Source organism: Pipistrellus kuhlii, unplaced genomic scaffold (genome assembly GCF_014108245.1).
Source record: "Pipistrellus kuhlii isolate mPipKuh1 unplaced genomic scaffold, mPipKuh1.p scaffold_m20_p_19, whole genome shotgun sequence".
Lineage (NCBI taxonomy): Eukaryota > Metazoa > Chordata > Mammalia > Chiroptera > Vespertilionidae > Pipistrellus > Pipistrellus kuhlii.
Window position 1 is genome coordinate 21,955,974 of NW_023425504.1, and position 72,089 is coordinate 22,028,062.

Here is a 72,089-nt window from a genome sequence, read left to right on the forward strand (position 1 = left end):
TTGTTTATTGAGTCTGTTTTTGTACTTGCCAACATGCCCATCCTTGTTTCCCTGTTTTCTTGCCCACACATTGCTTTAGTCTCAAATATAGCTGACTTATACACATCTGTCCCATCCTCTCCCACCCCCCTAAGAAAAAGAGGCCTGCCCACTCTTGGCAGGGTAACAGGTCAGCAGGGATCACCCAGTCTGAGTAGCAACAGGCTTTTCAGACTTGAGCCTTGAGTTTTCTTTCTTGAGTTTTGTCCTTCCAGTATTTAGAGCACCGCCCTCCTTATTCTGAAGCCATATAACACAACATACATACTCTCAACCCTGCCTTCCCACCACCAATTGAAGGCTCTCATAACAAAGGGCAGTATGAGGCAGATTCAGACATTTGTAAATACCTACTTGTCTCCTCTGGATGAGTGGGCTGTAATCTTCACTTATTCCAGTTATATAACCATTGGTCAGCCAATTCCCATAAGGCTCTTCTCTAATCTAGTTACACCTTGGATTTTAATGATTTCATAGGTTATAGGAGGTGTGGCTGCCAGGTTGCTATAGAAACCTATACTCTATTGACCTTTATTTTATTTACCCTAATACAAAAGTTAAAACAAAGTTAAATAACTATTCAATGAGGGATTGGGTATAATTTAGGTATAATGTGCTCTTTCATGCTGAGTAATACTTGAAAGTCTTCTACCTCAGACAAATTCAACTTGTCTCCTGGGTTTTCTTTTTTGTTTTGTTTTGTTTTGTATGGTATTTTGACATTTTCAATTAAATAATCCTAATGGGTTTACAAAAAGAAAAGAATTAACCCTTAGTTGTGTATGTTGTTGTTAAAGGACTAGCTTCATCGGCATGCCTAGACTCCACAGGCTGGAATGGAGTAGGGGAAACTGGAGAGTTGATAGAAATGGCAAGGGAAGAGTTGGCAGTATCAGAAGTCTGGCAAGCCTGAGGTCACATTAAATAATTATCAATTAAGCCCTAGCCGGTTTGGCTCAGTGGATAAAGCGTCAGCCTGTGGACTGAAGGGTCCCAGGTTTGATTCAGTCAAGGGCATGTACCTTGGTTGTGGGCACATCCCCAGTAGGAAGTGTGCAAGAGGCAGCTGATCAATGTTTCTCTCTCATTGATGTTTCTAACTATATTCCTCTTCCTTCCTCTCTGTAAAATATCAATAAAATATATTTTTAAAATGATCAACTAAGAGCTATGCTCTAGGCCCAAGGGGTAAAATCTCAAAAGCCCCGAATCCTGTGCTTGGGAGAACAATGAGCAGAGTTAAATGTGTGGGCAACCAGAAGTCAGGCCCCAGGCAAGGTGGCTGAGGAACAGTATAAGTGCCTAAGAACAAAAATTGAACTTGGAGCTGAACAACTGCCTTCTGATAAAAGATTGGGACCCTAGATGCCTCCTGCCTAGGAGTGGTGGCAACCAAGGAACAGTTTGGGGGAACTGCCTCTCAAAGTTACCCTCAAATAAAAATAAAATCCTTCTTTGATAAGGACAACCTATATTTTTAAATATTAAGTTAAAAGTGAAAAAAGGCATATTTAGGGATGTTTGCTATTTCTGTTCTTCTACCACATATCTTCTAAATAGAAATAGTGTGCTTGCTATGTTAATTCAGCTTCAAGATAGCTCCCTGGCCACACACAGTGGCCATTATTTTTTGGCCCATATTCCCACCTTGCTCCCACTAGTAACTATTTGCTACCATATATATATATATATATATATATATATATATATATATATATATATATATATATATATATATATATATATATATAATTCTCCCTTATAGATATAGAGGTGCCACTGTGTCCCAGGATGAGCATTGGTTTCCAAGTAATAGAGAATCAAAGTTTACACATAAATAATATGGTATTGTCATTAAGGCCTGGGATAGGATAGTGAGAGATGCATTTTAAGGCAGCTTCAATTCCTAAGAGAGCCCAAACTCTTAGAGAGTAGGAATTACAGAAGTAACTTCCTTCCAAAGGCCCCACTTAGGGCTGAACAATGTCTGTGGATCCCAGTGGCTTAGCTAAAGAATTGACCAATGATGAGGAAAGAAAATGAAGACACAGACACACACACACACACACACACACACACACACACACACACAAAAAAAAAAAAGTAGAACGAGGAAGAGGAGAAAGAAAAAGAAAAAACCCACCTCAGATTAGGTGTTCCTCTTGCCAGCATCTCTGATGGCTAGAGCACTGCTCAAAATTGCCTGACTATTGAGAACCCTGAGGCCTTCACAATTTAATTTTGAATGCTTCTGACACCTAGTGCATTTGAGTTACTCTCAAGAAAATGATGTAGACCTGAATCATAGCAGTTGGTGGTCTTATGACACAAAATCTCCTCTAGCTAAGTTAAGGAGAAAATGTATGTATGTGAAGGCTTTTGGTAGCTCACAGAGGCTCTAGAAGAGCTAGGGAGCCTAGCTCAGGTCTATACAAGCCAGAACAATGACCATTACATTGCATTACTAGCTTACTCAGGATACTACTATAGTTGCCACCAGTGGGCAGTAGAAGACATGGCAACCTGCCCCCTAACACTCTATATTGAATTTAGGAACTCTATCTTTATGCAGCCATTGCTGCTACTAGAGAGCTTCTGCCTCCCACCAACACTCATTAATGGGCACTTCCACAAATATTGGAAAGGCATTTAGAGTCTAGGACACAACAACTGTATTCATTTGCTAGAGCTGCAATAACAAAATAACACAGATTGTTGGCTTAATCAGCATAAATTTATTTTCTCACAGTTCTGGAGGCTAGAAGTCCAAGATTAAGGTGTGGCAGATCTGGTTTCTTTTGATGCCTCTCTTCTTGCCTTGCAGAGGGTCACTTTCTCATTTCCTCATGTGACTCTTTCCCTTCTTTTTTTTAATATTTATTTTTTATTAATTTATTATCTGTGTACATATTTTAACATTGCCCCCCCCTCCCATACATACCCTCCCTCCATTGATTGTACTTATATGCATGTATACAAGTCCTTCGGTTGGGATTGGGGTTCACTTTAATGACTTCATTTAAAGTTATCACCTCCTTAAAGGCTGTATCTATAAGTAGTTCTCTCTTTACTGTGACAATCATAGCTAGAGAGCAGACACGAGTCTTGAGTAGGGGGGGACAGGAGATTGAGAAAATGAAAGAGACATAGAGACAGTAGGGAAAGCTGGGACCCAGTGGGACAGCTGGCCCTCTGATAGAGAGACAATGACCCAGAGCCGGTGCAGCCCGTTTTTTTTATACAGTATGATTCCAGGAAGTTTTACTAGGGTGTAAGATGAAGGAAATTATGTGAAATCATGGTTAAAGATCAAACTGTAATTCTTCACTCTTGTGGCTTCCATGTAGCTGTCACTCCTGGCTGAGCCCAGATAATTGCATCCATTCCTTGCTCCTGGCTGAATTTAAATAATGAAACCCACCCCCTGGGACCTGAGCTAAGGGTCAGGCTGACGATGTACCTGCCTCTGGCACAGTATGTTTTCAGGACATGGCTCTGCCAACATCACTGGACTCAGCTGACAATAATTAAAGAAATGCTCATGTGCTTCCCATGTGCTCTCTATAGTATCTTCTAGTACAGTCACATTCTGATGTACTGGGTGGAAGTGGTTAGAGCCTCAACACATGAATTTTGCATGGGACACAATTTAGCCCACAACAAGGACAAATGTTATTGTCTCTCCATCAGAGGGCCAGCCGTCCCACTGGGTCCCAGCTTTCCCTACTGTCTCTGTGTCTGTCTCTTTCATTTTCTCAATCTCCTATTCCCCCTACTCAAGACTCGTGTCTGCTCTCTAGCTGTGATTGTCACAGTAAAGAGAACTACTTATAGATACGGCCTTTAAGGAGGTGATAAGTTTAAATGAGGTCATTAAAGTGAACTCCAATCTCATATGACTTGTGTCCTTATAAGGTAGGGGTGTCGAACTCAATCAGAGAAGGGGCCAAAATCTAAAATCCAGCCTAAATTGCGGGCCGAATGGTTTACTGAACAGTCATAAACTGTCATTGTGATGGAAACGCAGTGGAGTGCAGTGATGACAGCGCGGTGCGGGCCACATTGCAAGGCCTGGCGGGACGGATTTGGCCCGCGGGCCTTGTGTTTGACACATGTGTTATAAGGGAAAGAGCCACATGAGGAAATGAGAAAGTGACCCTCTGCAAGGCAAGGAGAGAGGCATCAAAAGAAACCAGATTTGCCACACCTTGATCTTGGACTTCTAGCTTCCCAAGTACCTGCCTTGGGTACTGCTGACTTGGGATATTTTACTACTCCATTCCCTCTACCCTTCTAAGGTCAAACCAGGCTAATCTCCGCGCCCCCCCCCCCCATGTTATCTAATACCACTTACATCCTCTTCTCTACCAATCCTCTATTGAAGCCCCAGCATGTTTTGTGGCTGCACTTACCCAAATTAAAACATCTGGAGTTCTTAAACCACCTGCTCTGATATTATTGTAGATAAAATATCAGACTTCAAATTGGCTCATCTAATGGTAGCTAGTTTCAGTACAAGTATCAACTCATGTCCCAAGGACCAGATGGGTGAAGATATCTAGAAACATTTGATAATCATATTCCTCACTCTAAGCGCTGGAAAAAAAAATGATTTAGAATGTGGTTCCATTAGCCTTATAAAGATTCTACTGTTAATCTAAAAAGGTTAAATACCAATGTCATGTTTTCACTATCAGAAATACCCTATTTTCTTTTTGCCATGTAGTTTTAGGTCAATGAAAATGTTACCCCAAGAGTTCATCTATCTAGCTCTCATTCTGAAAATTTTCATAATTCTGTTTTGAAAATTTATAGTCATTAACTTTTCCCTAATAAATGGCTGTTAGTAGAAGAGACCCAACTAAAATTCTGTTTGAAAAGAGTAAAATAAAGTTGTTTTATTTATGGGCCCCCACATATACATCTCTGGGCTCAATCCGATGGCCTCTTTTCTTTAGCCAAAATAGACAGAATGCTCTATTCTTTAGCCCTACAGCTAAGAGAAGAGAGGGATTGGAAGAGATATAATTCTATTCCTCACAAAGAAGCAGTTTTGAATAGTGGAAACCAATGGAGGATAAAAGGATAGTCAGAACTACACTTTAAAAAATAATTCTTTATTGTTGAAAGTATTACATAGATTCTTCCCCCCCCCCCCCCCCCCATTGACTCCCTCCAGTCCACTCTCTCTCCCTGCCCCAGGATCTCACCATGTACTCGACTTTTTCTTTTTCTTTTTTCTTTTTAAATGTTTTTATTGATTTTTAGAGAGGAAGGGAGAAAGAGAGATCCATAGAAAAATTAATGAGAGAAAAACATCACTGATTGGTTGCTTCCTGTACATAGTAGCAGTAGTAGTATTTACCTTTGTGTAGTGGTGGTAAAAAGAGACCTCTCTATTTGGGAGCTCCTGGGCTGGGGACCTGTAAATCCATTTTGTCATGATTTTATTTATTTATTTTTAAACATATTTTTATTGATTTCAGAGAAGAAAGGAGAGGGAAGAGAGATAAAAATATCAATGATGATAGAGAATCAGTTATAGGCTGCCTCTCACAACCCCCACATGGGGTGGAGCCCACAACCTGGGCATCAAACCGTGACCTCCTGGTTCATAGGCCATTCAACCACTGGGCTACACTGGCCAGGCCATTTTGTCATGATTTTAGTGGAATGAATCATGAGGGTTCAGTTGCTTAATTCCACTGAATTCCTAGACAGGGGGAATAGTTTCAGTCTTGTGGTTTGAAGAGTGTGTGTGTGGAATGATGATAAACAAAACCAGAGAAGATAGTTGTCTATTATGTACATTTCAACAGCCTCTGCAAAGGCTGGACTAAAAATTTTTAAAAAATCATATCACGATGTCTCCAGGAGATCTCTGTTGAAACAAAACTTATCTAAGTGCCAAAACCCCAAATCTGCTAGCACTTCACATGTACATATAAAATCATTTTCAAGATTGCTTTTTCCTGGAAATGACTCTTGGCATTCTAGGTCAGTTTAGAGACTGAGAAATAACAAAAACTCAGAGTCAATGCTGGTAAAAACATAGCAACCAGTTTTCTGGGAGGGGAGCCCTGATTTCTAGTGTGGTGTGCACTTGGAAAGAGATGCTCAGTAGCATAGCATTATATAACATTTCCCATCACACAAATGCAGTAGACCTAAATAACCAAGAGTATAGGTAAGAGTAAAAAGTAGTACAATAATTAGGAAGTGATAATTTTTATTTATTACTTTATTTTTTTTTCCTGAACCCAGAAGAAGACAGATGCTCATATATATTATTAGCTACAACTGTGCCAGGCCCCATTTTAAGTGCTTCTCATTTTTTTTCCTATCAACTTATATGCACTATTATTAAAACCCACTTTTCAGGCAAGAAATAGGCAGGTTAAATGCATCTAAGATCACACTGACAGTTAAATGGCAGAGACTCAGGATTTGAACATTCTGGCTCCTGAGAAAACACCATTCACAGTAACTGCCCTCTGAAATAATTCCAACATTACCACACTAGACCCCCATCTAATTTTCTGAAAGTCAATAGTGACTACTTATTATTCTCATAGCCCCCAGTTTTATGTGCAAATAACATATATCCATGCCACAAAAACTATGTGACATGTTCACTCTTAATGAAGTTGTTCTAGAACTACCTACTTAGTGTTATCTAGAAGTTACTAGAGCAATAACAGATCCATAAATTTTAATACTACATCCCTCTTAAGCCTCAGTTAAATAATAATCTACTTATTATGAGACCAGTGTTTCTGATCTTTTCCCCTCCAAGACCTAGCAATTATAATTTTATGTGCCTCAGGCATGAAACAGCTCTGGCCACCAACACAGGCATCAAGCTAGAATGAACTAAGGACTGTACATCTGCTTTGCCCCTGATTGATATAAGAGCAACATCACCAATCAGGTGTCTCCTTGCCCATTGCCAGGGGGTTATTACTTGCTCTTTAATGTAATTTATTTAATTGTAAGTTTAAATCATTTATCTACACTAATAAAAGAGAAATATGTAAATTGACCAGACCTCCATGACGCCCACCAGCCAATCAGGAGGGAATATGCAAATATAGCAGGACCAAGATGATGGTGGCCCTGCTCCCCAGCTGCTCCTGGAGGGGCAGGATCCCTGCTTTGAGGGGAATGGGGTGGGGAGAGAGGTGGAGGGAGCTACAGGAGCAGCGCTCCAAACAAAGTGAAGCCTGCAGATTGGCCGGAGTCAGCAAAGCCTGCAAAGACTCTGGCCAGAGCGAAGGCAGAAGGTAGTGGCCACAGCAAAGGCCTGGGTCCTGGGTGCTAGAGGAAAACCAGTGTGGGCAGCCAGGTGAAGGAAGGCCTATTGCATGAATCTTTGTGCAAAGGGCCTCTAGTTTTTAAATAATGGCTATGTTTAACATCCAGCTTGTACAATTTCTGAAATCTTAACAATTGGCTTTTATAAGCTAGTGTGAGCCAGCTCCCTGGTTTATGTTTGGTTGATCAGGATGAGAAGACTGATCTAGATCCATTGTCCCAAAGCCTTCAGATCTTATGAATCACAAGCCTCTACTACAGTCCTGTCAGCAATTTTCTTTCCCCACTCCACCTCTGCCTTCCCCATTTCTTAATTAAATTTTTATTTTCTGATTATAGTTGATATGCAATATTATATTAGTTTCAGGTATACAACCTCGTGGTTAAACATTTATATAACTGTGATCACTGTGATAAATCTAGTACCCATCTGACACCATATATAGTTACTAGAATTACAATATATTTACTATACTAGATGCCCAGTGCATGAAATTCATACATGGGTAGGATCGCTAGGCCAGGCTGAAAATCAGGGCTAATCTGTGGGGTGACTGGTGGGGCAAGCTGACAGCTTCAGGGTGGAAATGAGGGGTGGGTGGGGAAGTGGAGGGATTGAGCAAAGTGGAAAAAAAAAAAGAGAGAAAACTCATGGACAGGGACAATGGTGTGGTAATTCCCTGGGCAGGCAAGGTGGGCTGGAGGGGTGATGGGGGAGGCAGGGGAGATTATAAGGGGGATAAATGATGATGGAAGGAGACTTGATTTGGGGTGGTGAACACAATATACAGAGATGTATTGTGGAATTGTGCACTTGGAACCTGAATAATTTTGTTAACCAGGGTCCAATAAGTCCAATAAAAAGGAAAAAAGAGTGCAGTCTCTGCAATCAGATTTTCTATGTTTTAGTCTGTGTGCTCATACAAATCACAACTACCATGTGCTGCAATTTACTCACCTACAACGTGGGAATTGAGACCTACTCACAGCAAAGAGCCTGGCACAGAGTGAACACTCAACAAATATTAGCTGGGCCTTTGGCTGCCTAGGAGTGTAAGAACATGACATATTTCCTGAAGACATGACTGCAGTTTTGGTATGAGCATAAGTGACATTCCCAATTGGGATGGAAGATCAAACCCAGTCAGTAGGGGAAGAGGATGCATAAAGTTCTGCCCAGAAGGTGAAAAGGGTACCACTTCAGTTATCATGATTATCCATTTCCACAATCATTCTCTGCCTCCTTCCCTCCCTCCAACTGGAACTCGTACACTGTCTAAAATGGAAAGTCTTAACTTCATTTGTGGGTATAATGTTTCTCCAAACCTAACTACTGGTTCTCTGATGAAAGTACTCATTTGGCCTTGTAGGAGGAGCACGTGGTCCTGAGAATGCAGTTGCATGCTAGAAATAGCCATAGCATCTTGATGGACCAAAGGGGCAGCAATATCCCCTGTTCCCATGACTGTGTGGAATATTTCCATAATGTGCCTCTAAAATCCAAGAGAAGCAAGATTTTTAGAGCAAAACTGGATTTAGGGTAAGTGAGATATTTCGGGACTTAATTTTGTTACACTTGTAGCATCCAAAAATTGTTGATATCGATGTACTGGAAGATAGGCAGTGTTCTGAAGGCAGGTTTGAAAGGAATCACTTGAATTAGTGGAGGAAAGAGGTTTGCAGGGCTTTCTAATGCAACATTTGCTAATCCATGTGTGTAAGAGGACAGGAAACATGGATGGCCAGTCAGCACGAACATCAGTTGAAATGGGAAAACCAGTAACAGAAAACTGGAAAGGGAGGGGGGAGTGGATTTAATATTAAGAGATCTAATCAGTGCTTCTGTACTTCCTGCCTTGACCAGGAAGCCAATATTGGGGAGTATTGCCACGAGCCCCTTTCCATCCCACCACAGCCCCTATTGGGAGTGAAGAAATCAAACGTAAGAGCAGAGGGAAAGTTCAAGTATCTGGAAACCTGTGAGCCTAGGGCATTTTCCCCTCCCTTCTCTTGCTCCTATCTCATTTTGAGACTCAAAGTTCCTTCCAGAGAGGCATCTTTGGCTCTAGACAACTGAAATTTGCCAGAGTGGATCCAAAGGAGAGGAAACAAAACGTTGTCTTTGGCTTTGCTCAAGGCTTAGGGGACAACTGCAAACAAGACCTTTTTTAGATGATCCAACACAATTCTCCAGAAAGAGTTATGCCAGCATTCTGGGCAGAAGAACTGCTTTGGAGGGAAGATTGTTCCTCTGACCATGAGAGCCAGAATGTAGAAGACTGGGCACAGAAAGGCAACATCCAACTGAGCCAAGCATCCCCTCTGGGACCTAGTTGGGGAGAAGTTTGGATTTTTCTCAATTACCCAAAATATCCTTTTACAAAGAATAAGGTCCAGCCCAAATGGAATTTTCTATCATTTCATTTTTTTTTAATTGTCCCACTCCCATGTCATTTATTTCTTCAGTGGTAAAATAGAACCTGTATAAAGTTGTCAATGGCATGGGATAAAATGGGTCCTGGAAATAAGATGAGTTGTTGCTAAACTCTCTTAGTAGAATCAGTTTGGTCAATATTGTTCACTGTCCCAGTCAATGTTACCAGTTTTCCTGTCAAAAGGTTTACACTTGCTCTAGCTGGTTTGGCTTAGTTGGTAGAGCATCGGCCTGTGGAGCGAAGGGTCCCAGGTTCGATTCTGGCCAAGGGCACATGCCTGGGTTGTGGACTTGATACCCAGTAGGGGGCGTGCAAGAGGCAGCTGATCAATAATTATCTCTCATCATTGATGTTTCTATCACTCTTTTTTTAAATATTTTATTGATTTTTTTGCCCCCCTCCCTCCCTCCCACACATCCCCTCCCTCCCCAGAGTTTTGTGTCCATTGGTTGTACTTATATGCATGTATAAAAGTCCTTTGGTTGATCTATTATCTCCCCCAGATCTTCTTCCCCTTCCCTCTGTAATTTGACAGTCTACTTGTTGATATACTGTCTCTATATCTATCTTTTGGTTCATCAGTTTATAATGCTCTTTATTATCCACAAATGAGTGAGGTCATGTGGTGTTTCTCTTTCATTGATTGGCTTATTTCACTCAGCATGATGTTCTCCAATTCCATCCAGGTTGCTGCAAATGTCTATCTATCACTCTTTTTCCCTCTCTAAAATCAATAAAAAATATATTTTTTAAAAACGGTTCACACTTTGGGCCTTAGCTTTAGCCTATTGTTTAAAAACTGTTTAACTGAAATAAAAATGTGTAATTAGCTTTCATGAATATTTTTATAATGCTAAATAAAACAGAGTAGGTAGTGTGCTCTGCTTTAAGCAAACACAATATATGAATGGATTTACAAATAAACTGGGGATAGATTATTGTCAAAATACTTCAATATATATCTATATATCTATATATATCTATATCTATATCTATATCTATATCTATATCTATATCTATATCTATCTATCTATATATATATATATTTTTTTTTTAACAAAAAGCCTTTCTGGTACATTTTAAAAACCAATTAAATCTATAGCCAGTTTTTCAGAACACATTAATCAGTTCACACCTTCCTCACTGTCACAAAGAGCTTGCTATCTAAGTGCAGGCCTGTTTCCTTGAAAGATCTTCTGGTCAAAAGTATTACAACCAATAGGAACATGAACAAAATAGATGTTTTAACAGATTTCCTTTGTATTCGGCTTCCAACAAAATGAAAGTATTTTGGGTAACTTTTGCCCTAACATATAGGTGGAGCTAGGTTAGATACAAAGTGAGACAATAGAAAACATTTTTTAATGAATAAACAGCTTTTACAGAGACTGTCTATATTACATTGTAATTGCAACATAAATGAGCTGAAACTTTTCTTTGTACAGATTTGGAGGAAAGAAAATCTTAAAGAGAAATCAAGCATATAGAGGTAGTTGAATAGCAATATGGCAGGGGGAAAAAAGCATTATCTTAATTCTCCTTTCAGTTCATTATAGTATGAGAGTAAAATGGCTGCTCAACAAACAACTGGAATAACAGACATTTTTGCCTCTGTTTCAATGGGTTGCTTGATATTTTACTCCTGGCATTACTGAGAATTGCATAAAATGATGAAACTAGTTTATCTAAGATAATCCTATGATTCCACGTTGACCTATTTGCTCTCCTTTTATTTTGTTTATTGTTGTTGCACTGACAATAGATACCTGTTAGACAACTTTTAAAATGATGTATAAGCTACAGTGCTGCTTTGTAAACTTGTTTATCACATTTGCTGTGACAAATTTTTAAAAGGCTACAAAATCATGAAGCAAATCTTCAAAATGACACCAGGAACAGAGATTACAGGCACTTCTCTCTTAAGGTAAACTTAGTGCATTTGCAAATTCCGAGTTGTTAGTGAAAATCTCTTCATTTCTCTTCTGGATGTGCATAACCCAGATTATAAAATAGTTGAATGGCTCGAGCTATCATTCTAGGAGGAATTGAACACATACATTTTACACAGCTCTTTTTCCTTCTTCCTCTCTGCATTCAGGAAGGGCCACAAATTGCAGCCCACGCAGCCAGCTGCTTTTCCAACTTGTCTTTGATCATAAATTAAAACCTCAATAAAAAAAATTCTGCCTGTAAAAAAATTGACTATTCTAACCATTACTATTACATGTATTTTTAATTCGGGATGGAGGAGGGTCCACAAGCTGGAGAACTGGCTGAAAAATCTGTCCTTGTCCATTATTTCAGCTGCTTTCCATTTGCATGTTTAGATGATCCATACCTCTGCTATGATTATGCCTTGGTAAATGAGAATGGATGCAAAGTCAGCATGTTGGAGTAAGTCCCTGAATAAAACTCTATCTTGAAAATAGAGTCTGCTTAGGGAATCACAGTCCCCAGCGGATTCCAGCTCATCAACAGTGTGCAACCTGTTGACAGTTAAGAGACCTCTGGGTGCTGTGAGCCAGCCTCAGGAGCTCCATTGCTCCAATGGCTACTCACAGGGGATTATCTGAACCCATGCGAGTGCCACAGGCACAGCTGGAAGTGTCACATGTGCAGTGATTTGACTAACCTCACAGATATACAAACAGTCAGCCCTCCCCACTTCTAAGCCAGGGGAGATCACTCTTTTTTCTGAGTTGTCTACCGAAATTAACTTTGTAAGATTCCATTTTCTACATTTTGCTGTTTGTTAGCTAGCAGCATAATACAGTATAAAGCAGAAAGGCATGTCTCCCTGGTACCTAGTGTACACACACACACACACACACACACACACACACACACACTAATCTACTAGAAAAAGACTGGGTTCGATAGACAGGAAAACCTAACCAAATAAATGGCACTGTCTACCAAGGAGAAGTCTTGTCCTTCTGTCCTAAATTTAGCTTTATGTCACTGTATAATCTTCATTTCTAAGCTTTGCTGCAAAATTAACTCATAAGAGGTGAAAATGGTCACGTCTAACTAATTACCATGCTCAAGTACCTCCCAAAGAAAGCCAAGGCTGAGCCTTGTGTCTGCTTCCTACACTACTAAAACAAAAGCTTGCTGTAAAACCACTCAAATGTGTATCTAAGCTACTGAGAGCAAAGTAAAATGTTTCCTTGCCAAGCTCTACATTTGCTGGAGTTAAGTACTCACTTAACATGAAGCATTCTATGGTGTGGAATTTTATTTTAAAAATCCAAACTTCCCTTTATACCCAGATTAAGTAAAGGTACGTTAGGTAATTTAATTTTACTTAACCTACAACTTCTCACTGTGAGTTTCTGGGGTGCTTTTGAGTTGATTGTCATATCTATTTAATAAAATTATGTATAACAGAAACTACTTAAAATGTTAAAAAAAATCTGCAAAGTAATGGATTCAATAACAAGCTTGGCTACTTACTGGATGACTACACTGAGTGGCCAGATTATTATGTTCTTTGAATGCATAATAATCTGGCCACTCGGTATATATATATATATATATATATATATATATATATATATATATATATATATATTATAGGCCTGGTACATGAATTTGTGCATGGGTGGGTTCCGGTCAGCCTGGCCAGGGGGAGGAGACATGGGCAGTTGGCCAGCTTGCTTGCTGGTAGAACTCCTGGTCGAAAGGACAATTTGCTTATTAGCTTTTTATTATATAGGATATACATGAGTGGCCAGATTACTATACATTCAGAGATGGTAATAATCTGGCCATTCAGTGTATGTTACTTAGGCAAAGTATGTAATATTGCAGAGCCTCAGCATTCTTATCCAATATGGAGACGATGTGATCTCACATGGTAGATGTGAGAAATAAAATAATTTAACAGGCTCATGTATGTGAAATCACCTGGCTCAGTACCTGGTATGTAGTAGGCTCACAATACATTTTTATTGGAGCAGCATAAAGAAATACCATGACCTGCTGAAACCGGTTTGGTCCAGTGGATAGAGTGTCGGCCTGCGGACTGAAAGGTCCCAGGTTTGATTCCAGTCAAAGGCATGTACCTTGGTTGTGGGCACATCCTCAGTAAGGGGTGTGCAAGAGGCAGCTGATCGCTGATTCTCATCACTATTTCTAACTCTCCCTTTCTCTTCCTCTCTGTAAAAAAATAAATAAAATATATTTTAAAAAAAGAAAGAAATACCATGACCTAAGCATAAAAGTCATAAATTGTAAAATTCACTCACCCTGGCATGGCCAAGATTTTCAATACATTTTGGAGAGCAAGGAATGATGAGTTGGTTTTTCTAATGGAGCTACAACTTAAGGCTTCCATTTAATTAGAAAATTTAGACCTCCGAACAATACTACATTTTAGCTGTATTGAAATAAGAAAAATTTGCCTACTCAGAATTCTTCTTTATCCCTGAACCTTACTTGTTTTCTAAGTCTTCTCACTTTCCAAAACAGACTTGACTCCAAAAGGAACTATCTGTAAAGCATCAGATTACCGTCCAATACTTAGTGGTGCAACTGAGTTTAAAGGGGCTAGAAATGAGTATTGTGAGTAAAGGTAGCATTTTATGCAAATATAGGGCCCTGAAGAAATTCCATAACAATGAATAATCTAATCATATATATTATTTGTTGAGTGTATCCTAAACCACTCTGCTAATTGGTTTACATATATTACCTCATTTGATGTTCATTACAACCCTATATGTGGTATTTATCATTACTATTTGCCAGATGAGAAAACAGGGGCTCAGGGGAAAAAAAGTTAAATCACAAAAGTAACACATCTAGCAAGTGGAGATGCTTATGACCTTTTTTTTGGGGGGGGGGGAAGAGGGTTTACATTTATACTAGACAATAAGAAACTGTTATGACTACATGGTGTGCACCAAGTTGGAGGGGTAGTCTGTAATATTATGCTCTTGGAGCTTTTTAGTGGGCAGTATCCATGCCTGTCCTTCCATTCTTTATCAACCCAGTCTGGCTCCAAACATTAAACCTGGTAACATGATGCTCTGATAACATAGCATCCATTTAGAAAGTGCAGATTATCTCATTTTGCTTTTTCTGTTTCTGGTCACAGGTGGTGATGCAAGAAATCATAGTGATTATTTGAGGCATTAACCTCTCACCTTAACACAATGGACAGGCTCAAGTAAACAACGCACTGCTGCAGTTCTGAATAATAGGGTAGAGGAGGATGGTTATTTTCTTAAATGTACAAACGGCATGATTCACTTCTTCCCTGCCCTAATCTTTTCACTCGTCATTATAACACTCCCATACATACGCCATTTTTCAGTTTATCTGGCATTAAAGGAACCACACTAACTCTAAAGCAAGTTAAACCAGGGCTCACTCTTACCTCCTTACCCACCATTCTTCCCTATATTGAAATCTTTGGCTCAATGGAACTAGGAGGAAAGGCAACTGTTAGATAAAATCATGTATTAGCTTTTTGTTTCCTTTAAGAAGATTAAAAGAGCAAAATGACAGTTTGGGTTGTTTTTTAAGCATTTTACCTTTTCTACCAGCTTCTTTGCACTTTTCATAATGGACAATCTTTCATCAAGTATTTCCACACATGCTGGCCAGGCTGTGGCCCTCAGAACCCTGAAAAGAGGCAGGGTATGGAGGCTAGTTGGGGCTCACTGTGACATGCCAAACTGAAAACCATCTCCGTAGAAGGATTATTATCTTGCCTAAAAAGCCCATTCCTAACTGAACTGGGGAGAGATTAGAAACATAGAATTAGATCTCTCAGATAAATGTCTGCAATAAAAGGACACTCTTCTGATTCATTGCTTCATTCTAGAAAAATAATTCTTTTAGTCTTGCTCTGTATAACACATAGAAAATGGATGATTTTACTTTATCCTGGCTTATTCTACAATCTATGGCAAATCCCTTAAGTATTTTATACTGTTCCTGTAAGCATCCAATTGGATAGATACAAAAATGGTTCAATAACTGGGATCAAACCTAGTAGAAAATGGTTAAAGCAAAAATGGCACAGTTCTAGTATTGTTACTTCCTTCTAGTTACATGGTTAAATATATCAATAAATAAAGCAAGTGAATTCAGTAATGTACACTTAAATAGTTACAAACATACATGTAGAAAAAAGGATACAATAGTGCAAAAAATAAATTATTAAAACCAATAGGAGTATAAATATTATTTTATACAATGCTTTATAAAACCTGAACTATTTAGAATAGGACCTCAAGTCAGTGAAATAATGCAGCAACATTATTAGTATCTTTGCTTCACATTTCAATCACACAGTCATTCACTGATGAAAGAAAGAGAATTCAAGCAAAACCACTTTAAACTTTCAGAAAATTTTATGTCAAGAGCAATTTTTTTCTGCGCTCTCTAACACCTCTGCTGTGGGTATAGTTGTGCAGCGTGTCAAGAAGTATCTTAACACAGAAAGTTTCTAACAAGTCACATTATTTGGTCTTTCAATTGAATTTCTCTCTGTAATCAACAGCAGGGTAATGCCTCTATTTGATACTTCCTTCAGTTAAGCTGTTATTGCAATTAAATATATTTACAAGATGACTCCCCTAGGCAGTAGAGAGGGTGAAAATTCCTCTTCATCAATCCACTCTCACTAGTTTTGGTTTCGTGCTATAAAGGCGAGGATGCGCCGAATGCCATTCAGTCTATCCTTCAAGGACCTCATTGCTAGGAATGGAAGCTGAGCACGGCTTTCCAGTGGCAGAACTGCTAATATCCACCAGCACCAGGCTGGACCATTTGGGTTAATCTGCAACAGAGAAACAAAATTATTTCATCTTATTCCTGTGCAATTGACATCAGTGTGCAGGTTTTCAAAGTAGCAAAGTAAATATCCCAGGTGAAACTGCTTCTGTGTGTAGCAGAGACTGATAATTGCCCCTGTACCTATTTCCCCTTATCTTAGCTGGGTACATAGCCACCCAGAAAAAGACAACAGTTTTCAACCTCCCTTGCAGTTAGGTGAGGCCATCAGACAAAGTTGTGGCAAATTAGATGTAAAGGGAAGTGATATGTGTGACTTCTGGGTCATGCATGCCCTAGGAAGGGGGCACATGCCTTCCACTTTCCTCTTCTCTCCTTTTCCCCTAGCTAGAACATGGACATGGTGGTCAGGAGGACTAGGGAAACAGTCAAAGGGTGGTAGAGCTTTGTGAGGATGAAACCTGTAAGGATGGAATGACCTCATAGAACAGAGCTGCCCTAGGCCTCCTGGACATATATGCCTGCTATCTTGTTTAAGCTAGTTATTTTTGGTAGTTGTTAAAAGAAGCAAATCAGTATCCTAAAAGATTCACTATACTTCCTAGCCAGTGTGATTTAACAAGCTGGAATATCCACCTCTCAGTCTCTTCCACTTCTAAGATTCTATTTAAGATCCTTCAGACTGATATATGCAGCTTGTGGGCCTTCAATTTCCATGATCCCTTAGGCTTTGCATGTCTCTTAACTCACTTCATTTCCCTGCTTCTGGCTGAAGGCACTATAGTCCACATATGCTATGTCACTATATAGGGCCACAGTTACAGTTAGCTTCTCTCCTGAAACCAAGCCTGTGGTGCATAGCCCCAAAGCCCAACAATCCCACTTCACAAAAATTTCAAAAAGGGGACATCTGTAATACTTTCAACAACAAAGATAATACAAATAATAATAAAAATAAAACACATTCCCATAAGAAATGTATCCTGTGCCCAGGATACATTTAGTGAAATGGATCCTTACACTAAAGACCTTTCCCATCCCACACAAACCTTTCACCAAAATTCTGTTTTTCAGCAGCTGCTCAGGAATGCATTTTAGACATTGGTGACTTATCTCCTACTAAGCCTGAAATGAGCTTTCTGCCCCCAATTTTCTGAAGGCTGGTTTGGGGACTGTAGCGAACCACATTCTGGTCAAATTACCTACATGTGGGATTATCTGTCTCCAAATTGGTTCACTTAATTATGCCCCAAACCTCACTGCCCTCTTGGCTTCTCTGTGTCTCCAGCTTTAGTTGGATTAATTTTTGTCCCTCACTGCAGTCTGTAATATACTCTCCCTCCTATTATCAGTTTTGAATATTAGATGGACATATTCTGAACTTTCTTTCCCAGGATAATTAACTAAGATATTTAAGCTGATGTTAATATCTGACTATTTTTAAGAAGCCTTCTCCCAAAGCTAGAACGTTTTTATTAACGGTACTACTGGTGCTGGCGCACTGTCTGGATAAAACTGGATGTAATTTTGGCTTTTTGTTTGTTTACTGTTGCTGCCAAAGCAACACGATAACAGTCCCAATAAAAAAGGAAATGAAACCCCAAGTTTCAGCTTTCTGTTACGTATTGAGCCCTTATGAGTCACTCTGTAGCATCTGTGTGTTTTTGGTAGAAGATGCTGTTATCATTGCTGATCGCTATTTTCTGCCTGACCCGTAGAGAATGCTTTCCAGAAGGTGAGTGAAAGGGAACATTAAGTTCTATCATGAGCTTCCTCGGAGCTCTGCTGTAGTCCTGAGTCACAGTGTCCCAGAACCCGGAGCTGGATTATTTATTGGGAAGCACTAATTGGCCTTTCTCCCTTCAACATTCATGATGTATTTTTAATGGGGAAAAGGAGCCACCTTTGTGGTCTGGAGAGAGCAAGACATTTCAGCCCAGTAGGAACAAGCTGGTTTTTTAAAGCCTCAGAATGCAAAAGAAAGAAGAGAATTTAGAGATCTCTTAATCTATCTGCTTCAGTTCAAAGATGGGAGAAAAATGGAGAAAGGGGAAGGGACTTACCCAAGCTCACACAACTAGAGAGGTATGACTAGTCTTTTGGCAGGGATGTCAGAATACACATATTCTATTTTATTATTGTGAGAGAGTCAGGAATGTTGTAAGCAAAGAATCCAGAAAGTTCTGGAGGAGGTGATGATATAGGAGAGCCAGCTCAGAATGTGGGAAAGGTGACTGTGGGGAAATATTTGCCTAGGATAGTTCCAGTCTTGTCCTAGAAAAAGAGTGTCCTCTGATTTATACCAGGCAAGCAAAGCTTGGTGAATTTTAACCATCTCCAATTTCCTGGAGAACTTCTGGTCTGCAGCTTGATTTCTCAAAGGGAACTGTCCCCCTAAGAAATAGACTGACTCAGTAGATCCCAATGAACTGCTTTCTAGTATAACTCAGCCAATGGTAAATTTACTGTGTCCATTTTCTCAGGTCCTGTTCACCCCTGATGAGGACAATGACAAGGGTCTAGATCCACAGGACTAGACATGGAAAGACCCAGGAGTGAAAAGTTTCTGTGGACTTGCAGTTGGAATGTGTTAAGGTAGCTGGCCCTATTTCCTAGCTCCTGAAACAATGTGTGTGGGGGGGAGGGAGACAGTTATGAAGCTCACTGGAAGTGGCAGCCTTTGATCTCAGCTATCAGGACACCCTTCTCTCAAGCCTGGCCTTTATGTGAATCTTGTCACCTGAACACATTACCATGGTGTGAATCTGGACTCCAACTCGAGGTTCTCCTTTTGATGGTGTCTGTGTTCCCATCTCTCACCTGACTTATCTGGCAAAACCTGTCTTGGACCCACGTTCTTACTGCTGTACTTTAGTTCCTGGAATTCTGACCTGGGATCCTTTTGGTCTTACCCCTGATGCCTAATGCCCAGCCACACAATACCAGATTAGATTTATCTTGTTCCATGCATTTGATTTGCTAGATGACCACACATCCATCTAATCACAAACCCCAGATTCTTTCATCTGCTGGGGGCAACCAATTAAAAAGAGACACTTTATATACCTGAGGATCCGCATCTTTGTCTGGCATTGGACCAAAGTGATTGATTATCCGATTCCTAAGAGAATTTTTGAGCGAATGAAACCATGATGATGCTTGTTCATAGACACAGTTATGTAATCCCATGAGTTCATCATAATCCTCTCCTAGAACCTGAAAGTGTCAAAGTGAAAGTGAAACACTCTGTACCTTCTCCATCACTCCTAGAGCCACTATTGGTACCTGACTCTTTTTGAGCATCCATCCTGTCCCCCCTATTGCAAGGCTCACCCACCCAGCTTTCTCTTGTGTGGAATGTGAAAAGCTCCTCAGCCAGATGATGGACTGTGTAAATACTGCTGAGGGTGGAGGAAGGAGAAATATTTGGCTGGGCAAACTGGCTGAAAGAGCAACACATATAGAAAACCAGAAATGCAAACTGGCCTGAGTGGAGGCTTGATCTTAAACTAGGTTATGATGGCTTATGCTTCTCTCCTTTTCATTTTTTACACCTGCTTTCTCATTGCTTACTGGTAAGAGAGACACGAATATGCCTGTGTCTCACTTTATAACTTTATCTTCTAAGTTGAATATATTTTTTTCATTGATCAAATACTTATTAATAGTGTCCTACGTACTGACTGTAAGTATAAATGAACACAAGTTCATCTCCTCTTCTGCCCATTAGTCCAGAAAACAAAGGATTAAATGGACATGTCATCTTGCTGCCTTAGCAAATGATGTATTATTGGGAAGAGTTCTTAGCCAGGTTGCCCATTTTGAAATACAAATGCATGTGTGAATCTCTATGATTATCTCAAAGGAAAATATTTTAAAATATAAATAAATTGATAAAGCAATACACATGTGTAGATCCTGCTCCAGCTGTATTCTTTGGTACCCCTGGCAGAGCCCTGACTCTTAGCCGAATGGGCCCAAGGGTTGGTCTGGCTTGGCATTTATTATCCACGAATATAACTCAGCAACTAAGCAGGGAGAACCAGGGCAGGGGGAGTGCTCTCACTGCCACTCTACAACCCAGTGACAATCAGGCAGCATTCAATGTTGCGGCACCAATTTGATAAGAAATCCCACGGCCCCCAAATATGTTAAGGGATCTTTTTGAAACCAATCCATCTGCCAAGCCACAGGAATAACCTGGCTTTGGGATTCTTGGCACTAGCCACCCTTACCTTTTGGTCTTCAATATATTCAATATCGGCTGTGTTGTAGCCATCCCGCTGGCCCTGACGAAGGACCCTAAAGCGCCTCTTGCCCACACTGTCAATCACTGAACGGCCATCGGCAAAGAACTGAACATGTCTGATTTCTAGGATGCAGCCATATTCTGCAAACCTGTTTATTGGAAATAAAGTCAAGAAACTGAAATCTTCATGATTTGTTTCCCTAGCCTCACCAAGCCATTTCTACACCTACTGTGCCTCAAGGGACTTCTGACCATTCACCTGTCCCAGGATCTATAGCCACAGCTATACAACAGGCAGTGCCTGTGTAAAATTTTTTTTAATATATTAATATAACTGCTGGTATTTATTGAGTACATTCTATGTACTACGATACTATGCTCAGTGATTTTTGTGCATTTTTAACTCACAAACCCAATGATGTAGGCATTCTTATTGTACCCATTTTACAGATAAGGAAACTGAGTTACAATCAAGGTTAAGTAACTTGCCCAAAGTCAAACTTGTTTCAAGGCTGAAGCCAAAACATGAACTCAGGAAATTTGACTCCAGAGCCCACCCTCAAAAGAAGTTTTATAGTATATGCCACCCACTTAACAAAGGAATTATCCTGAGGTTCCTTTAAATAGGCAGCCTCTCAGAGAGAAATCAAGATGGCGGCATAGGTAAACCCTTAAACTGCTGCCTCACACAACAATTTCAAAACTACAACTAAAAGACAAAATGAACATCATTCAGAACCACAGGAAAGCTGGCTGAGTGGAAATTCTACAACTAGAAGGAAAGAGGAAAGCACACAGAGAATCAGAGGAGCTGCAAAAGGCTGAGGTACGGAGACATACGTGCAGGCGGTTGAGTGCCTGGTTGGCTTTCTCTAGCAAGAAGGAGACAAAAGCTCCCAAATGTGCTGAACTCCAGTTCTGACTGCACTGAACCCCAGTTCCAGGCAAGACTCTGGGGACTCAGGCTTATACTGGGGGAATCTGGACTGTCAGGTGGAAACTCAGAGGAGCCTCGAAAGGCAGAAGTCTGGAGGCACACATGCAAGTGCGCATGTGTGCAAAGAGAGAACTGACTGCCGAGTGCACTACTGGCTTTCTCTAGTGGGTGGGAAATGGAAGCTCCCCACTGCACTGAACTCCAGTTCTGCATGAGAATCTGGGAATCCAGATTCATTGGGGGATAAACTGGACTGTCTGGCAGCGGCTGAAATTCAAGGACAACTTACTCTTAGAGGTGCTTGCAGTGATTACTGAGAGACACTGAGATCCAGGGGCCTCATAGGGCAGGGCTGGCTGGAAACCAAGACTGTCTGATCAGCCCTGAGACTCTGCCCCATACAAGCTGAGCAAAGAGGCTTTTGCAATTTTACAAGGCTTGTCTCATAAGGCTGTCTCCAGCACAGAAGTTCTCCTGGCATAGACACAGCTGATCCTCTTGGAGGCAATTGGTCTGGAGGTCAATTTCTCCCAGTTGATACCAACAATAATCAAGACTGTAACTACAACAAGGCTGTAAACAATCCACAAAGGGGTGCACCAAGAGTGTCCACCTCAGGTAACTGGGGAGGCAGAGCCACTTGGCCAAATAGGACACCTAGCACACAAAGCCACTCTACCAATTCAGGGAAAGAGCAAAAATGCGGGGACAAAGAAATAGATCACAAACAAAAGAAATGGAGGAAACCAAATGACTGGATAGAGAGTTCAAAACCATAGTTATAAGGTTTTTCAAGAATTTTTAGAAACCGTTGATAAATTTAGTGAGACCCTCAAGGATATAAAAAAATATCAATTAGAAATTAAACATACACTGACTGAAATAAAAAATATTATATAGAGACCCAACAGCAGACTAAAGATTTGAAATACAAAGAAGCAAAAAACACTCACTGGGGAAAGCAAAAAGAAAAAAGAATCCAAAAAGTTGAAGATAGTGTAAGAAGCCTCTGGGACAACTTCAAACATACCAACATCAGAATAATGAGGGTGCCAGAAGAAGAGAGAGAACAAGATACTAAAAATGCATTTGAAGACATAGTGACCGAAAACTTCCTCCACCTGGTGAAAGAAATAGACTTACAAGTCCAGGAAGCACACAGAACCCCAAACAAAAGGAATCCAAAGAGGACCACACCAAGACACATCATAATTAAAATGCCAAGAGAGCTAATATTAAAAGCAGCAAGAAAAAAAAACAGTTAATTACTTACACGGGAGCACCCATATGGTTATCAGCTGATTTCTCAACATAAACTATGCAAGCCAGATGAGAGTGGCAAGAAATATTCAAAGTGATGAATAGCAAGAACCTACAACCAAGATTACTCTACCCAGCAAAGCTATCATTCAGAATTGAAGGTCAGATAAAGAGCTTCACAGATAAGAAAAAGCTAAAGGAGTTCATTACCACCAAACCAGTATTATATGAAATGCTGAAAGGTATTCTGTAGGAAGTGGAAGAAGAAAAAAGTAAAGATAAAAATTATGAACAATAAATACATATCTATCAACAAGTGAATATAAAAATTAAGTGAACTAAAAATATGATGTACAGAATAAACTGGTGAATATAATAAAATGAGGGACATAGAAAGGGAAAGGACTGAAAATTCTCAGGGGAAAAGGAGTGTGGGAAGAGACTGGACAAAAATCATACACCTATGGATGAGGACAGTGGAGGGGGGGAGATAAAGGCAGAGGGTGGGGTGGGAATCAAGTGGAGGAGAGCTATGGGGGGAAAAAGGGAACAATTGTAATAATCTGAACAATAAAGATTTATTAAATAATAAAGAAAAAATAAAATTAAAAATAAATAAATAAATAAATAAATAAGGAGGTAAGGAAGTAAATAAGCAGCCTCTCACATACTAAACTGGGAGCTAGAGGGATCCTGATCCTTACAAATGCCTATGGTCATGACCTGGCTAAGTCTCCTGAGTAGTACCTCCCAATCTCCTGGGAAAGTCCTAAGGAAAACCAAAAGCTTTCGCCACCCACCTTCCTTGACTCACACAGCTCCTCACTTACCCCTTGACAGGATCTCCAAGGCACATGCCGAACTGTCTTGTGCCTGTCTCAATGCATCTACGAATCATCAGACGGTAGCAAGGCTCAAATATGTGTAGGGGACAAGGAACGGTGGGATAGGCCATAGTACACACAAAAATAGGCACATTCTTATTTAAGCTGTAAGGAAGAGTAAATGATATGATTCTCAATGCAATGGAGCACAACACAGAAAGGCTGGTCACATGTCACCACGTGGTTCCTCCACAGGAAAGTAAGGAAACATTAAGTGTTTGTTGTTGTTGTTTTAAAATATATATTTTTATTGATTTCAGAGATGAAGAAAGAGGGAAAGATAGAAACATCAATGATGAGAAAGAACCAATGATCAACTGCCTCCTACACAACCCCCACTGGTGATTGAGCCCACAGCCCAGACATGTGCCCTGACCAGGAACTGAACTATGACCTCCTGGTTCATAGGTCAGCACTCAAGCAGTAAGCCATGCTGGTCAGGCAGAAACATCAAGTTTTTATGGCTGATAAAAAATACTGAAATGCAACTGATGGTGTGGGCTGAGTCTCATGATGGGGTTAGCCTAAGGGCTGAGGTAAAAATGGACATTCTACACAATCTAATTTGGCTAAAGTTCTCTATCTAGTACATTAGCATGGTAAGTGACAGCTATACTTCATATTTTTTTCTTCTTTCATGCTGTCCACTCAACAATCTCTCCAGGTGTCTTGCTGGCAGTATGGGGAAGGGTAGTGGTGGTAAAAGTGGGCCCAGATCTCCAGAACAATAGTGGGACATTCCCTACATTTTCTGCACCTCAAATTTGCAAAGCCCCTATAAATCTGCATGGCAGGTCCAGCTGGGAGGAAGAGGGAGGAACGGAAGGTGGGAGTAATTTAGCTTAGTGATGCTCAAATACATCTGTGCAGCAGGATCACTGAGGGCCCTTATATCCAGACCAGCAGGCTGCAATGCCCCCTGAGACTCTTGTGCACCAGCTATGGAATCAGGACCCAGGAGTTTGCCCTTAACAAGTGCCATGAAGGTTCAGACACAAAGCCTGAGGGGGTTCCACCAACTGGGCCAGCTCCTCCTAGATTCTGTTCTCATATGTGTCTAATAAATCCAATATAGGAACAGCTAAACCTATCAATAGGTATAAGACCATTTGTCCAAATCTCAAAAGGATTAAATTTAGGATGCCTTTAAATAGAAATGTAATATACTTCTCTATAGTATATTCCAGTTTTTGTTAATAAAACGTTAAATAATATGTGAGAGGAGGGCTCACAGAGATTCAAGACAAACTTAAGAATCAGAAATAAAGATAAAGATGCCCTGAGTGGGGGGGGGTGCAATGGTAAGATATGTTCACATATAATACCTTAATAAAAAAAAAATGCCCTGAGTAGATGTAATATAAGTCAATGAGGGGGGGAAAAAAGGATTTAATTTCTAGCTTCCCAGGAAAACATGTTCAAAGTGCGAGAGACATTTAGACAGTATAAGCTGGTGGCAGTATATAAATGGTTCTCTACAGGGCAGGCATAAGACCAGAACAGTTTTTGCCACATGGAACCTCACCCCCAGAATGCTGTGAGGGTACCACTGGAGTTGAGACAGGAGGGCAGCAGTATGAGAGGCAGAAATCAGTGATTGTCTCCTGTTTTGTCCACTAAGTGAGCTGTTCTTCCAGCCAGGCAGAGAACCTGGAGCCCTACTTGCATCCCCATCCTTACCTTTCACCTCTCATCACCTGTACATGGCAGAGGACACAGCACTCTTACAATTACCATTTATTAAGTACTTACTAGCCACTAATTCATTTGATTTTCATAACAAGTCCATGAGGTAAGAACTACTATCATCCCCAAACTACCGATGAGGAAACAAGGCCCAGAGAGGTGAAGTGACTTGCCTAGAGTCATGAAATACATTCACTTTGTGGCAAAACTGGGTCATAAGTCTAGGTTTGGCTGACACCAAAGTTCTTAACCTCATAGCACCTCCTTATGTATTTGAAAACAGTCTTCTAGACACTTAAACTACTTCAACTGACTCCTGCCAGTGACACCTAGTTACTAGTGCCAAAATCTGACCTGGCAGTGGTTTGGCTTATGCTTCTTCACCAGTGTACTGGTAAATGTTGAACAACTGACTTTCTGGGGGTGGGGGAATCCCTGGTGTATAGCATTTGCCAATTTCCATAGTGCAGATACTCTCACCACGGCCAACTTCAAGCTATTGACATGGTATCACTGAATGAGAAGTTAGGATGAAATGTGCATTCAGCTCTATGAACTGATATAAGTAAAACTGAAAATAGAAACATGCATATACATACTTAGAAAGTTCTTCCATTTCCTCTTCATAAAGCCTCTTTCGTTCACTGAGTTCTTCTGGAAGGAATTTGGCTATTAGCTCTTCCATTATAACGTTTTTGTTGTACTTTCTTGATGCCAAGCACTATATGAGGAAGGAGGCAATTGGATATTATGCAGTCATCAGAAAAACACAAAGCACTTCTTATGCAATCAGTAGAATAGTCAAGTTACCCACATATTGGAGTAATTTGGGCCCACACATTAGCAGCTCATACTCTCATAATGTATGTATTCTCTGCGTGTTAGAACAGTCAACAGTTGGGTGATTACCAGAGGGGAAGCAAGGGTGGAGGAAGTAAAAAAGGGTAAAGAATGGGATAAATGGTGATGGAAGGAGACTTGACTTTGGGTGGTGAACTCACAATACAATATACAGATAATATAGAATTGTACACCTAAAACCTATATGATTTCATTAACCAAGATCATCCTGATAAACTCAGTGAAATTGATTATTCTTATAATTAGAAAAAAGTATTCTAACAAGGGAAAAAGACCTGCATTTATGTTTTAAAAATCTCACTGTTTTCTCAAACACTGAAATTGAGATCATGTTCTTGTCAAAAGAGGGGGAGAAATCCTTCCCTTTCCATTTTCTGATTATTGTGTTTATAAGCTCACAGAAACAGTCTCCATCTGAGACATGTGAATGTCTATGGTCAAAAGGTTCAGGGAACTAAAAAGTAATTTTTAATCATTGATCCTTTCCTGCCCTGCCCCACCCCCACCTCACCCCAATGCTTGGCTTCTGGATATTTCAAGCCTAAATATTTTTTTGTTCTCTATCTTAAAAAATACACAACTAAATACTGGTGATTTTAAAAAATATATACCATCTAGTTATCACTGAAGTTATGTTATAAACCATGATTTCAGAACTGAACTCAGGCTCAATTATCACTATTTCTCTTCTCCCAAACATCCCTATCACATGCAAATCCAGGCATCTGTAAGTACAGGGCATTAAACTGTTTGGACCTGGCAATAAAACATCTGCCGAGAATTGCTCACTGTGGAAGCTACCCACGCATGCCCAGCAGTGGGAGTTCCTGAGTATAAAATTGTTACCTTCAGACAATTTCTCCTTTCCCAGTATGGGCTATATTTATCTATTCTGCACTGAATATGATTGAAATAAGATATTTATCTCCCTGGGAATGGTGCAAGTGTGATCTTTGTGAAAACAAAGTGATATATGATAATATCTTCTAGCCCCTAAGTCTGGGACCCCACAGCATCTGTCTCCAAGATGTCTTATCAGCCACTGCCATTGTGTGACTGCAGGAGAACTACCTGCTTTGCCTAATCCTGGTCTTGGGGAAAAGCAATGACTCAGGAGGTAGCCAAACCAAGAAGGAGGTGACCTCTGATGCTCAAACAAAAACCAGGAAGGGCATATACTAAACCATTAACAATAGTTTTCTCCAGGTGAAGAGCATAATGGTGGACTTTTCTTTTTTCTGTTTATCTGAGTGTTGCAGTGTTACCGTAACACAAACATATCACTTAAGTATAAGGACCATGGGCTTCTCACATACAATATGGCCAGCAAATCTCACCCCTTTATCTAGGCAAGGATGATGCTGACCCTTCCTCCAACCCAATCATGCCCTCAGTGCTGTCCCACGTGATTATTTCACTCTATTCCCTTCATTTAAAAGTTGGGGTGTTGGGAAAGCTCAACATGTAATTTCTCTGGACCTGCGTTCACCTAGAGGTAGTCTTGTGTCTCCACCCTCTCCTCAGGGATGACAGGGGTCAAGCAACATTAATGCTGATTGTAAAATGTGGCATACAAGTCCCTGAGGGAGGGAAAACAAGTTGGACTCCTGGATGTTCTTTTTCTAAAGAAAATCCCATCGGGGGAAGAAATGAGGAACCTTTGTAATAATATGAACAATAAAGATTGATTTAAAAAAAGAAAAAGAAAAAGAAAATCCCATCGGGCCAACTTGAAAAACAAGGTGGCAATTTGTGTGATTCATTTCAGAGAACCTAGATGCTTCAGAGTTTTTCAAGTAGCCAAGGATCTGCTAATAAATATAGCAGCTTCTGAGGGCAGAACGAGGACCATATTGAAAGTCCGTGAGGTTTCTGCAGCCTTAGGAGTGATCTCTTCAAACCACAGAATATGAGGGGCAAGAGTAGGCTGGGAGAGGTCAATGAGGGGAAAAGGAGACATATGTAAAACTTTCAACAATAAAGAATTTTTAAAGCACACACAGTATAAATGTTGACAATAAAGGGACGTCAGGGGTTGTCTAAGTCCAAGCCTAAAGAGAATATAAAATTCACACATTATAGTGAATTGGGTGCCATGATGGGATTAGAACAAGGATCCGTTTATCACCAATTTAATACTTTTGTTTCCAACATGAGCTTATTTCATTACCAACAGTTCATAAAAAGCTAGGCATTGCCTCATTTTTCTGAAGGACATAGTGGAGAGGGGAGGAGTAGCTATAAGACAGGAGAAAGAGATAGATGGTCTAAGGGAGTATTTTGCCCCAGCACAGTGCAGTGGCTTGGGATCCAATAGGACACTCTCTTAAATACCCAATTCCAAATAAGCCAATCTGACCAAAAAGAAATAATGTTTTACCTGTGAAAGACCATCTTTGCACAGTGGACATTTCGCATTGTGGTCTAGGCATCTCTCAAGACATTTCAAACAAAATGTGTGTCCACACGGTGTTGTGACTGGCTCATAGAATAATCTGAAATTTAGAAATAAAAATGGAAGAAAACTGCAATCAGACAAAAAAAAGACAGGGCTACTGAACATTAAGCTTTTATAGTGTTATTTGGAAAATTCTGTATATTGGGGTAAGGTGTGTGGGGTTTTTTGTTTTGTTTTGTTTTTGTCCATGCTGTTTTTGAACTTCAAAAAGCAATTTGCTTTTTATTTCTGAGCTGAATTGTAAAGTAATGCATTTACTAAAGTTTAGGACATAATTAGATCATTTTGTAACATTAGTTCTAGCCAATCTCTTCTGGGGCATCCATATTGTTTTCACTGTCCAGAGATAAATACCCAGAGTGTCTGCATAAATTCTATTCTAAAACATTTAGCCAACCTATCCATCTGAGTGTATGTAAACACACAGAGATAAATACACATTAATACCTTAACCCATTTCAGTACTTCATATCACATTACAATGGAAAAACGACTTGGCTTCTTTGTTAACCTTTATTCTATTTTTCACCTAAGCAATGTCTGTTCCCTGAGGAATCTTGAAATTGCACCTGTAACAAACATATAACTGCCTTTTTATATGGATGATTCATTTTCCTAGGGGTGGTAGAGTATTATTGTTAACTAGAGGCCTGGTGCACAAAATTTGTGCACGGTAGGGGGGGGGTGTCCCTCAGCCAGGCCTGCACCCTCTCCAATCTGGGACATCCCTCACACAATCCAGGATTGCTGGCTCCCAACTGCTCGCCTGCCTGCCCTCCTGATTGCCCCTAACCACTCACCTGCCAGCCTGATTGATGCCTAACTGCCCCCCTACCAGTCTGTTTGCCCCTAACTGCCCTCCACTGCAGGCCTGGTCACCCCCAACTGTGCTCCCCTGCAGGCCTGGGTCCCTCCCAACTGCCCTTCCCTGCAGGCCTGGTTGCCCCCAACTTCCCTCCTCTGCCAGCCTGATCATCCCTAACTGCCCTCCCCTGCAGGCTTTATCACCCCCAACTGCCCTCCCTTGCAGGCCTTGTCCCTCCTAACTGCCCTCCGCTACTGGCCTAATCACCACAACTGTCCTCCCTTGCAGGCCTGGTCCCTTCCAACTGCCCTCCCCTGCTGGCCATCTTGTGGAGGCCATCTTGTGTCCACATGGGGGCAGCCATCTTGTGTGTTGGAGTGACAGTCAATCTGCATATTACTCTTTTATTAGATAGGATAGAGGCCTGGTGCATGGGTGGGGGCCAGCTGGTTTGCCCTGAAGGGTGTCCCAGATCAGGATGGGGGTTCCCTTGGGGCATGGGGTGGCCTGGGCAAGGGACCTATGGTGGTTTGCAGGCTGGCCACACCCCCTGGAGACCCAAGTGGAGGCTCTCGTACCAGGGGCTTATTTACCTTCTATAATTGAAACTTTGTAGCCTGGAGTGGAGCCAAGCCTTCTGTTTGCTCCATGATGGTAGCCATTTCTGTTGGGATTTATGTATCTTCTATCATTGAAACTTTATAACCTTGAGTGGAGGCCTAGGCTGGCAAGGGCAGGTGGAAAGCTTGGCTTCCTCCATTGCCGGAGAAAACCCAGGCCTCCCTCCTGCTCTCTGTAGCCATAGCCATCTTGGTTGGGTTTATTTGCATATTTGCTCCTGATTGGCTGGTGGGCATGGCTTGTGGGTGTAGTGGAGTGATGGTTAATTTGCATATTACTCTTTTATTAGATAGGATATGCTTACTAATAGATACATACATATGTACATATATACATATGCATGCGCATACACTTCAATTAAGTCCTATTTTAATTATTTTGGGAGGCTCTTTTTTTAAAAGGAAATTTCAAAATATGTTTTATTTTTTATTTTAGAGAGAGGGAGAGAGAAACATTGATGATGGAGAACCTCTGATCCATTGCTTTCTGCATGCCCCCTACTGAGGATTAATCAAGCCTGAAACCTGGACACGTGCCCTGACCAGAATCCAATGCAGTGAGCTCTGGGTGCATGAGATGATGCTCAACCAACTAAGCCCACCGGCCAGGGCTGGTCTTTTTAAAAACTATTTTGTACATTGAGAGATTCATGAATTTACTTTGCTTAAAGAAAGGCAGAACCACTGGGTTGGGGCAGCTAAAAATGATGGTTCAGAAGTGGGGCTCCCACTCACAAGAGGACAAAAGGAACAGAAAGATCCTGACCAGACTATTTTGACCTTACAAGTATGTCAGTAGAGAGAAAGAGGCGGCCAACTGCACAGCCCCCTCGTGTGGCCATGGCTGGGAAGTGCATCAGCTACCAGGTCAGAAAATAATATCAACAACCTACCAACCCTAAAACAATTATTGATTATTCAAGTAGAACAGAACATGTTTCTCTTAAGTTAGATACCAATTACTGCAATTTAAAAAATCTATCAATAGCATAAACAAAAATCTATCACACAGCACTAAAAAAGATCAAACGCACTAAAAAGTTAAACTGTATGTAAAAAAAATTAGAGCTAAGGCAAATTTGATGTATATATCTTATTTTCTAACAATTATGCAGAAGTGCTCAAGTAACATTTCATTGTGCATTTAATAATGACACATCTTTCTAATGAACAAAATTTCTAACCCTGGGTTTCAATATAGTATAACCACTATTTTTCAAGTATGTGAGGGGGAAAAATTAAACCCACAAAACAGAATAAAACAGATCTAGGAGGGATTCGGTCACTTATCAACATGTACAGAGCCAACTGTTTGGCAGATGAAAGGCTCTCCAACTTCTACTTCCAGTTGTGTGCTCTTTCTATTAGAACAGTGATTCTCAATCGTTGCTGTGCATGAGAATCACCTGGGGAGCTTTTTCTTTAAACAGCTTTACTGAGGTATAATTGACATGCAACAAATTGCACACACTTAAACTGTACAGTCAGATAAGTTGTAACATCTGTACACACCTATAAAAACATTTCCACAATCAAATTGTGAATATACCCATTACCCCCAAACATCTCTTCATTCCCCTTTCTAAACTCTTCCTCCTGCTCCTCCCCACACCGTCCATTACCTGAGGGACTTTAAAAAACTACATATGTCTGGCACCACACCTGCAGAGATTCAGGTCAATTGTTTCAGGGTAAGGGCCAAGCATCAAGACTTTTTAAAGATCCTCAGGTGGTTTTAATGTGCATCTAGGGTTGAGAATCACTGCATTACACACTCCTACTAATCTCTGCTGAGTTGTATATTCTATATTAGTCTCAGGACCTCATTGTCAATATCACCTGTGGAGCTTTAAAAATATAGACATGTCAAGCCTCGCAGGGTAAAGTTTATCATTAAGCAGGTCAAGGGGAGGGGCAGAGGTTTGATTTTTTAAAAAATACTCACCTGAGAATATTTTATCATTGATTTTTAGAGCAAGTGGAAGAGAAGGGAAAGACGGAGAGAAACATCAATGTGAGAGAAACACATCAATTGGATGCCTCCTGCACACGCCCCGAACAGGGCCCAGGAAGGGGCTGAGCCCTCAACCGAGGTATGTACCCTTAACCAGAATCAAACCCAGGACCCTTCAGTCTGCAGGCCAAAATTCTTTCCACTGAGCCAAACTGGCTAAAGATTTTTATTTTTTTAATATTTTTTTCCTTTAAAAATTTTAAATAAATTGTGAGAGATTCATACAAAGGGACACTATATGTACACTAATTAGAACGAACAAGCTCTACCTACCTGCAGTAACATGGATAATTCATTTTTTAAAAATATATTTTATTGATTTTTCACAGAGAGGAAGGGAGAGGGATAGATAGTTAGAAACATTGATGAGAGAGAATAATCGACCAGCTGCCTCCTGCACGCCCCCTACCATGTGCCCAAAACCAATGTACATGCCCTTGACCAGAATCGAACCCGGGACCTTTTGGTCCACAGACCGACGCTCTATCCACTGAGCCAAACCGGTTTCGGCAACATGGATAATTCTTAATACTGAGGTAAAGAAGCCAGAACAAAAGAATATATTTTGAATAATTCCATTTATAAAAAGGTTTAAAAAAAAACAAAACAAAAAAACAGGCAAAACTAAATTAGACTCTTTAGAGATGCATACATAGTGGTAAAATCATTTTTTTTTAAAGAAGAGATAAAAGTTAAGAGTGTTTTCAGGAGGAGGAAGTTGTGATTTGGAAGTGACATCTGTGGTTCTGACACTGTTTTATTTCCTGAACTGAGAGGGGTTGCATGAGTATCATCTTTACAATATATTTTTTAAAATATATTTTATTGATTTTTTAGAGAGGAAGGGAGAGAGATAGAGAGCTAGAAACATCGATGAGAGAGAAACATCGACCAGCTGCCTTCTGCACACCCCACACTGGGGATGTGCCCGCAACCAACGTACATGCCCGTGACCGGAATCGAACCTGGGACCTTTCAGTCTGCAGACCGACGCTCTACCACTGAGCCAAACCAGTTTTGGCATCTTTACAATATTTTATTAAGAGAATGCATTTAACCTGGAGAGCATTATGTTAAGTGAAATAAGCCAGGCAATGAAAGAAAAATACCATGTGATCTCACTCATTTGTGGAAAACAAGAAACATTATAACCTGATGAACAAAAGGATAGATACAAAGGCAGTAAAGAACCAAACAGACTGTGGAATTACAGTGGGAAGGCTGGGGAGTGTTGGGGAGGGGGAGAAAGAGATCAACTGAAGGACTTGTATGCATGCCTATAAGCACAACCAATGGACACAAGACACTGGGTGGGTGGGATGAGGGCATGTGACAGGGGGTAAGGGAGGCTGGGGGAAGGTAAATGGAGGGAAAAAGGAGATATATGTATTACTATATGTAGTACTTTAAATAATAAAAAAGAGAATACATTTATATTTTTATGTACTTTTCCACTGTGTAAATTTCACAATTAAAATGTTTTTCAAAAGTGTGATTTGCAGTCTGATAGGGGAACCATGATTAATTCTAACTACTAGAACACTTAAACCAGAATTCTCATTTCCTCAGTAATGTGAGTCTCATGAAGCTAAATGCTTTTTTGTACATCCTATCTAATAAAGAGGAAATATGCTAATTGACCTCCACACCCTCACAAATATGGCAGTGCCCACAGCCAATAAGGAGGGTATAGGCTAATTGACTGTAAGGCCCTCAAAGATGATGGTGCCCACAGCCACAAGATGGTGGTGCCCAGTCCTCAGCCCCGCTGAGGTGACAGGCACATGGCCGAGCCTGTCCCTAGGTGGGTCCAGCTACTCTATGCACCTGCCTCCAGGGTCCCCCAATCCCCTCAGCCCCTCAGGGCCAGCTTGAAGCATAGGCAAGCCTTGGATGGCAGCTGCCCAGCTGCCCAGGGCTACTCAAGGAGCAGGTAACCAGGGCCGTGACAGGCTTGCACTGCCAGCAGTGGCAGCAGCAGAGGTGTGATGGGGGCATCGCCTTCCCCTGATTGCCAGGTCACCTCCTGCCCCTGAGAGCTCCCAGACTATGAGAAGGGCTAGGCCAGGCTGAGGGATCCCCACCTCCAGTTCATGAATTTTCATGCACCAGGCCTCTAGTTATTCAATAACACTAATGATGAAGATGATGGATAAATCTGCTTCTGCAGAACTATTTTTACAGATAACTTCAAAAGTGGGCCTTTAGTTCATTTAACAATGTAATCCACATAAAATAATAATGATATAGCTGGTCAATTAATTGCAATAAGTTGGGCAATAGGAGATACCTGTAATACTATCAACAATAAAAATATATTTTAAAAATTAATTGCAATTAATACTGACATTTAATGAGCAGATGAGTAAAACAGACACAAAAGAATACAGCAACTCTTTGTAAGGGCTATGATTAAAATACCTCTAATCTGAGTGGTCACAAACAAAAATGCTGCCACAGATTATGCATAATTACTGGTTTGAAATAATTCAAGGTTCAAATGATTAGAATATATCACATTTCAAAACTCAATTCACTTCAATATTCAGGGTGACTTTTCTACAAAAGCTAACTGAGTGATGTGATTAGGAACAGATGGAATATATTTCTCTTGCTATTCTAGTGTATGTAATACTGTTTTCCACATAAATTAAGTTTGTATATTAATAGGTGGTAAATATGATTAGCTTCATTTTACTACTGAAGAAATTAAGAACCAGACAGGTTAAACAACTTATCTATGGTTCAACAGCTAGCTTGGGCTTGGATGTGAAGTCATATCTGATTTCCAAGCCCGTGTTCTTTTTCCACTATATGACATGGCCAAGACTGTGTATACCTCTATACCTAGAACAGAAATCATCCATGTACTTTTAGAAGCACACATTCACACATACACACTTCTCTCTCTCTTTCTGTCTCTCTTCCTCTTTTCTCCCTTCATGGGAGGGGTGGGAGAGAGAAAGAAATAGAGAACTGTAGATGCTAGCTAGCTAGCTAGCTAGGTAGATAGAGCTAGATATAGAGATATACTTGGATTCCTTTCCCTTTTATTTATAACTTTTTTAAAAGTCCTCACCCCAGGACATGCTCTTATTGGAGAGAGAGAGAGAGAGAGAGAGAGAGAGAGAGAGAGAGAGAGAGAGAGAGAGAGAGAGAGAGAGAAATATTAGTGTGAGAGTGAAACATTGATCAGTTGCCTCCTGAACAATCCCAGACCAGGATTGAACCTGCAGTCTGGGTATGTGCCCTGACCAGGAATTTAACCCGAGACCTTTCGGTGTACATAATTATGAACCAATTATCTGAGCCACACCGGCCAGGGCTATTTACCACTTTTGATAATGATTTCAGAAAACACTTCAGGGAGATATTTATAAATCAGAGTAGGGCCAGATTTTTTAGCAAGAAAGCATTATCCATTGTCATATGAGGGATTAAGCAATAGTAATAATAAATGTTTTCAGTTAGATTTCAGCCTAGATAAAATGTTTGGCTTATTTGAAAATAGCTATCTTTTCCAACCAGTTACATCCTTTTAATGTGTTCTTTTGCTGCTATCAACTTGAGACCAAAGGGGAATCCGAGAAGGAGGGGAGAGATAGAGAAAGGGAAAGAAAAAGTAAAAGAATAGAATAAGAATAAGAATAAGAATAAGAATAGAATAGAATAGAATAGAATAGAATAGAATAGAATAAACTGGCTCCCTAACACCCAGGTAGTTGAGTAGTTAAATCTAGGTTAAATATAAAGCTTTATGTTTCAATTGATAAAGAGGTCACGAGGCCATTAGGTAACTGGTTCAAACATCAAACTTTCTTGCTCCACATCTCAAAATATCTTGTCACCCCAAAGGTGCTTCTGCACAGCAGCCCCAGAGGTGGCCCCAAAGGCTAGAATATCCATATCAGGCAAATCTCAAGGAAGGATTTTCAGTTACTAAAAATTGAGGGGCAGAGTTCTGAGATGTTGGAATTAGGAAGAAACCTCAATCAGCAGAGCTCCCCCAATCCAGCAAGGGAGACTTGGAGCCTGAAAAGGTCCTCATGAATGCAGCTGCCAATTATTGTTCCATTCAGTCTTTCCACCCCTTCCCATGAAATTTACAAACTGCTCCTCATTTTCTCCCTAGAATTGGAATAGATAAATTTGCACTCGAATTTGTCTTCTGCCAATGTAACACCACAGCACTGGAGTTCATTCTAGAAACTCATATAGGAGATACAAATGTCTAGTTTATGACCTGTCAGATTGTTTAAAAATAACTGTACCCAAAAGACACATGAGGGTCATAAAAGAACCTAATAATAATCCTAACAATAAAAAGAAGAAAAACACTAAAGAGAAGTGAAAACAGGAACTTTCTCAAGACTACAATAACTTACCCGGTTGGTGTGGCTCAGTGGTTGAGCATTACCTATGAACCAGGAGGTCATGGTTTGATTCCTATCATGGCATATGCCTGGGTTGCACGCTAAATCCCCAGTGGGATTTCCCAGTGCAGGAGGCAGCCGATCCATTATTCTCTCTCATCATTGATGTTTCCACACAGATTATGATTGTACCAGCTTCCCTTTTTGTGTGGGGTTTGGGAGGAAGCATGTGGATGATTTGCCTCTCCAGAGATCTGAGAAAGTAGGAATAATAAGGCACTGGGTGAAGGAAAGATGCTTGGCCGAGTAGTACAGACCCACTACTAATCCTCTTCATGGCACAAAACAAACTCTAGGCAGGTCCTCTACTTTGCTTCCATAGACTAGACCTATGGCACTGACATTAGCCCTTGAGTTTTGAGATCTTGATCCAGTAGTTGACATTAGTCCCAGAATCTAAAACCTAGATATCTATAAAGGCCAGGAAAGTGATGCAAATGTGAGATGCAGGCTAATGTAAGACAGTGAGCAGGGGAGGGACCATGACTAACTGGAAAGTGTATATCCTGTCTCAATACATTCAAATTTAGATAACAAAAATCCCGTGAGGACCAAACACAAGAAATTCAGCCTGTGGGCTACAGTTTGTGACCTCTGAGTAGACAGTTTCCTTCCCACTGTCCAAGTATTTCCAAGTCAGAAATATAAGGAATGCAATCTGTAAACAAGAGACACCAGCTAGCCTGTGTGACAGGCTGTGTTAAGGTAATTTCCATTCCACTATAGCCATGTTTTTATGTGCTGGTCAATGAAGCAGTAGGTCACTAGAAGAAAGATCCACACACCAGAGAGCAAAGGAAGACCCCTCAGGCAGTAAATGACAACACACATCACATACCTCATACATAGGGCACATTCAAGGTCGGTTGCATCAAAAGATGGGAGTGGAATACTGACAGCAGGCAGGTCCTCCAAATCAGCAGGAGGTTCTGTGATTTAGAAAACAGTAAGTCAGAGCTGGACCAACCTTGGTTTCACAGACAGAACTTGTGAGGCAAAACACACACACACACACACACACACACACACACACACACCAATTATTTCTCTTCCGGGGGGGTTGATTTATTGGCCACTTGACCCACTGAGAATGGGATGCCCTGAAGTAGACTCTTGAGATGTCTAGAAGCCCCACAGAAAGAGAAGTGCAAGTCAGGGAATATCCAGAAGCCCGGTGGACTTCATTCAAATGCATCAGACACCTCATGCAGCAGGAGCAGCAGTGACAACTCCATGGACTGAGCCAGGCCTTCAAAGCTGATAGTGACTCTTGGCACTGCCCACTTCTCTTGGAAAGCTATTGGGCTGCAGCTGCTGCTTCTCAGATGCCTGCCTACAGAAACACATCTGGGAATGAGCACAGTGTGGCCTGATCGCACAGTTCTGGTCTTCTGTTCCTGGAATAGGCATGGGGGTAGGGAGAGGTTGGCCTGGCAGGAAGTGACACCATTAAGGGCATTGGATATCATTACTTGAGTCTGTGCTTGACCTTATGCCTTGGCTTTCCATTATAATTATTCTTGAGCACTGGCAGTACGCTGGGAACTATGCATGCTCTCACAGAAACTTCGCAGCAATCCTGAGGTGCCACAGCCAAGTTCCAGAGCTGGGCCACACACTCAGAGCCTAAAGAACCCTCATATGGACAGCAAGTAACCTTCTTATACTGGGGAGCCCAGCATCTCCTCCAAGGCCCTTTAGCCCTGGGTAGAGTCAGTACCTGGCTTAAAGACTTTAGTAGGAACGTCTGGGTCTTTGGGTTCAACTTGAAAATGTTTCCTTTTCCTTTCCTGGCTTTTGCTAGTCTGTCTGGATGCAGCTTCTGGAGAGGCAGGGTACCCCTTTTCGTCCTCTTCTTCCTGGTTTTTCGTGATGCCTTGCTGCCCATGCCCCTTTACTTCCGCAGGATTCATCTGGATGTTGCAGTCCCCACTGGCTGCTCCTTCCTCCTGTCTAGAACAATGGGGGAGTTCCTCATTTTCCTGGTGGAATAAAGAGCCAAAAGTCAGAATTTACTAGGGATCAATACTGTCCTCTGATATTCCCACCACAGGAGACAGAGAAAACTTCACAGTCCTGAATGGACACATGGCTTAATGGGAAAGGGGCAGTCAAAAGGCATATTTCCCACTTCTGTCCACACAGCATCAGTGACAAAGGCATGCCTAGCTTAGGCAGAGTTGGGGGACTTGCCTAGGCAAGGACAGAAAGGCATGTAGGGGAGAGATTCCTTGGGTAATGGTGAAGGTGAGAAATGTAAGATGTAGCACCAGTCCCCTCTCCTATCCAGATCATTTCCCAGTTATTACATTAGGGAAACCAAGGCATGCAGAGAGGGTAGATCATGTCACTCAGTGCTTCCTCTCACGCTATAGCACAGCTCCACAAGGACTTTTGGGAAGGCTCTAAAACAGGCGTGTCACAGACTTGCAGTTACCGCATGCTCCAGCTATGGGTTATGCTGCTCAAATGAACTAGGGTCCAACTATTTTCTTCACTAGACTTTGGGGGGAATGCTGAAAGAGAGGCAAATCATTTGGCAAAATGATCAATAATGTCTCTAGTCTTTTAAAGAATATTTGTCCAGGGTTACCCATTTTGGGAAAACTCTCCAGGCGTGAGTTTGTATACACTTGCAATAAGTTCCCACACCTCTGCTTAAAAAAGGAAAGAAAAGAATGTTTGTCCAGGAGAGGAATACTTAAAAATGGACCTAGAAATAAGTCCAATAATACCTTGAGAATCCCTCTCTATTGTAAACCCATAGTCTACAGGTCAAAACGTCCATGTTCTTGTTTCCCCTCCAATCCGTACCAAAAACATTGGTAGATAGATGAAAAATGAGAGCTACAGAGCTGGGAGAAAACAATGAGGTAAAGAGAAAAGATGTGGGCTTTCTCAGTATCCAACCTGGGGAGTTGAGAGTTATTTAATTGTGTCCTTAACTTTCCATGAGCCCCAGGCATTGCCTACACAGGAGTACACTGGTTTGCAAAGCCAAGTCTGGGTGGAAACCCCATCCCTGTTCCACAGCTGACTCTCACTGGAAAGCCAGGGATGCTCTTTTTTCTTCAGTTTGGAATGAGGAGCAATTAGAAGCCACTCCAGGCACTTAAGTTCAGTGTTAGTGTTCTCAATCATGTAATCATGACCTCAAACAATTATTGAAATGCACTAGGGCAGTGGTCGGCAAACCAAGGCTCAGAGCCACATGCAGCTCTTTGGCCCCTTGAGTGTGGCTCTTCCACAAAATACCATGTGCGGGTGAGCACGTACAGTGCAATTGAAACTTCGTGGCCCATGTGCAAAAGTCGGTTTTCAGCCTGGGCAAGTCTATTTTGAAGAAGTAATTCTAATGCTGAGTCACACTTACAGGGCCAAGAACCGCATGTGGCTTGTGAGCCACAGTTTGCCGACCACTGCACTAGCGGTTCTCTGATTTCAGGAGATGCTCTTTAAGTTCTGCCTCCATCTCCTCCTATTTTTTTTTACTTGGACACACCTGCATTTTATTCCTTCTCTTGAACAGGAAGAGAAAAAGGGAAATGTAAGATTTCCACCTGCCAGAGAATCTAAGAAGCCACGGAGAACCCAGGACTTACATACAGGGAAGAACACAGAGCACAAATGCAGTGGGGACTGCAGCCCCAAGGGGCTGAGGCAGTCAGCACTAAACTCTGCCTTCAGGGATGGATTTCTGAACCCCAGCTGCTGCGCACTTGCCTTCGAATTGGAAAGCCAGGGTCTGGAACCCATCTCTCCGTCATTCTGTTCCCTTGTTTTCAAAGAAAGGCACATATACCTTCCTCCAAGGACCTTAACCCTTCTCAAATCACTTCCCTCTTCTCAGCCTCCAATATGTACCAGAAATCTACTTATGTGTAAGACATGGTACAGGAAATTACCTCCACTTGGGGATCAAATGAGAGTTCTCTTTACACAAGGAACTCAGCTGGTGCTCAAAAGGCAACAGCTTGAACAAACAAAAAGCAGGAAATGAGGGTCTTTATCAACCCAGGCTCCACCCCTAGGCTGATAAAGCCACCTCATTGAATGGCTCCAGTGGAAGTTGACCAATTCCTTTCTAGTTCTATCAAATCTCTCTCATCTGGATTTAACCAAGAACTGAAAAATGAATGTAACAAATCATAAACCCTGGGACCATGCCTGAAATTCAGTTTTTATCATTAAAAACTAACCTTCTGCCCAACCAGCATGGCTCAGTGGTTGAGCATCAACCTGTGAAACAGGAGGTCACAGTTCCATTCTGGGTCAGGGCACATGCCGGGTTTCAGGTTCAATCCTCAGTGTGGGGCATGCAGGAGACAGCTGATAAGTAATTCTCTCTCATCACTGATATTTCTCTGTCTCTCGCCCTCTCCCTTCCTCTCTGAAATCAATAAAAATATTTTTTTAAAAGAAGAAGAAATAACCTTCCAGCAAAGAGCATAACCAGTCCATTTCTTATTTCTCAGGAACCGAAGTAAGAGAGGTAGGGCTCACTCCCCAGGTTTGCCCACAAAACAGCCAAACGAAGCGTCACAAACGAGCTGGGTGAATTGAGTTTTACCTGTGACAACTTTGGTAGATTATGGCTGTTGCCTTCAGTAGCCATTGACTCTACTTGTTCCTTTAATCTAAGCTGAGGTGCCAACAGCTTCAGGATATCGGGAGAATGTTCCTGAGACTCCCCCGGGACTGATGGTGAAAAGAAACTAAGGAGAAGCTGTGATATAAAACAGAAGACTTCACTACTTAAGTTCTACAGGTACTCAGGTGAAGGGAGAAGGGGAGAGGGCAAAGGTTGCAAGGCAAAACCCTAGGGATGGAGCCTTGGACCAGATAGACCAGGGCAGACTTCACTTCACCAAATCACCCAGGAGCTTATTTAAAAGTCCAGGTTCCAAGTTACCATGCCTGGATCCCCAGATCTGAAGTGTGGTCCAGGAGTCTGCATTCTGAAAAGGCATCCCAGATGCCTCTGGGACCCTGGTCAAACTTAAAAGGCTATCACTGCAGTGCTATCTTCCCATAGAAATATCTGCAGTAGGATTAAAAAACATGTGTAGGAGAAAAGAGTCAAAGAGGTGAAGGCAGGAGACAAAAACATCAGCTGGGGGACCTAGAGCCATGTCCACAACACCCCAGTGGGTAGAAGTCTACACTTGTCTTTTAGGTTCTGATATTTCTTTCCTCTACCTACCCATTTTGCTCCCTCTTTCCCCAGCCATCATCCCTGGGCTTTTATCCTTTCTGCACTGAAGTGTTAGAAAAAGCACTTCTCTCTTTTCCCAACCTCTCCTCCCCCATTCTGATCTTCACTTTCCAGAGAAAGTCAAGGAACTTCAAGTACTAATACTGGGGCAGACTGGTTCCAGTGTATGGCCGGTTCCTTTGCAATTGCATAAGCCCATTGAGTGAGAAGATCCAGAAGGGATTGGACTCAACAATGGGTGCCCACATTCTTGCCTCAATGTGCCAGCAGGGATTGTGACTCCATGTGTGTATAACACAGGACAGGTCATCTGGCTTCCAAAACACACTCAAATTTTTCCACCCAGAGCCCCCTACAATGTTTGGAGACCCACTAAAGGATGCTCCACCCCATTGCTCAGTCAGGGTATTAATTAATCAAGAGAGCCTAACAGGAACTCTGACCAAACTCTCCAGTTTGATTTGCTCCCTTGCTGTCTACTCCCCGCCCCCGAATTCCTTCATGATGTTTCTTCAGATAACCAACTCTGCTTGGCCTTCAAGGCTCAGCTTCAGGGCTGCATTCCCCTACTACTCCAGTCTCCGTGATGCCACTTATCCTTTCATGTTCTCCACTGTACCATAATACAGCATCTTACATGACACAGTCTTGTGTTAGCCTCAAATTGTACCGTAGACGTAAGTCTTTCTCTCTAACCAAACGACCAGCTTCTGGAGAGCACAGGTCAGGTGTCCAACAGATACTCATCATACTAGATGGAGTTCAATTAGCTCACTTATCCATCCCAGGGCCCAGGGAGAGGCCTTGGGTTCAGGCCCAACATCCTCAGACATCCCTGTTTTCCTTCTATTTCTGGGGAACCCACTTCCCAGATCTAAGTTGGGAAAAGAATGAAGTAGAAAGGCATTCACAGTGCCTAGAGTAGGGGTGTCGAACTCAATCAGAGAAGGGGCCAAAATCTAAAATCCAGCCTAAATCTCGGGCCGAATGGTTTACTGAACAGTCATAAACTGTCATTGTGATGGAAATGCAGCGGAGTGCAGTGATGACAGTGCGATGCGGGCCACATTGCAAGGCCTGGCGGGACGGACTTGGCCCGCGGGCCTTGTGTTTGACACATGTGGCCTAGAGTCATAAATGCCAGTTTTCAGAGCCCTCTACTCCACAGAAGCCAAACCTGGCTCTCAGAAGCCCTCCTGAGTGACCCAGCAGGACCAACCCATTTCTGAAGCAATCTCCCTTACATTCTCCCCAAAACAGCGTGATGTTCTTCAATAGTCGCCACATAGCACTAAAATGTGAGGGTAAACGTGCAGAGTGTGGTGCGAGGGAGCAGAGGCAGAAAGGAGAAATGGAAGGAAACAAGGCAGAAACAACAGCAGCTCTTCACTTCTCCCCTTTACTTCTTCAAATTCCAGGTGCCTGGCTTGGGTCACCAGGGGGTGTGGCCAGCCTACAAACTACCACAGGTCCCTTGCCCAGGCCACCCCACACCCCAAGGGAACTCTCACCCTGATCCGGGACACCCTTCAGGGCAAACCAGCCAGCCCCTACCCGTGCACCAGGCCTCTATCCTATCTAATAAAAGAGTAATATGCAGATTGACCATTATTCCAACACACAAGATGGCTGCCCCTATGTGGTCAAAGATTCTGCCCCCATGTGGACACAAGATGGCCACTACAAGATGACCAGCTGGGGAGGGCAGTTGGGAGGGGCCAGGCCTGCAAGGGAGGCCAGTTGGGGTGATTAACCCTGCAGGGGAGGGAAGTTAGGGGTGACCAGGCTGGCAGAGGAGAGAAGTTGGGGGCAAACAGGCTGGCAGGGAAGCAGTTAGACATCAATCAGGCTGGCATGGGAGTGGTTAGGGGGTGATCAGGCTGGCAGGCAGAAGCAGTTAGGGGCAGTCAGGAAGGCAGGCAGGAGAGCAGTTAGGAGCCAGCATTCCTATATTGTGAGAGGGATGTCCCAGATTGGAGAGGGTGCAGGCTGGGCTGAGGGATACCACCTACCCCTCCCCCTGTGCACGAATTTCGTGCACTGGGCCTCTAAAATATATACAGTCACCAAGCCTCAGCATCCTCATCCATCTCATCTGTAACATGGGGATAAATAACAGCACCTACCCCCATAGAGATGTTGTGGGGATTAAATCATATCTTCCACAGAGAGCCCTAGTTCAGTGCCTGGTGTGCATAGGATGTGCTCAATAAATGTGAGGTGCTATTATTGTTGTTGTTGTTATTATTATCCACATCATGGACTGCACTTAAGATTTGGAGGATCCACCAGTGCTTCTCTCAAGAACACCTTGTCCACTTCCCAAACCATTGAACTCCCCCCCAAAAAAATCTGTCAGAGGCAGAACCTCCAGAGCTCCACTTCCTCTAGTTCATTGATTTTTTTTAACCATTTGTTTCTGGAGCCTTCAGCAACCAGTCCTGTCTCTTGCTCTCTTTCTTCATCACTGCTCTGCCAAACCACAATGGAACAGAAGTACTTGCATTGTGGTGGTGAATTGGCGGCTGGGCACAAGGCGAGAACAGAGGCCACCACTGAATGTCCAACTTCAGGCCAATTAGCCAGGCACGCTGAGAACACATTGCAGAAGAGTAAGCAACAAAGTCCAGGGAATGAGGATGCTTAAGCCTTTGCTAATACTCTCAGTATTTCATGCAGTTTTTAAAAATAACCACATTCTCCTGGGACTCAAGAGTTGGAATGTTTGTTTGGATTATACTGTAATGGTCTCTGACTTACATTTGTGAGACAGTGTATGTATTTTATCTCTAGCAAAGGAGGTGAAGGTTGGAGTTTTACATATGGCAAGTGAGATGGGGGTCAGCATCCTTTATGAGGAGCTGGCTTCCCCGTGTGGCTGATGAAGCTGTGACTTGGTCAAAATGAAGTCTACAGCTGTAGGCAGCCTCACACTCCGACCTCTTATCAACAGCCAGAATCTCCTCAGTGAGCTTCCATCCCCATTTTATCTTGTTTGCATTCATTTTTGTCTTGTGTCTTTTCCTCATTGACAACCCAGACCCTGAGTGAAAGAAACAAGAACATTCCTCATAGGCTCCTACAGAAATGTAGCAACTGCTCAATCTAATTGTACACCCCAAGAGGACGGTGACTTGGGGCAATTAGAACTTGTGTCTCCCTCTTGTCCCCTTAACCCAGGGAGCCATGCACTCAAGAATCCAAATGCCCTGGAAGATAGTTCCTTCACTCTCCTCCCTGGAGAAGACAGTGAGGTGGGAACCCATTGGGCATCTGGACCTGATGTCATCTCAACTCACCCTTTGGGCTTCAGATCTTGCTCTCCTGTTCTTTCCATCCAGTGAAACGCAGTATAGAAACTCTCTTAGTGCTTCCTCCACCTTGCCTAGGGTGGCCAATGCTTGCGCCTTTCTGAAGTGTGCCTGGAAGAAAACGTTAGCATTCAATCCCACTCTTATTCACCCTCCTGACACTATTCTTCTTAACAATTATTAACTTCATGAGTATTCTCTACTGCCTGAATCATTTCCAAGGATTATCTTATGCACAGCCCTATCATGCAGGCAACTACGACAAACCCTGCTAAGTAAGAACTTTGAATATCTCCATTTTATAGATGAGAATATAAGGCACGGAAAGGCTAAGTAATTTGCCCAATGTCACACAGATGATAAAAATAGAAGAGCTGGGACATAAACTCAGGCAGTCAGGCTCTCAATTCTATATTCTAGAGTCACAGAGCCCAGGCTGCTTGCTATGCAGGTCATCAATGTAGAATCAAATTGCGGAAGAATCCAGTTCCCTTTGTCAAGGGGGACTGGCAACTTTGCAAAGCCTTCTCCCAGGTTTGGTTGAACTCTAATGTCCCATACCCCAAGGGTGGCAGCTCTTCTGGCCATTTCCTTTTAATGCATAACCCCTTCCCATCCCACACTCACCTTAAAGCCCATTGGGCGGAGCTTACATGCTATTTCTGCATCATGCAGTGCATCCTCATGCGACTCCAAGGTGAAATAAATTTGTGACCGGTTACTATAAAGTAAATGGTCATTTGGTGCTGCCACAATGAGAGAGAGAGAAAAAAAACCCCTCATTAATGGCCCCCAGAAGAAACATGCAAATCCTGTATGAGGATGGGTCTTACGCAGATGGCAAGTTTTCTAGGACTTTTCCCCTGGGGACCCAAAGGGTCATGCTCAATTTCTAGCCCTAATGTTGTCCTGCCAACCACATTCCCCTGCAGCCACTATGGGTCTGAGATGCCCCAGCTGTAAAGAAGGGATTTCCCCCCCTCTATTAAGCAGATCCCTAGGGGGCCTGTGGTGTCAGGGGTGCTTCAGTGACTTTGACATGGAGAAAACTTTTGCATGGGGCTATACGGGGCTAGCTATATTGGACTAGTAACTGACAGCCTGGCTTCTGAGTGAGGTATCACCAACAAGGAAACAGGCCAGGAAGTGGAGAGTGGGAGCTGGCTAGATGTGACCCCCATCATGCTTACCTGCTGGTCAAACTCCTGGTTGAGGGGAGAATTTGCATATTAGCCTTTTATTACATAAGATATACACTGAGTGGCCAGATTATGCATTCAGAGATCATAATAATCTGGCCACTCAGTGTAGATGGTCAAATGTGAATGAACCTGGACAAAGCTTCAGAGAATAAATTGAGATTGGCTCTCAACAACACTCTGAATCACTACATGTCAGGGCTGGGCAAGCCTTTTAGAAATCATCTAGTTCAATCAACCGATTCTTCAGTTGAGGAAAATCAAGCCCAGGGAGGGAAAATCAAGCCCAGGGAGGGAAAGGCATCTTCTGAAAGTCACACAGATAGCTAGTCAGACTTGTTAACTGTCCAAACTTTTCATCTGGAGTGAGGGGGCAGGTTTCTTTTTTTCTGAAGGGTGGTCAGTATTTAGAACGATGAAGAGAGAATGGCCATCTTTCAGTACAAATATACAAATATATTCTTTGTTGGAGAGGTCCCTTTCCTCCTAGAAGGGTGAAGTGGTCTAGACATTTTCACCCTGACTGCTCTGACCATTCAAAAAAAAAAAAAACAAGAAAAAAAGAAAAAGAAAAAAAAAAAACAGAAAAAACTGGTCCTTGTCTGCTGGAAGGAATGGACCCTCTCTTGGAGCTTAAGTGGCCTCCACCTGTCTCCTTCATATTGCCCTTCTCTTCCCCCGGGGACCAGACTCCAACTTCTGTTCGGGAACAGGTTTTGTTGGTTTGTCCCTCAGGGGTGTGCTGAGGGTTTGTGTGGGTGCCAGTTACTTGCTCTTAAGACATTAGCAAACAGTTTAAAGTCTTGTCTATCTCTTCTTTTCTGCAGCACATGACAGCCCGGGGGCAGCTCAGTGTGTTTGTGTGAGCACAGTGTGTGTGTGTGTGTGTGTGTGTGTGTGTGTGTGTGTGTGTGTGTAGGGAGTCCCCATCTCCTTCAGGTGCCAGTCTTCCCCAGCCCACCTGAGTTCCTCCCCTACTCCCAATACCTGTTGCTAGTTCTGATTTAAGCTCCACACATGGAGACTCCAACCCAGCCCCTCCTCCACCCATCGAATCCCAGAGTCCTGTCTGCCCAGCCCTGCTGCCTCCTTCCTCCCCACATGCTTCTCCAGACACCATGTCCCACTAGCAGAGCTCCTAGCAGTCTGCCTGAACTGGGCAACAGCAGCCACTGGCTCAGAGGTCACTTCCTGGGTTCAGATGTGGGGAGGAAAGGGTAGGGGAAGCCTCTCCCTGCTGGAACTCAGGGCCACAGGCATAGGGCTGCCCACTTTGTCCTTGAACCCACAAAGCCCACCCATCCATCTCCAGGCAGCAGGAGAAAGCGGGACAGAGGCATGTTCCCTTCTCAGCTCGCCCACAGCCTTGGGATCCCTGAGCAGTTTAAAGGCCAGGACGCAGGCAGCAGGCTGGAAGGGGAGGGGGGCATCTATTTCAGACAGGGATCCTGTGATAGGAAGCGGTGACAATGAGTCACAGGGCAGCGGGGCACGAGCGCTCTTCCCTCCTCCCTCTCCCCCCTCCCCCCCCCCCCCCATGCTCGCGGGATGGTTTCCGTGGCAAGCGTGGCCCACTTTGGTTACCTCAGCCGTTACACAATCCCGCCCGCCCGTCAGCCCTCGAGAAGGAGGGGCCAACCAGCCAAGCCTGCTGGCGGCCCTTATGCAACCAGTGCTCTCCTGACCTAATTCCACACCGGACCCAGTCCACCCGGAGCCGCGGCCCCGGAAGGGACACTTCCCGGCCCGCAAGGACGGCCTGGGCTGGTGGGACAGCAGACACAGGTGCCTAGAGAACACCTGGGGCTGGCGGAAATCCAGAGGAGCCTTGCGAGGGTGGGAAGGTTGCGAAGTTTCCAAGTTTCCGTCTGGGCAGGGAAGGCGCAGGCAGGTGTAAAACGGAGCCCAGGCATGCAGAAACAGAGGGAGAAGGAGAGAAAGAGAAACAGAGTCGGTGACACTGAGCAACAAACGGAGTGACAAAGGTGCGAAAGACAAAAGGAGAGCCAGAGCCAGTGTGCCACAAACAGAAACGGAGATACAGAAACACAAGCTAACAGGAGACACAGAAAAAGACGAAGAGCAACAGAGACAGAGGGGCAGAGAGAGACACAAAGAAAGAAAGAGAAATTGGTAGGGGCAGAGGAAAAGTCCAAGAGTGAACTCCAGAAACCCCTCCCCCACTCCAGTCTCGGTCCATGCCGTGGTCCCCTGAGCACTCCTGGGCTCTGGACCATCCCCCACCTCCCTGTGCCTTCACTGCCAGGAGATTGCGGTGGGCTCACCTAGTTTGACTGCTTCGTTGTACTTGAGTAGTGCCGCCTCCACCTGGCGCTCGCGGTACAGCCGGTTGCCCTCGTGGCGGAGTTGCGATGCCCGAGCTCGAGCAGGGAACAACTTGCCAAGGAGACCGCTGAGCACCACATTGACCCGCAGTGGCGGCGGCGCCTGCTGCCCAGCCCGCCGGGCTCCGCGCGCCAGCCCGGTGGCTACCATCAACGCTGAGAGCTTGACCCCGCACAAAGCACAGCGCCGGTCGGCTGCCCGCCCGCGTTCCAGGCAAACTTTACAAAAGGTGTGGCCGCACGACAAGGACACGGGGTCCCACAGAAACCCGTGACACTTCCGGCACTTGAAGCCATCCCACAACTCGGTGGCCTCAGTGGCGTTTGCCACCCCTGCCTCTTCCGCCCCCACCACACAGCTCGCAGCGCTGCCCCCGACCGCGGGCGCTGGCGCCAGCTCCTCTCCTGTCCGGATGTTCTCTGCCAGGCAGCTCACCAGCTGCTGCAGTTGCTCAGCCACCAGCTGCTGCCGCTCCGACAGCTGTCGGTATACCTCGAGGGCTTCCCGGAGGCGCCCCCCGGACGCCAGGGCGTCTGCCTGTGTGAGCAGGACTTTGCACTCGGTCGTGGAAGCCGTAGGAGGCTCCTCTGGCTCCCGCAGAGGCAGAGGTGAGAGACCTTCTGTAGCTGCCTCCGGATGGCCCGAATCAACACGGGGCACTGATGCCGCTGGCTCCGCCAGCTCTAAGTTGTTGCCCGTGAGCTCAGCGGGCAAACTCGGCATCTGTTCAGCCTGAAAGAAATCCATTAAAGGAAGGACAAACTTGGGAAGAGGCGTCTAAGGGCCGGGGACCCAGAACAGGGAGCGGTGGCTGGAGGGAATTGGGGTTGCCACTGCTGTCGTGCTGCCGCACACCGGTCCCTGCCGCGCCTCCAAGAGCTCCATGCCGGCCGCCTCGCGCCGCCTAATAACTGTCTTGTCTTAGCAAAGCGTTATATAAAACGTCACCACGTGACGAGCCGCCACGCTGCTCATTGGCCAGCGGCAGGGAAATTGTTACAAAACCAGACAGTTTTGTAAGAGTGTTGCGCTTGGGTTTTTTTGGCTTAGTTTTTCTTGGCTTCTTTTTGAGGTTGTTTGTGTTTACACTGTCTTATTTCCCCCTGGCAATGTGCTTCCTTTTCGGACGGGCGGGAGAGGGGAAAAAACAAACAGTGTTTGCTCCAGGCTCGTCACTCCAAACTACCCTATCCCACTTCCAAACCTGGCAGCAAACAGATCCATTCGCTAGCGGCCCTCTCCCCACTCTCCTCACCGCCCCCCCCCCCCCCCCCCACGTCTCTCTCCCCACCTTCCCTAACCCCCAGGTATCTCGGGCAACACAGTCAGCTAAGTCTTTTGGTACGACCAAGTCTCGTCCTTCTAGGGTTGACCACAGCTGTCTGCAAAGAGAAGCGGGTTAGGAAAGGTCTCCAGGAAGACCCTCACCCCTGTTCCGGCCCCCTGCCCACCTTCTCCTGAGAGTCCTACAAAAGTAGTGAATACAGTTATGCGAGGGCGTTTGGTATCCAGTTCTAGAAGCGTCACGGAACGCTGGTGGTGTAAAAGTTCTGTGGCTGGAGCTGAGCTGTGGGGGACGCGTGAATATGTGCTCACCGGCTCACGCTAGGACGTTGGAGACCAGCGTGCCCAGGCTCTTCATCTCTGGAATCTGGAGAAGGATTTGGCCGGCAGGGGGGGCACCCGCTGGATGGGCGGGGCCATGAGGACTCTGCCTGCGGGGGTCAGTGGGTACTCTGGTGGGTGTGGGAGCGCAGCGGGCTGAGAAGGACCGGAGAGCACCACTCCGAAGAAAGTCTTCTAGTCCTGGCTTACTCCAGGACTAGAAGGACAGCCGGCCAAGCTGTCTCCAGTTTCACCACTCCAGAGCCCTGAGTTCAGACATCCTGGTGTGTGTGTGTGGGAGGGGGGGAGGAGGGGGGTGTTGTGCCCGAGACAGTAGGGTTGCACACAAGCTGGAGGGATTAGGCTTGCGGTGACTAGGAACCCTCAAGTGTGCCCGGATTAGGTACAGAAGGCCAGTGTGAACCTCCCACACTGTCTCCTTCCAACCCTCACACTTCAGATGGGAGCCACAGGCACAAATATTCCAGCAATGCTTAGAGACCTAAAGGAATAACGCACTTCCACCAACTTCACGCTGAGCAGAGGAGGGAGGCGGGATCTGGGCTTGCCTCTGGCTCAGTCAGCCTCCAGATCTGCGGGCTCTGGACAGTGCCTGGAGCAGTGCCCAGGGCATAACGCTCCCCTGGGACCTGAGGACCTACAGTTGGCTCCTGCTGTGTCCACTTCTTAGCCAAGTGACCTTGAGCAAGTGACTTAATTTCTGGGGGCCATCATTTAGGCTTCTAAACCAATATCAGGGAAGGTCTTAGTTGGGATCAAGTCATGGTTCAGGGCTGGGGACCACAGCCTCTATCTGGGCTCTTTGTTGTTTAGGTCGTTAATCCCTCCTTGAGTCAACACCATGGTAACAGAGAGCAGGTACTGTGCAGCAAAGGGAAAAAAGACCAAGAAAATAAATAGAAGAACTCAAGATGTAACCAGGAAGGCATAGGCACACATAGGAAAACTTGTGTTGCAGCCATATATATTTTTTCATAACCTTGGAACCCTAGGAAAGCCTCAGTTTCTCCTAATTTCCAAGGTTCCCTTCAGCCTTAATATTGAGTGGCTTCTATCTTAAGACCAGATTTAATGATTCAAGCTCAACTACTTAAGTGCAAAAGTACTTAGGCTACATGTTGTGGGTCAGGGCTTGGACAGGGGTGAAGTCTGCAGTCATGTTGGAGGGGTAGGGGTGGATAGATAGATGGCTGTCAGGCCTGAGCTAGATTTTGAAGGTAAGGAAGTCTTAGGACTGGCCAAGAGGTGGAAGAGATGGGTATACCTGGCAGTAGGGGAGAAGTTAGGGCTCCTGATGACTTGCTGTCTAAAGTGAGCTCCTTTACCCTTCAGTTTTCCCTGCTGTTGATGAGTTGTCTTAGTCCTTTCAAGCTGCTATAACAAAATGCCATAGACTGGATAGATTGTAAAAAACAAATTTATTTCTGGAAGTTGGGGTGTCCAAGATCATGGCTCTTACAGATCCAGTGTCTGGTCTGAACTTGTTTCCTTGTTCATAGGTGGCTCTTTTTTAATATAACCTCACATGACAGAAAGGGGCAACTGATCTCTCTGGTGTCTCTTTTATATGGACACAAATGCCATTTGTGAGGGATCCCTCATAACCTAATCATCTCCCAAAAGATTGGGTAACCCCCATTTCCAAATATTTGGGTAACCCCCATCTCCAAATATTATCACGCTGGGGGTTAGCTTTAAAAGTATGAATTTGGGAGGGACACATTCGGTCTAATGCCTGCCCCTTCTGGCATCTGTATGGAGGGACAGTCTGTAGTACAGGTTTAGAGACTTTTATGAAAGAGCCATGAGATGGATAATGGTGAAAATCTCTTAATTCAAGAGCTTTATCCATTTAACAGATTTTTAAAGAGATGTTGGTTACCCAAAATTGTTTTCCAAATGCATATCTGGGATGTACCTTCCTCCCTGGATCACCTTGACAAGTATGTATCCCAGGGTTGTTTTCCCTCCCGTGCTGGTGAGGGGTGGAAAGGCAAGGAAGCCAAACTGGGAAGTGGGTCTCAGTCCTGTAAGCATGCATAGAGATTCTCTCATCAGGTAGCCCCCTCTAGCAGCTGCATTTGCCTAAGGCTGACCATGAACTTAGGAATGTTAGTAGATTCCAGTGTGTTGCAGGGTGAGCTGTGCAAAAGGCAGCACCATCTACTAACTAAGCAGATTTCATGAGAGTTTTACATTGTATTTTCAAATCAGGACTGCTTGGAAGACAACATGAAATGACTTTCTATTTTATTTATTTTTTAAAAAAAATATATTTTATTGATTTTGTTCAGAGAGGAAGGGAGAGAGATAGAGAGCCAGAAACATCGATGAGAGAGAGTCATCGATCAGCTGCCTCTTGCACACCCCCTACTGGGGATATGCCCACAACCAAGGTACATGCCCTTGACCGGAATCGAACCCGGGACCCTTCAGTCCCCAAGCTGACGCTCTATCCATTGAGCCAAACCTGTCCCGGCGAAATGACTTTCTATTGAATACTGGAAAACATTACCACTGTGATTTTCTTTACTTCTTTATTTAAAGTAAACATTACATTGATATACATTTTTAGACTAACTTTGAAGTTTCCTAGTCAAAACTTTCTCCTCTCTGCCCTTACGAATTGGAACTCCCTAGAAGGAGGGGAGAGGAGAGATTGACAACGGTTTGTCTGATGGCATATATTCCTTTTGGAGGGCCTGGTTATTCAAACCTCCATTTATTTTCCTAAGGTTAAGTAGGAAAAACAGCAAGTTAATCTTCAACTCCTTTCTAATTGACTGCAGTAAGTGACTGGGCTCTGAGGAACATCTCTGGTGCCAAGAGTAGACCTGAGCAAGCAGCGTTCGAACCTAGCTCCTCTTACCAGGGCTACCTTATATCCACCTGTTTCATTGAAGAAAGGCTTTCCCTTCTTTAAACTAAAAGGTTTGAAAACCATGGCAATTAGTACCTATTTTATGTATGTAGAGCACCTTCTATGTGTCAGGTACCGTTCTAGGTATTGGATATATATCAGAGCAACACTTGACTCCCAGGTTCTCCCTTACATATGGTAGCACATTCTTTCCCCACACATTTATGTCCCCACTTACCAGGTAGACTAGAAGTTCCATGAGGGCAAGGTCAAGTGTCTTGTGTCTTTCATCTCCTTCTCAGAAGACAGTACTTGAACTGACTGTAACAAATGTGGCAGTGGATTGGAGTGTGCAGAGGGACAAGAGTAAACCAGCTGGAACTGTCATACCTTTTTCCTGTGACATTCATAGAGGAGACAGTGGGCATGCATATAATTAAGGGTTGACAGTCCTATGCTTGGGAATTGCTGCTAAACAGCTCTGGGATGGAAAAATCTAGTCAAATCCAGGGGCCTAGGGTGAGGAGTGAGCAAAAACCCCACCCCTACACATGCACACATACTAGGCATGGAAGCTTGGCCAAAACACTTATTTTCTCTTGTATTTCTCATTTTATATACTGGGGGTGAGCCATCAATTAGGCAGTCCTTACAGGGGGAAAAATTCACTGTGGACATTAATAGCAATGGCATAAAAAAGGCTGTCCCTTGCTATCTAGAGTAGCCCAAACACAGAGCTAAAAGAAACTTTACAGATCAACTCTGGTTTCACGAAGGAGGGAACTGACAGTAAGAGAAGGCAAGTAGCCCTAGCTGGTTTGGCTCAGTGGATAGAGCAGCAACCTTCAGACCAAAGGGTCCAAGATTTTATTCCAGTCAAGGGCATGTACTTCAGTTGCAGGCTCCTCCCTGGTCAGGGCATGTGCAGGAGGTAACCAATTGATGTGTTTCTCTTACATTGATGATGTTTCTCTCTGTCTTTCTCTCTCTTCCACTCTCCCTAAAAATCAATGGGAAAATATCCTCAGGTGAGGAGTACCAAAAACAAACAAACAAACAAACAAACAATAAATAAATGTGATTAAATGTTAGAGAGAGAGAGAGAGAGAGAGAGAGAGAGAGAGAGAGAGAGAGAGAGAGAGAGAGAAAGGGAGAGATTTGCTGTAGGTCACAAGGGGAGTTTGTGACAAAGCCAGGATTGAAAGCTAAGGCTCCTGTCTCTTTAAAGTTCTTTCCATGTGTTAAGAAAGCTCCCAAAGGACACAGAACACATCCCATAATGAATAAGAAATTATTTCAGATTTCCCAATCACAAAATTTGCAAGTCAACAAATATTCATTAAACATATATTATGGGATGATAGAGCTGGCATTTATGGGGCTAATAAGAGAAGGGTATGTCATCGTTCTCTGAGCATAAACAAGTAATCTTTTCTGTCAAAGAACAGTTTAGATAGCCTCCATTTTGGACTGTGTAACTTGGCAGCCACCATTTTGGCCTGTATGACTTTCAGCTGCCCTGGGGACCGCCATCTTGAAATGGCAAAGGTCAATCCCTTACTTTGATTTAGCCTGAAAGAATATAAGCCTGAGCTTCAATCAAGAGTAAGGGACAACACTGGTCAGTTTGGCTCAGTGGATAGAGCGTTGGCCTGGGGACTGAAGGGTCCCAGTCTGATTCTCGGTTAGGGCACATGCCCAGGTTGTGCACTGGATCCCCACCCAGTGGGGGGCATGCAGGAGGCAGCCAATCCATGATTCTCTCTCATCATTGATGTTTCTCTCTCTTCCTCTCTAAAATCAATAAAAATAATTATATATATATATATATATATATATATATATATATATATATATATATATAAAGAGTAAAAGACAAGTCACATGCAGTATTAAAAACATGAGCAGACTGCCTGCTCAGTGCAGACCATGTGCTGTGCACCCTCCTGCAAGAGTAAAGATATTTGCCTTGATTCCTGTCTCCCAAGTATGTTTTGTGTTCTACCAAGACCCCTGATTTGGGGTGCTCGCCTTTTTTCTTATTTTCTTTTTTTCTATATATATTCATTAAGGTATTATATATGTGTCTTTATCGCCCCATTACCCTCCACCCTCGCACTCATGCCATCACCCCTCTTGTGTCTGTGTCCATTGGTTGGGCTTATATACATGCATACAAGTCCTTTGGTTGATCTCTACCCCTTACCCTCACCCTCTCCTACCTTCCCTCTGAGGTTTGATGGTCTGATCAATGCTTCTCTGTCTCTGAATCTGTTTATGTTCATCAGTTTATCTTATTCATTATATTACATAAATAAGTGAGATCATGTGATATTTATCGTTCTCTGACTGGCTTATTTCACTTAGCATAATGCTCTCCAGTTCCATCCATGCTGTTGCAAATGGTAAGAACTCCTTTTTTACAGCGGAAAAAAAGGGAAAGACAAAGAGAAATATCATCAATGTGAGAGAAACACATTGGAGCTCAGGCTTATAGGCTTTCATGATTGGCTGAATCAGCGTAGTATTCCATTGTGTAAATGTACTACAGTTATCTAATTCATTCATCTGCTGATGGGCACTTAGGCTCTTTCTAAATCTTAGCTATGGCTAATTGTGTTGCTATGAACATAAGGGTGCATATATCCTTTCTCATTGGTATATCTGATTTCATGGGATATACTAGTGACCTGATGCTTGAAATTTGTGCACATTAAAAGGGGATTAATTAGAGGAAATAATTTAATATTGCTATTTGCCCTTTCACTATAATAGAAGCTTCAGAGATGAAAGAAAATTAGTAAAATGTATATGAAAACCTTCCTTCTGTCAGAGTCTGGGGTGCACCACAGGACCCAGAGTCAAGTCCCCGCCCACCCACATGCGCCTCAAAATCTTGTGAGATCCAGACCCGGCCGCCCTCTCCCGACCTGATTGGGCTAGATCCAGATCCGGCCAGTCCTACTCTTGTCAAGCCCCACTGGATAGGGGGCATAGCCTCAGGTCCCCTGGCCCTGAGCCAGGAAGTGGGGCATGGCCTGAGGTCCCCCAACCCAGACTGGGGGGGGGGGGCTTTCCTTGAGGTCCCTCGTAAAGCACACAAGGTGGGAGACATGGCCTGAGATCCCCTGTCAAGCCCCCCCTGGGTGGGGGGTAAGGCCTGAAGTCCCCATCAAGCCCTTCCCAGTACTGGGAAGGGGGCACATCCCAGGTCCTCCATCAAGCTCCACTGGGAAGGGGGCATGGCCTGAGTTCCCCAACCCAGCACTGGGAGTCCACCTTGAGGTCCCCAGTAAAGCCCTGCTGGGTTGGGGGCACGGCCTGTGGTCCCTTGTCAAGCCCCATGTAGGCAGGGGAGGGCATAGCCTCAGGTCCCTGCTGATTGCTCCTTCAGGCTCCTTATGGGAACTTGGCTACAGCTGTGGGTGCAGCCATTTTTGTGACAGAGTGATGGTAAATTTGCATATTCCCTCTTTATTATATAGGATTCTTAGTAGTGGGATCTCTGGCTCAAATGGAAGTTTCATTTTTAGTTTTTTGAGAAAATTCCATACTGTTTTCCACAGTGGCTGCACCAGTCTGCATTCCCACCAGCAGTGCACCAAGATTCCTTTTTCTTAACATCCTCACCAGCACTTGTCATTTGTTGATTTGTTGATGATAGACATTATGACAGGTGTGAGATGGTACCTCATTGTCATTTTGATTTGCTTCTCTCAGATAATTAGTGACTTTAAGCATGTTTTCATATGTCTCTTGGCCTTCTGTATGTTGTCTTTTGAAAACTGTCTATTTAGGTCCTTTGCCCATCTTTATTGGGTTGTTTATCTTCCTTTTGTTAAGTTGTATGAGTTCCCTGTAAATGTTGGAGATTAAACCCTCATTGGAGATAACATTGGCAAATACGTGGGCTTTCCTGTTGTTTTGTTGGTTTCTTTTGCTGTGCAGAAGCTTTTTATTTTGATGTAGTCCCGTTTGTTTATTTTTGCCTTACTTCCCATTGCCCTAGTAGCTGTATCAGTGAAGATATTGCTTCTGCATATGTCTGAGATTTTGCTGCCTGTGGATTCCTCTAATGTCTTTATGCTTTCCCATATTATGTTTAAGTCCTTTATCCATTTTGAGTTTATTTTGTGTATGGTGTAAGTTGGTGGTCTAGTTTCATCTTTTTGCATGTATCCAATTTTCCTAACACCGTTGATTGAAGAGACTGTCTTGACTCCATTGTATGTTCATGCCTCCTTTGTCAAATATTAATTGAGCATAGTGGTTTGCATCAATTTCTGGGTTCTCAATTCTATTCCATTGATCTATATGTCTGTTCTTGTGCCAGTACCAGGCTGTTTTGAGGACAGTGGTTTTGTAATACAGCTTGATATCTGGTATTGAGATCCCCCCTACTTTGTTCTTCTTTCTCAGGATTACTGCAGCTATTAGGAGTCTTTTTTTATTCCAGATGAATTTTTGGAGAATTCATTCTAGGTCTGTGAAATATGCCATTGGTAATTTAAAGGGAATTACATTGAATCTATAGGTTGTTTTGGGTAGTATGAATATTTTAATGATGTTGATTCTACCAATCCATGATCACGGTATGTCCTTCCTTCTGTTTGTGTCTTCCTCTATCTTTTTTTTTCAGTGTCCTGTAGTTTTTCACCTATGGGTCTTTTACCTCCTTAGTTAATTTTACTCCTAGGTATCTTAATTTTTTGGTGCGATGGTAAATCGCCTTATTTCTTAGAGTTCTTATTCTCCAGTAGGTAATTAGGAACACAAAAGGCAAAGATTTGAATGAGTTAAGTAAAAATAACAGGCAGCATGTGAGAAAGGAAAAAAATTGGGGAACAGTGAGTCCACAGGAGAGCTGAAAGGAGAGATTGCAATGCTTTTCATCTTGTAGAGAAGGTACCTTTAACCTAGGTTGTAAAGGACTTAAATGGGAAAATTAAATACTACTTCGCTTGTCAACTCAGGTATTCTCTTCACATTGGTGGCCTTGTGGCTGGGAGAATGGAGGAGGAGTCCAAGAAAGTTGGGCTGGTCAAGGCCCTGTAATTTGTATTTTTATTTTATCCATGTGATAATGACGTTCTGCTAAGTTTGAGGTTCATTTGTGTAATGGATTATGCAGATTAGATTGGATAAATGTACCCCAAACCTCTTTTTAGCTCATCCAGATTCTCTTGGTGTGTATCATTAACTCTTGTCCACATTTTACTGAGGGAAAACTGATCCAGAGACTTTCAATGATGTGTTCAAGGTCATTCAGCAAGACATGGGGACTCTGGTTTCCTGTCAATCAATGGAAACAGGAAGACCAGAAGATAGCATCCCAAAGAAGATTTTTGCTTTATTTTTCTGCAAGACAAGTCAGACTCCCTTAGTTAGCCAGAAAATTTGTTGCCCAGAGTACAAAATTCAGCAAGTTTCTGGAGCTGCCAGGTGTGTAAAACAGAGCCTAGGGTAAGGTTAGTAGCTGGGAGCTCTGAGTTCTAACTTTGCTGTGTGACTCAGCCCAAGCCACTGCCCCTCTATTTTGTCTGTCCTAAGCCTATTAATAATGATGCCCAACATTTCTGCTGGGATTAGCTACCAGTGATGGAAAATGCACAGTGCAATTAGTTCCAGTGTGCTTCCTGAGAACGGAAGGGATCCACAGCCTTCTGCCAGTTGTTTTGAGTAAAATATGTGCTGGCTGCCTTCAGAGTAGAGGCATTTTCTTCCCAGGAGGAGAGTGAACTAGAGCCTGAGGCTAGGTCCTCCCCTGTCAGAGGCACTGATCAATGTGGAGGCTCTAAGGATCCTAGCAGAGAGCAGCCTGGTCTTAGGAGGAAAAACAAATAAAAGACAGGTTACTTGAAGAGAAGGCAGCACATTTTATTTCTTTTTAAAATTTAACTTAATTTTTATTTTTTAAATTTCTTCATTGATTATGGTATCATATAATTGCCCTCATCCCTCCATTCCCATCCCAAACCTCTCCCCACTTATGCACCCCCTGTTGACCCTGATCACTGATTAGGCTTATTTATATGCATGTATTCAAGTCCTTTGGTTGATCTCTACCTTATCCCTCTCTCCTCCCCTACCTTCCCTCTGAGGTTTGAGAGTCTGATCGATGCTTCCCCTGTCTCCGAGTCTGTTTTTGTTCATCAGTGTATGTTGTTCATTATTTCCCCTAGATGAGTGAGATCATGTCCTACTGGAAATACACTTATAAGAACCGAAAATGAGACAAGCCATAATGGTTATGCTGAGAGGCAAATGAATCAGTCTGTAGTGAGTTTCTTTCTGGGCCAATAGTTATTTTGAGTCCCAATATCAATGTCAAACAGTTCCTTATGTGTACATGTCAGCAATGATATTTCAGTTCTGGATGGTGGACAAATAGTGATAATGCAGGTCCGACCCTCTCTGGTTTGGTCCTGGGAAACCTTCACTGATGTAAAACTGCTGTCTGCTAATATGGAAAGGCGTCATCAGAGTCTTCCATCTCTGGCCTGCTTCTCTTCTGTCTTCATGGCTGGAGAAGTCCTGTCAATTTCTCTCTGTTGCAGGAATCCACATGGTCTTGGAGGTGTTTTCTAAAAATATACAAACATATTCTTGACCAAAAGTAAATAAAGGAAAATTTTCTATAAATATGACTTGGGATCCTTTTTCATTTTTTGCCCAAATGATTTTCCTCTGGCTTGTTTTGACACCATGTGTGTTTTTCATGGGTGTTTTCCTGATAGCATTACAATTAATTTTCTAAAGTAAAAATTTTCTAGATGTAATTTACTTACAAGATATTTTTCCTTACATGATATTCTTCTACTATCCCCTTTTTTATTTAAATATTAGGAGGCTTTTGGAAATTTTATAATGTAGTCTTGATAGCTTTTAAATTTTATTTTTTGCACTATAATATGACTGCTTTAGGTTCGTTACATATTATGCAATTTTATTATGAGATGAACTACCAAGAAAAATTTTGGTTAACACTCTAGGAACAGCTTTTTGTCCAGTACCATTATTTTTTCTAGAATATTTGCTTATTTCAATTAGCCAATTTAAATTACTCTGAAAACTGGACTTCTATTCTACTATCAAACTCAACACTCTAACAGCAATCTTATTTTACCCTGTGTATATTAGTGGAAAGGATTATTTGCCTTCTTGAGTAGGCCCTGAGCATTCCTGGTGGTAGGCTGGATTTAAATATCAAAACCAACTTCCCCACACCATGTTTACAAGACAACTCAAACAAGTCTTATTGTAGTAAGAGGGCAGCTGCTGTTGGCCAAGTCTCTGTCTGTTACCCGGGTCCAGATTTGAGCTGTGCATGGAAAGTTAAGCAGCCATGGGGGCAGGAGGCTTCCCTCAGAAGGGGTGATTGTTTAGGCCTGCAAAGTTGGGGAGGGGTGACTGTCTGTGCCCCATCTCTGTTGACCCCCAAGTTCTCTCCTGATGGCCCCTCTGTGACTGTGCCTGTCTTAGGTAGTTACTTCCCTGAGGAATCTTACCCATCTCTGGCTAACCAGCTCTCCTCTGGGGCCAAGCAGGGTAATGTGAGGTTCAGTTCTGTCTCCTTGATAGCCTATGCCCCTGTGGGCTCTATGCCCAGCTCCTGCCTTGGAATCCCCTCACCTGATGGCAAGGCCCCAGCACTGATCACATATCTTGGGGAACCAGTGTTTCTTCTCCATGTATCTCTCATAGTGGGGCCCAGCTCGCCCCACTGTGAGAGATACATCCATGGTACCAGTCATCACGAGGCTTCAACCTCCACATGAACTGAAAGCTCACGCAACAGCTGTGGGCAATTGGATTGAGGGGCCAATATGGAATGCTCAGGTGCCTTCCCAGGAGGCCCTCTTTACAATGGAGGGAATCAAATCCTTTCATGTCCTTTTTAAATTGCTGACAGACATTCAAAGTATCAGTTTGTATGTTTGCTTGGGATAATTATTATTTTGTTGAGCTGTATGAGTTCCCTGTAAATGTTGGAGATTAAACCCTTATTGTTGATATCATTGGCAAATATGTTTTCCCATGTTGTGGGATTTCTTGTTGTTTTATTGATGGTTTCATTTTCTGTTCAAAAGTTTTTAATTTTGATGTAGTTCCATTTGTTTATTTTCTCTTTAGCTTCCATTGCCCTGGAAGCACTATCAGTGAAGTTCTTTAGACATATGTCAGAGATTTTTCTGCCTATAGATTTCTCTAGTATTTTTATGGTTTTCCTTCTTATGTTGAAGTCCTTGATCCATTTTGAGTTTATTTTTGTGTATGGTGTAAGTTGGTGATCTAGTTTCATTTTTTTTTTTTTTGCGTGTATCTGTCCAATTTTCCCAACACCGTTGATTGAAGAGACTGTCTTGACTCCATTGTATGTTCATGCCTCCTTTGTCAAATATTAATTGAGCATAGCGATTTGCATCGATTTCTGGGTTCTTTATTCTATTCCATTGATCTATGTCTGTTCTTGTGCCAATACCAGGCAGTTTTGAGAACAGTGGCTTTGTAATATAGCTTGATATCTGGTATTGATATCCCTCCTACTTTATTTTTCTTTCTCAGGATTGTTGTAGCTATTCGGTATCTTTTTTTGTTATTCCAGATGAATTTTTGGAAAGTTCGTTCCAGGTCTGTGAAATATGCTGTTGGTATTTTAATGGGAAGTGCATTGAATTTATAGATTGCTTTGGGTAGTATGGACATTTTGATGATATTGATACTTCCAATTCATGAACATGGTATGTTCTTCCATTTGTTTATGTCTTCCTCTATCTCTTTTTTCAGTGTTGTGTAGTTTTCCACGTATAGGTCTTTTATCTCTTTAGTTAAGTTTATTCCTAAGTATCTTAATTTTTTTTTGTGTGATGGTAAAGGGGATTGCTTTCATAGTCTCTCTTTCTGTAAGTTCATTTTTGGTGTATAGAAATGCCATATATTTCTTGGCATTTATTTTGTATCCTGCTACTCTGCCAAGTTCACTTATTAAGTCTAGTAATCTTTTAATGGAGCCTTTAGGGTTTTCTATGTACAGTATCATGTCATCTGCAAATAAGGACAGTTTTACTTCATCTTTTTCAATTTGGATGCCTTTTATTTCTTCTTGTCTGATCACTATGGTTAGCACTTCCAGCACTATGTCAAACAGAAGTGGTGATAATGGGCATCCCTATCTTGTTCTTGTTCTTAGAGGAAATGATTTTAGTTTTTGCCCATTGACTGTGATGTTGGCTGTGGGTTTTCTTATATGGCTTTTATTATGTTGAGGTATGATCCTTCTATTCCTACCTTGCTGTTTTTATCAAGAAAGGGTGTTGGATTTTATCAAATGCTTTTTCTGCATCCATAGATATGACTATGTGATTTTTATCTCTCAATTTGTTTATGTGATGCATCACATTTATTGATTTGCGGATATTGTATCATCCTTGCATCCCCAGGATAAATCCTACTTGGTCATGTTGTGTGATCTTTCTGATGTACTGCTGGATCCGATTTACTAGAATTTTGTTGAGGATTTTGGTATCTATGTTCATGAGGGATTTTGGCCTGTAATTCTTTCATTATGTTATCTTTATCTGGTTTTGGTATTAGGGTGATGCTGGCTTCATAGAAGAGCTTGGAAGTGTTCCTTACTCTTTAATTTTTGGAATAGTCTGAGGAGAATAGGTTTTAGTTCTACCTTGAATTTTTGGTAAAACTCCCCTGTGAAGCCATCTGGCCCTGGGGTTTTGTTTGCTGGAAGCTTTTAGATGACTGCTTCAGTATCTTCCATAGTTATCAGCCTATTGAGATTTTTAGTATCTTATTGAGTAAGCTTAGGAATGTTGTATTTTTCTAGGAATATGTCAATTTCCTCCAGGTTGTCTAGTTTGTTAGAATAGAGTTGTTCATAGTATTTTTTAATAATCCTTTGTATTTCTGTGGGGTCTGTTGTTATTTCGCCTCTTTCATCCAGGATGTTTTTAATTTCTTCTTTGATCTCATTGTTAACCCAATCATTGTTTTGTGTGTGTTTTTTTTTAATTATTATTTGTGTACATATCTTACCATTGCCCCCCCCCCCATACATACCCTCCCTCCCCAGAGTTATGTGTCCATTGGTTGTACTTATATGCATGTATACAAGTCCTTCGGTTGATCTATTATCTCTCCCAGATCTCCCTACCCTCCCCGCTGTAATTTGACAGTCTGCTTGTTGCTTTACTGTCTCTATATCTATCTTTTGGTTCATCAGTTTATAATGTTCTTTATTATCCATAAATGAGTGAGGTCATGTAGTGTTTCTCTTTCATTGACTGGCTTATTTCACTCAGCATGATGTTCTCCAATTCCATCCAGGTTGCTGCAAATGATGGGAATTCCCTCTTTTTTATGGCTGCATAATATTCCATTGTGTAGATGTACTATAGTTTTTTTATCCAATCGTCTGTTGATGGGCACCTAGGCTGTTTCCAAATTCTAGCTATTATAGATTGTGCTGCTATGCCAATCATTGTTTAATAGCATGCTATTCAGCTTCGAGATGTTTGAATTTTTTGGAATGTTTTTATTGTATTTTATTTCTAATTTTATGGCATTGTGGTCTGAGAAGATGCTTGGTATGATTTCAATCTTCTTGAATTTGGGGATACTTTGCTTGTAACCCAATATGTGGTCTATTTTTGAAAATGTCCCATGTGCACTTGAGAAGAATGTATATTCCATGGCTTTGGGGTAAAATGCTCTGAAGATGTCAATTAGGTCCATCTGATCTAGTGAGTCATTTATAATAGAATTGCCGTTTCTTTTCTGATTTTTTTTTTTTTTTGTCTAGGTGATTTATTCAGTGATGTCAGTGGTGTATTAAAGTTCCCTACTATGATTGTATTGTTGTTGATTTATCCCTTGATATCTTCCAGGTTTTTTTTAATGTATTTGGGTGCTCCTGCATTGGGTGCATATGTTTATTAGGGTTATATCCTCTTGTTGTATCAATCACTTTATTTTTATAAAGTGGCCTTCCTTATCTCTTGTTATTGCCTTTACTTTGAGATCTATTTTGTCAGAAATAAGTACTGCTACCCCAGCTTTTTTTAAATTTCCATTTGCCTGAAAAATGCTTTTCCATCCCTTCACTTTCAATCTGTATGAGTCCTTTTTTTTTTTTTTTTCTGAGTTGGGTCTCTTGCAGACAGCATATATATATATGGGTCGTGTGTTTTTTGTGTGTGTTTTTCCCCCCCATTCAGCCACTCTATGTATTTTGATTGGAGTATTTAGTTCATTTACTTTTAAAGTTCTTATTTAAAGGTACTTGTTTGAAGTCATTTTTATTTTTTGAGGCTGTGTTCCTTATCTTTTTATTTCTTCTTTTTACTCAGTCCCTTTAGCATTTCTTGTATTTGATGGCTTGGTAGTGATAAACTCACTTAGCATTTTATTTATTTATTTACTTATTTATTTACTTACTTATTTATTTTTGTCTGTGAAACTCCTTATTTTCTCTTCAATTTTGAATGATAACCTTGTTGGATAGAGTATTATTGGATTCAGTCACTTGGCTTGCATCACTTTGTATATTTTCCTTCCATTCTTTTCTGGCCTAATGGGTTTCTGTTGAGAAATCATTTGATAATCTAATGTGAGTTCCCTTGTATGTAACTTTCTATCTCTCTCTTGCAGCCTTTAAGATTCTCTCTTTGTCCTGAATATTTGCCATTGTAATTATGATGACTTGGTGTGGGTCTTTTCAGGTTCATCCTGTTTGGTACTCTCTGTGCTTTTGGGACTTTTTTCTTTGCCATATAAGGGAATTTTTGTGACATTATTTCTTTATAGTTCTTCTAACCCTTGTTCTTTTTCCTGTTGGTCTGGCACCCCTATTATTCATATGTTGCTTCGTTTAATGTTGTCCCATAGCTCCCTTAAGGCTCTCCTGTTTTTTAACTTTTTTTCTCTCCAATTGCAATTCAGTTTGCCTGTGTTTTGCTTCCCTGTCTTCTAGTTCACTAATTTGGTCCTCTGCTTCTCCTCGTCTACTGTTGAAACTTTCCATGGTGTTTTTTATTGCAGCTGTATCACTCTTCATTTCTTCTTGATTCTTACATAAGTTGTTTTTTTCACCCATTTCTTCTTGACTTGCATAAGGTGTTAATTTTTTCTTCCATCTGATTTATGAATTCTATGACCCTTATTCTGAATTTTTTTTTCTGATATATTGCATACCTCTGTTTCACTTAAGCTGCTTTTCTAGCACTTCCTCCTTTTCTTTCCTTGGGGTGTCTTTGTCTACCTATTTTTGGTCTCACTGACTGTTCTAGATGTTGTGCTGTGCAGGGGCTACTCCTTGGGTGGCAGTAGCTTCTCTGGCTGCAGTTGCTCCTTGGGTGGTTATGGTAGCAGCTGCTTCTCAGTTGGCAGCAGTTCCTCTGGTGGGTGCTGTTCACAGCATTGGTACCTATTCTGGCTGGTGGGGGAGACTTCTCATTTAGCTGCTGTTCCTTGGATGGGGGTGGGCTGATTATGAGGTTGCTGTGGAACTGGCTGCTCACACATCTGCTGCTCCTTGGAGAGGGGCAGGCCATGTGAAGCTGCTGCTCTTAGGCCTGTGGCGGGTTGTTCGTGGGTCTGCTGTTCCTTAGACAGGAGCAGGATGCTCACGTGACTACTGTTCATGTTGTTGCAGTGCCCTGGGCTAAAGCATTGGGCTGGTCAGAGGGGAACGTGCTTCCAAACTCACAGGAACCTGAATCCTGGGCAGCTGGAGCTTCATTGACCGTGGTATTACAGCCTAGGTAGTGTGTCCCTGTAGAGCCCCAGGTGTTATCTTAGGGCACTCTTGGTGAAGTTGAGGCTGGGAACCTGGTTACAGCAACTCTCTTCTTCCAAAAGACTAGGCTCCTAAGGACAAGCTGGCCTTCTGGTACTGTTTGCAATGGTAGCAGAAGCTGCCTTGTTAGGTGATCCTGATTAGCCTGCCCCTGAAGGTCCTGTGGGATCTAACTGTCCTGAGCGCGGGCGGGCGCGCGCGCGCGCGCGCGCGCACACACAAACACACACACACACACACACCACCTGACAACACGCTCATCTTTCACTCCTTCCCTCACTCATGCTCTTTCCCTCACTGCTGCATTCTTCCTGCCTCTGTAGTTCAGTCTGGGGTGTTGTTGACCTTTTCATGGATGGAGTTTCCTCTCCAGGTGTCTGGTTATGTGGTTTTCTCTCAAGGCCTTTGGCCTGACTGGATAAAATTCACCTCAAAAGACACATCACCAAGGGAATTAAGTACAAATGAACTGATAACACCAATAACTCTAATATAAGTGACCACCTGAGGAAAGAGAGAGGGCAAAGAAAGATAGCACAAATGCTATGGAAGAGAGAGAAAAAGATATGGGATAAAAGACAAAGGAATAAAAGGATTGGGGCAGGATCTGTAGAGGCTGAACTTAGTGAGAATAAGATTAAGAATTGGATGAATATGGGGAAGACCTCAATTTAGTATTGAGGAAGTATAAAGGGAATAGGTGGATGAGATGAAAGAAAATGAGAAGAAAAAATAACACATTTACAAAAACGATGATTTCAAAAATGATATAAAAAATTAAAAATTGCAAATAAAAAATAGTGATGAAAAATAATGTGAAAAAAAATTTTAAAAAGCAACAAACCAAAGCAGGAAAACAAGAAAAGAAGAAAAAAGAAAAGAAAAAAGGGATAACAAAAATAAAAGTTAAAAATTGCAGTGTCTTCCTTTGTCTGGCTTTATTCCATTCATTTGTACTGTACGCTGTCAGTTTCCTGGTTGCTGGGGCTAAAGATTACTCTTTAGGCCCGTCCTATGTCCTCAGGGAGTATTCAGATACCTTGTATTACTCAAGGTGTGATCTGGGTGTGGTTATATCCAGGTGTTGCCTGGAGACTGGAGGGAGGGGCTATCTTTCTGGAGAAAATGGCGACAGGGGCTTAGATATGACTCAGCAGGACTCAGTGTGAAGAGGAACCGGTCCCCGTGAGCTCCTCTCTTGCTGGCACTGTGTTCTGGCCAGCCTTTCAGACCTGCCTCTGAGCTCAGATCCAAAATCCACACTCCAAGGTCCAAAATCCCCTACCTCCTATAGTCTTGTGGTCCCTTTTTTTTTCATAGACAGATGCTTTGCCTGTTCTCAGGGACGAGGCTTGGCACCCTTTAGGTTCTCCCTAATCCTCTGGCCACAGAGGCCTGGAAGATTCTCCTGCCTAGATCCCTGATTTTACCTTTATCCAGGGGACCTCTGCCCTTCCCCGGTGCAAACTATCTCACCAACTGCATCTCCTCGCCAAATTTGGGCTGAATTCCACTTGTTTCAGCTGCTCACTCTACTTGCTCCAGGACAATGCTCAGGACACATCTGTTTATTCCACCGCCATTTTTCTTCAGTGTCAACTCACAAGGCTTCAGAAACATCCCATCTGTAAGAGTGGACATAGTTGGCACTTTTTATCATCTTACTGCTCATAGGTAGCAGCCCTTCTTTGAATTTTGCCTCAGCATTTTGTGGGTACTCTGGAGTTCTGTTGTACTATTTCTGCTACAAAGGCTGGGCCATTATCGGACCCTATGGTCAGGGGCATTCCATATCGTGGAATATCCTTCAGCAATGCCTTAGTGACTTCTCTTGCCTTTTCAATGCAAGTGGGATATGCCACAATCCAACCTGAAAAGGTGCAAACAAAGACTAGCAGGTATTTATTCCCTCTGCTAGGCCCTATTTCTGTAAAATCTACTTTTAAGTTTTATTAGTGGATTTTCATATAGGAGCCCTTGGTAATGAGTCATCTGAGCATGAATCAGCCAATGTTGCCCCTTAGCTTCCATTAGGATGACAACAGCATAAGGCACTTTAACATTTAAGTTCTGTCCCAGAGTGAGTTTGTCTGCCTCTGTGACTAATAAGGCCTTGGCTGCAAGGGCCCTGAGTCACGGGGGCCATCCAGAGGCAACTGGGTCAATCTGTTTGGAGAAGTAGGCTTCTGGTCTCTGCCAAGGTTCCAACTCCTGAGTCAGAACACCTGGGGCTACCCCGTTGTTCTCGTGAGCTAAAAGGTTAAAGTCCCATGTCAGATCTGGGAGCCCTAGGGCAGGTGCCTCTGTGAGCTTTATCTTTATGGTCATGAAGGCTTTTTCCTGTTCAGGATCCCAGTTAATTGGTGCCTTTTCCTCTCCTTTTAAGGCTTCATAGAGGGGTTTAGCTAGATTTGAGAATCCTGTGATCCAACTTCAACAGAACCCTGTTGCCCCTAGCAATTCCGGAATCTGTTGTCAGGTGCTGGGAACTGGTATGGCACATATTTCCTGTTTTATTTCAGTCCCTAATCTTCATTTCCCTTGAGTAATTCGGAAACTAGGTATTTGACTTCCCTCTGACAGATTGAGCCTTCTTTTTTGGACACCCAGTAAGCTGGTTCAGTTAAAAGTCTTAGAAGGGTTTGTGTTCCTTCCCAACTCTGAGTTCACGTGGAGCTAGCCAGTAGGAGGTCATCTACATATTGGGAGGACACACTCTATGTCCTGTCCTGGAAATTTGGACAAATCTTTTGCTAATGCTCCACAAAAAAGAGTTGGGGAATGCTTGAACCCTTGTAGCAGTCTGGTCCGGGTGAACTGCTCCTTAGCCCCTGTGGTTGGGTTTTCCCACTCAAAGGCAAACAGAGGTTGACTGGAGGGTGCCAGCTGAAGACAGAAAAATACATCTTTTAGATATAGACATGTAAACCATTTTGCTTCTAACAAAATGAGCCCCAGGAGGGTGTATGGATTTGGCAAAGCCAAATGCCTTTATAACATCCTTATTAACAGCCTGTAGGTCTTGTCATTGGTCCCAGGCTTTTTGACAGATACAACAGGGGTGTTCCATGGAGACTGACACCGCTTAAGAAGTTTTCATTGAAGCAGTCGTTCTAGGCAGCCCTGAATACCTAGGCATGCGTTCCTTGGAATTGGACGCTGGTAAAGCTTTACAGGCTGTGCCCCAGGCTTCAAGCCAATTGCACTGGAGTGTGGTTCTTAGCCAGGCCCTGGGGATTTCCTTCTTTCCAGACCAGTGGGAATTCCTTCTGTAGTTCAGGCTCTAATGGTGAGTCCTTTGACTAGAAGATATGAAGTCTCCATTCTTCCTCCCTAGGTACTTCTAAAGACAGGATCATTGGAGAGGTCTCCTCACTTAAGCGCAGTTGTGCTGAGCCATCCGGGTCAAAGGTGATTTCTGCTCCCAATTTTGCTAAAAGGTCTCTGCCCACTAGAGAAACAGGGCAATCTGGCAAGTAAAGGAACTCATGAACTACCTGGTGGTCACCTAACTGACATCAGTGGGGGCGGCAGAATGGTCTGTGGGTGTTGTCCCCAGTAGCTCAGATAATGGTGACTTCCCATTCAGAGAGGGAACTACTTTCTGAGTAACTACCAAGTGCTCTGCTCTTGTATTAACCATAAAGTTCACAGTCTGGCCCCAATTTTCATTTTGACCCTGAGCTCGTGGAGGCTCAGTTAGAAAGAGCCCAGTCTGTCCCAGTCAGTGTCAGCTGCTGCTAGTCCGATGTGGTCTACCTCAGATGGCTCTGGCCGATAGCAGCTGGGTGGTTTGGATGGCCTTGCCTGATTCTTCTGGCAGCTCCGACATTCATTCCCCCAGTGTCCTAGTTCTTTGCAATAGGCACACTGGTCCCGTTTAAGATCCATCCTTCCTTTTCCTGACTTGGCTCCTTGCTGTCTCCCTTTCCTTTTCTGGGAGCCTGCTTCAAAACAGCCACAGCAATCAAATTCACTTTCCTTTTTAGTTCCCCCTCAGCTTTCTTTTTAGACACATTTTTCTGATTAATGAAAACCTTGTTTGCTATTTCTAGCAGTTCAGTAGCATTCTTTCCTGCAAACTCCTCCAGTTTATGTAGCTTTCTTCTTATGTCTGGCTGATCCTGACTAATGAAGGCTGCATTGACCATAGTTTGATTCTATAAGGCCTCTGGGTCAAAAGGAGTGTAAACTCAATATGCTTCAGAATCTCTCATAAAAGCTTGTTGGACTTTCCTCACGCCTCTGGAAAACCTCAGTTTTATTAGTGGGCTGGGTCCAGAGCCCCTAGAGGAAGGCTAGCCGATATCTCTCTAACATGTCCCTCCCATCCTCTGAATTCAGGTCTCATCTGGGTTCCACATCTGGGAGAGCCTCCCTGGCCCATCTGTCTGTCTAATGTCCCTGTCGGGGCCTGGGTCTAGAGTCATTTCTGAACTTATTATTCTCATGCATTCCTCAGTGTTAAAAAGCATGAGGAGTTGTTTGCAATCAACCCAGGTGGGCTTATGGGTCTAAAAAATTGATGCCAGAAGGTCAACTGTGGCTTGAAGTTGTTGTTTTTTTTTTTTTTTTTTAATAAGCGGGTGTGTGATGGATCCAATTTAAGAGATTGGTCATAGTGAAAGGCTGTAATAAAAGACCAATCCCCCTTTTGTGGGGTCCCTTTTCTCCAATTATATGAGGACCCACATTTCTCAGAGAGGCATCTGGAAAGCCAGGAGTGGTTTTGGTTGCTGATCAGCTGAGCACAAATGTCGTCCAGCTGGCTCTGGAGAGTCCTTCGGGGGGAGATGGAAGTAGGTGGTCTATCTAAGCTTCCCTGGCTAGGCAAGGGGCACTGGATACAGCTTGAGGCATGTGTGGAGGTGGTAGAACTGGCAGGGCTTCCTCAGGGGATTCCTGCAGAATAGGAGGCTTATTTTCCTTCTGAGGGGCCTGCCCTTTTTACTTATATACACAAAACTGGATCCAAAGTGGCTTAAGCTCCGCTATTTCTAGCCACTGGTCAGTATAACGGAACTGGTCGGGATGACCCGGGTCTCCTGTGATAATTCTGTGAACACTTCTGAACATGGAGACATCCAATGTGCCCTGTGCTGGCCATTCCACTCCAAAAGATGGCCAGTCTATTTCACACACCTTTTTTTTTTTAACTCCCAGGGGACTAGTTTTACCCAACAGTCCCCAGTAAACCCTTTTTTAAAATTCCTTAACATACATTCTAAGACAGTAAAGTTTGTGGAAGAGCTATTATCCATGTTGCAGGAAGGGACCAGGTTTCTTACCTTTAAAAAATACCTGAATAAAAGAACTAATCAAAATAAGTCTTATTTTTCTAATTTCATTTGTCCTTGGGTGTGACAGCAAACGATACTAATCAGATTTCTGCTATCAATCTTTCTGAGTATATTGACATAAGCTATTTAACCTCTGTTTAGGAAGGCAAAGTGTAAATAATTTACTCCCAAGTGTCTCTGGTTTAGGGAAGACAGGATTTACAGGATTAATACAGGATTTACAAGATGCCTTAAGACAGGATTAAATAATTAACATTCCTTAGTTTAGCAATACATCAATATTTTTTGAGACACAAAACAGAAATTTCACTAGCTAAACAAGTTAAACAAACAAAGAGACATATTTAAGCTATAAAGACAGATAACATTCCCCACTAAAAGCTGAATCACCATGGAAATGTGGGAGAGGTGTAGAAAGGTTTAAAAAAATAAAACAGAAACAAACATAAAAACACTTTTACACTGGCACATGCCACATTTATACTACAGAATACCCTTCATTCACAAAATCAATTTCAATTGCACAAAGATACAGAGCAAGTCCCTGAACAGAGGCAGTAGAAAATTGCCTGGGAACACTTCTACCTTTTTAAAAGGCAGGCCATTATCAGACCCTTAGCCAGTCTCCCAGGAAGTCTCAGAGATTGTGAATACCATCTAGAAGCCATTCCTCCAGATG

The 72,089-nt window shown here is 42.7% G+C and overlaps 1 protein-coding gene and 1 pseudogene across 3 annotated transcripts; both read right to left on the minus strand.

The window, feature by feature from the left end:
- Positions 1-6,852: 6,852 nt before the first annotated feature.
- On the minus strand, positions 6,853-6,997 carry LOC118722249 (annotated as a pseudogene).
- Positions 6,998-16,131: 9,134 nt separating this feature from the next.
- On the minus strand, positions 16,132-49,729 carry LONRF3 (LON peptidase N-terminal domain and ring finger 3). Of its 3 annotated transcripts, XM_036443268.2 has the most exons (12): positions 48,753-49,729; positions 45,896-46,014; positions 45,257-45,379; positions 41,313-41,468; positions 38,463-38,724; positions 37,581-37,671; positions 28,793-28,907; positions 26,151-26,272; positions 23,812-23,970; positions 20,771-20,933; positions 19,602-19,751; positions 16,132-16,581 (listed from the first exon to the last, which is right to left on the minus strand). In XM_036443268.2, exons 1-12 carry the CDS (start codon positions 49,558-49,560, stop codon positions 16,426-16,428), a joined length of 2,424 nt encoding a protein of 807 aa, XP_036299161.1. In that variant the 5' UTR covers positions 49,561-49,729; the 3' UTR covers positions 16,132-16,425. The 3 variants fall into 3 exon arrangements, with proteins under 3 accessions (XP_036299161.1, XP_036299159.1, XP_036299160.1); XM_036443266.1 differs by lacking the exon at positions 41,313-41,468; XM_036443267.1 differs by lacking the exons at positions 41,313-41,468; positions 45,257-45,379.
- Between the last annotated feature and the right edge of the window lie 22,360 nt (positions 49,730-72,089).

Bases quoted from the DNA above. Each gene is read 5' to 3' on its own strand.
- LONRF3 (XM_036443268.2), bottom strand. From the start codon at position 49,560: ATGGATTTCTTTCAGGCTGAACAGATGCCGAGTTTGCCCGCTGAGCTC. The intron at 28,908-37,580 runs GTATGTGATGTG...TCTAAATTTCAG, and splicing joins GAATGTGCCCTATGTATGAG to ATTATTCTATGAGCCAGTCA. The intron at 16,582-19,601 runs GTATATAAAGTG...TCTCTGTTGCAG, and splicing joins ACAAAGATGCGGATCCTCAG to ATTAACCCAAATGGTCCAGC.